This window comes from Tauraco erythrolophus, chromosome 10 (assembly GCF_009769465.1).
Source record: "Tauraco erythrolophus isolate bTauEry1 chromosome 10, bTauEry1.pri, whole genome shotgun sequence".
NCBI classification, from domain to species: Eukaryota; Metazoa; Chordata; class Aves; order Musophagiformes; family Musophagidae; genus Tauraco; species Tauraco erythrolophus.
Window position 1 is genome coordinate 19,614,589 of NC_141474.1, and position 70,929 is coordinate 19,685,517.

The following is a 70,929-nucleotide window of genomic DNA, read 5'->3' on the forward strand; positions in this document are numbered from 1 at the left end:
TGGAAGGCTGGAGTCTCTCTTCACTTGAAGGAACAATGTTTACAGGGAAGTTGCCAAATGTAACTTTTTAAAAGAATACTGATGTAAAAAGTAAAGGAAATTCGTAGTAGTTAAATGTCCATAGGCTCTAATGCTCTTGCAGGAGCTTCACTTGACCAAGGGCTGAACTTGCATGAACTAGGACCATCTATTCCATTCCTAAGAATTTTAAATATTAAATAAGGAGCTGCTAAGCTATTCTGAGTATATCATCCTGATTTTTGAAAATACTGTGAGAAATCCTGCCTAGCAAAACAGATGCACTTTAAAGACCTAAAGAAACAATGAAAGTTTTCTTAATTCCAAGTATGACATACTGTTTTGTCCCTGCGTGGCTCCAGCTCCATTTCAATTCTGTTTTGGCTTGAAAATCTTGATACTCTTGAAACTCTTGCTCACAGTACTTCAGATGTTTGACTTCTCTTTCGAAATACTCAAGTACGCTGGCATGCTATTAACACAATGACAAACAAGAGTTGTTACACACCCTAAGACATGGAATTTCTGCTGATGATCTGAACGGTATTCTTAGTTTATCTATACTGGGAATATAGATCTCTATCCCAGTAATTTGCAGCAGAACACTATAAAGATGTGGATTGAGACTAATTCATTTTTGGATACAAAAATGCATGGGGTTAAATAATTTCTATTACAGTGACTCTGAGTAGATCATCCTTCAGGAACCTGCACTGAAATAATGAAACCAGTTTTAGGTCAGTGATTTCACTAAATCAGTCCAAATTCTCACTGACCTAACCTCAGGCACAAAGAAACCATAAAATACTGTACTTCAGTATTACACTATGCATTTATCTGGGATTCTGTGGTTTAGTTTTCATTAGTCTCTTCAACAACCTAGTATTTTTCAGTAAATATTTCAGTTAGAATGAACTAAATATTAGTGACTGCTCCTGGTTAATAATTCTGTGCCCTAAATAGTGTAGTTCCAAAACACACGTAATTTGGGCAGAAGCAATGTGTTTCCTCATATTATAGCACTTAGTTAGCTCCTACCTTGCTTTGGAGAAGTTACTTTTAGTAAAAGGCGGCTGTTGACCTGGTGTTATATTGCTACATACTGTAGCTCTGCACACAGCAAACTTTTATGGGATGTTTGTGAACTATTTAAGTGCATACATAAACTTAAAACTAGGATAGAACAGGAAGATTTTGTGATGTAAAAATAACAGACTAGGTAGCAGGCAAGACTGCTAGACTGGATAAGATGAAAACACTAGCTTGATCTGGGAGATGGGGGAGAAACAAACAACTGAGAATTAAGTGGAAATAAAGAGAAATTAAAACTATTTCCATTGTTCTCATGGCCCTGTGGTACATATAGTCCTCATTTCAAAGAGAATGAATGAGTGGTGGTGTTAGTTTGAAAAATGTGCTTTAATTAAGCTAGAACCAGATACTAAGATGTGTAAATCAAAGTACCAAATTTACAGGAAAAATTGATGCAAATGCAAACAGGAAGGTGTAAAGAAGGAGAAACTCACTATATTTACTTTACTATGCACTCTATAGCATTGGTTTAATGCATGAAACTAGATGTCATTTTTATGCATATGGCAAAAAATGCTGAACCTTTTACTGTGTTTTTATGTAGCCAGGTTGGAGCAGTGGAATTCTGACAGCTGTCACCCAGGTTTCCTTTAGGTGCCTCCTATCTGAGCTCTGTGCAAAGCCAGCTTTGCTACAGGTGGTCTTTGGAGAATGTGGCCATACTGATTTCAAATTAATTGCCATCCATTTGAAGACAAGCTTTTCCAGGCAGGCCTGTTTCTGCGTTGGAGTTTTCAGGATAAAGTGTCACAGAGATTATTAAAAATTCTTACCAACCTCGTTCCTTGAAGGGTGACTTAGTGTCTGACAGATTTCCAAAACATGCAGTACTCCAAGATCATCAGAAACAGCTAAAAAATGCTGCTTTGCTGAAAGATATTTGACAAAAAACATAAACAATCTAAATTCCAACAGTAACATATACCTCCACCCAAACTCAAGCTACAGAGGGTTCATTTTTGTTGTGGTCTTTTTGATTTATTGTTCACTGCAGCAAAAAGGCAGCCTTATTGCTCTCTTATTTTCTTAACAAATTCCCTTCAAAGTTTATGCTTTTCCAAACTCTTAAAAAAAAAAAATCACGTTTTCAGTTGCTTTATGCTGTAGTAGTGCACTTAGAACTGATGTATGCATTTTTGTATATACAGTGCAGTGTTAAATTAGTAGAAACATCTATTGTAGGAGATCATCTGATGGGCCATTTTGCAAACAGGATGGCACCGTAAAGTGCAGTCACCATCAACGTACGTGAGGCAATCCAGGGGCTGATGAAAGTGATCATGGATTCGGAGATGTTCTGGAAATGAGATGGCTCATGAGTTTTCTTCAGTAAGTCCCAAATATCTAGATTTCCATCGTCTCTGCCAATGAAGAAAACTCCTGGTCTTGTTAAGGACCAGTGTCCTGCAGTGTTTCTTCCTGCAGAGCAGCTTGACTGAAGGATTGGTCCATTCTTAATTTGTTTGAAAACAAATAAAAGATAGACCCAACAATCAAACAGTGCTATCTGCTCACTGCTTCAAATCTCCTATCATTTAAGAACATTCACCATTTAAATGATCCTGTTACAAAAATGATATCAATGGCAAAATCAGTATCACCTTCTGCAGATAAAGAGGACAACTGTGGAGAAGTAAAAAACCTGGTATCTCACTTCTAGTCTATTAAGGTAATCTATCTGCTGTTAAAATCTGTGGTCTTGAGATTCTGCCAGGTGCAGCTAACCTGGATTCCTACATGAGAGGAACGGTAAAAAAAACATGTTTCTTTGTCTTCAGCGGATGAGAAGACTGCATCCTAAATATGTGTTTCTCAGACCTGTTTAACACACTTTGTCTTTATTCTTTGGTTTCCGTAGCAGCAGAAATAATTTGTTGAGATGCTACAGTTTATATAAGGTGGGAATTGAAGGTCACTTCACTTATTTTTTTTTTCTGTACAAGGCAAGTTTACAAAGCTATTTCTAAAATAGATTTCTGACATGAAGAAAAAGGAAAAGCTGTTCTTATTCCCAATTTATTTCTAAACTGTGAAGCTTTGTGACTTACAAACATTTCTGAAAATACGGATTTTGAGGCTATTATAGTCCTGTCTTGCATATCTATCAATTATGTTACAGCTGTGTTAAAGTAACTTACTGTAACCCCTTCTTTCCAAATGGCAAAATTCCGGCCTCCAACGCTTAGAATGATGTCTTTAAAAAATGGAGATCTCTGGAGAGTGTTGATAGTTTCAGTGTGCATGGTGTATTTCTGAGTGTGCTTCTGACCTAATGGAAGGAAAAAGGCAGTTTCTTGTAACTAGTGCTTTAGTGATGATCATCATCATGATGGGAGTTAAGTGAGGGGAAAAAGGAGTGCAGGATCCAGCAGAGGCTTCAAAGAGACTAGCCTCATTTTTTGCTCACAAGGTATAGGAATTGCTGCAAATTTAGTTACTGTGAAGTATGACTTCAGTGGTTTGTGCCAATAGGCACATAGCAATCAACCTGTGATACTGGAGAGGGCTTTTGCTACTCTGTCATGATAGCTAAACTGCGTACGCTTTTGAGGCTGAACTGCTGAGTCCTGGTGTCATCAGTGAGATAGACTATTACAGCAGATGAGCAAGAACCTTAAAAAGACAGTATGGGTGCAAATATTTTAGTTAGTGATATATTAAGGACTAAACAGGTATTGAGAAATTCGTACTTACTGACTGTTTTTGCTGAGTCACTATCAATTTCCATTTTCCAGTCAGAATAGACAATTTCTCCATCCTGTGATGCCAGAAAAATCAAGTAAATGCATTTAATATTAAATATGTTCTGAGTAAATTAAAATGAAAGTTTGCACCCAATGACTGAAAAAACACTAAAATTTTGGATCACCATTTTTCAGTTGTGTCACCAAACAACTTTAACTTACCATGAGGTACGTAGGCAGTCCTTCCTGCAGAATTAGGTGATCAAATTTTGCAGTTCATGTTTTGCTCCAGTATTTGGGGAAAAGGTGACTAGAAGCAAAAACTTAGCTAGAACCAAATTTTCGTTTCCACATGAACTCAAAACTGGGAAAGATTTTTGGAATGTTAGATACGTAGGGTAGGTAGAGGGCTATGAATAGCTGGGACTTCATAAAGTAGAAAGAAGTTGTGAGGCAAAATGTACTATAAACATTTTCACCTGACATATGGGGCAACACTAAAAATATATTACTAATTTTATGGGTTCTGGAATAAGGAAATACTCTTTGATTCCTGATGGCAGGTAGTTAAGTTCAACATATTTTGGGAACGTCTTCTAATTCTGCCTTTTGAGTAAGGGTTCATAGTCTACCAAATACTGGGGTTATATTATTATTTTAAGCATCTAGCTAAATGCATTAAAATTGGAATAGAATGTGGCATGTCCAGAAAGATCTTTTTAGTTAACACCTGAAGAAAACATGCAAGTCCATACCTCTGTGAAAACTCTATTACTTAATTGTTCAGTCTTTCGGATATCTTGGATTAACATTTTCAGTAGTAGTCTATTATTTTCACTTACTTCAGTTCCAACAAAAAAGTCGGTGGAGATACTCTCTAACACTTTCAGATTTTTGCTTGAAGGAGTACTCGCCTCTGTATATAGGCTCTCTTCAGCAGGTACTTCAAGTGTGTTCAGAGATTGCACCTTTTCTGGGAAACAGTACCGATAACATCTATTTGTTACACACTGGAATTTACCAGACCAAGCAAACCCTTTGTCTTATAAAGGTAGTTCATGGATAAAGGGAATTTCAAGAGGAGGGATGAAGAAAGACTGCCAAGTAAAGCAGCGGGTTTGCAGGTTAACTGTTTCCTGGTGGAATCTCCCCGTTGTTGCAGCTGCTCTGAAGTCAGTGCTTCCCACACCCAGACAACCACTTAGGGTAGCCCATTCTGTTCGTCCATTTTTCACAGCATCAGTGTCTCTGTGAGAACTGCCCTTACACATCCCCTGTAGCTGCTGCAACCAGGAACTAACATTTCTTCTCCAGGGAATGGCACAACCGGCCTCCTGCAGCAGCCTGTGGTGTGGCAGTGTGTGCTGGAGCAGCTTCGCCGCTGTTTTTGTATGCAATACATGTACATATGTTTGTAGTGAATACGTGTGTCGCACTTTGAACACCAGTATGTTTAAGAAACCTTTTTCCCCAGATGTGTTTAGCTATACAACGTTTTGTTGCTCAGTTTTCATTATGGATATACTGAAATATAAGCTTATTAGAAACATTTTCCCCAATAAGGTGTAATAAAAATATTACCTGAGGTTTTGTAATGAGAATGCAGTTCCCTTAAACTAATTCTGACAGGACCATACTCTGTGTTGGTATCGCTTTCACATAGGTTTATCTGTTCAGAAAAAATGCATTTACTAACTCATTTTGTCAGATCTTTGAGGTACAAGACTAAATTACTTTCTGCTGTAATGGAACAGGTCTTTTCGGTTTGTGATGTGTTTGTAACACTCCACAAAGAATATTTGCTGCCTCGTTCAAGCACAGAGAAAATGCAAACCTGTGGTTTCTCTTGTGTTATCCTTTTCCTGTAAGGATTTTGCCATGTTTCTAGAAATGGACCAGCTCCAGTGGTCATGCTTGTTCAACAACTGCACCAGCCGCAGCTATTCTGAGAAGAATAGATCAGCAGGTCCAAAATGATTTTTTTTTTTAACTTAACGGATTATTTTCAGCCTCACTTTTTTCACAAACTGCTATGACTATTTCCATCAGACTGACTGTTTGCTTGCCAATAATTATGGTTCTGTTGACCATGACCATACTTTTGCAGCTACTGCAGTTTTAAAGAGGCAGTCATGCTGTTTCTTGGGAATTATCTTTTCAGAAGGAAATTCACAAGGAAGTCAGAATTTGCTGGAAAAATTTAAAAGTTGGGAAGCAAAAGAATGCATTCCTATGGAGTTCTGGCCATATCTACTTGATCCTTCTGTTCTATATTTGTGTACAGTACCTTTACGAGAGGTTTCCAGCAGAGGTCTAGATGCTTAGAAGTATCTGGAACATCAGGGGCCATAGCAAAAATTTCCTCCTCTTTTACTTTCTCAGATGAAGGCTGTTCAGGAAGCTTGGTGACTGGAATACCCCAAAATAATATTGAGCTGTAAAGTGATTGTATAATATTATTCTCTGTTTTTGTTTCAAAGTCAGATGCAGTTTCCCACGCATTTTAAAGTTGTGGGTTTTTTTTTTAACCTTTCATTTTCAAACTTTGCATAGCAATAGAGACTCTGAAAAGCAAATGCTAGATGCTTAATTGCTTCTTTTATAAATGATGGCATATATTCCTTTATTCACCATTTCATCTGTTATTAACTATACCAAAGCAGCCAGATAACATTGATACACTTTGTTTATGGAAAGTTACTGGGTGAAGGTACTGGCATTACCTGGGTAAAATTCCTGGAGACTCAGAGAACTGGACAGAACTCTGTAGCAGGTAATCTAGTAATCCAGATCGAACCTCATTCCCAACTCTTGTGGGTACCAATTTTTTATGTGTATCAATTTAATTTTACCAATTATTATTCAAGGCAAGTGGTCCCACTCAATTGAGTCTGTCATCTCATTGGAGTTTTCAGCCCTCTGATTATTCCATTGCTCTACTCTGGACATACATTCACAGATTTGATAGAGACAAGGATAATTTTCCTCACTGCTGACATCTCTTTCCCTTTTCTAACAGGAGTTACTCAGGGCTCATGCTCTTCATGAATGACATTACAGAGATCCCCCTGCTCTCATTTTAGGTGAATACTTTTAATTTGGAGCCCTGGTGTGTGAGTACTTTAAATTATTTCTCCCATGTGGGTTACTTACATTACACTGCAAATATATTGGTAATTGTATTTGCAATCATTCTTCTAACTTAATTCTTTGAAGTCTTCTCTGATTTTGATGAGGAAAACTAACTTTGTATCATTACCGAATTTTGCTGCCTCTGACACTCCTTTTGATGTAACTAGCAAATATATGATTGAGCCCAGGCATGCAGCCTTGAAGTCTTAAGCCTTTTGCCATCATGAAAGCTAAACATTTATTTCCACTTTTTTCATTCTACCCCCTTGCCAGTCTCTCACACAGGATAGTATTTACTCATAACCATCATGGCTATTTAGTCCACCAAAGAGAAGATTCACACAGAATAATTTTGCCAGCTGAGTCTCTAAGTTTAAATATAGTTTACAGTATTTCTTTGGCCTCAAAATCATTAATAGCTTTCTGTGCAAGAGTCACATAATCAATGTAAGTATGGTGGTATGGCTCTTCAGGCCAATGCGTGTGTGACCGACACGCTTCTTAAGGTATATACTGCATATAAAAGTATACATGAACTCTTAATGCCATTACTGTTAAAGGGCTTAACTGGCCAAGAACTTGATGTGTTTGTCTTCTGCATACAGAATTTCAGTTATTCCAGATAGGCTGATAGGAATCCAGAAGTATGTTAGTTAAATCATGGGATACGCTCCCTAAAGCTTTCCAAAGGAAACTGGAAGACGTCTTGTAGAGTATGTATTGTATATACCAATCAGGGGAGCAGGTTACAAGCTGCACGCAAATTTCAGCTCTGTTTTCAAAAGTAGCAGCCGTTCGGTTGTCCTAAAAATAACAGTAATAATAATTACAGGGGGAGAAGATGAAGAGAGACAACAATTACACTTTTCTAACTAAGTACTTCTACACATAAAATGGGCCTCTAGAAATTAAGTAACTGGTTTTGCTTGCATAAGGTTTGAGAATCGGGACTTACTAACCTGTAGTTACAGTACTTCAAGTGAACTGATACCAGCTTTGCCTGCTAGACACCTAAAATTCTAAATTAAGTCAGCAGGATAAATACTTGCTGGTACCACTGCAAGTCAGGCCCTCCTTAGGCTACCATGTTTGAAACTTTTTTTTTTATCCAGCATAATCAAAGAGCAAATCATTGAGAAATTTATCTCAAACAGTTAAGTGTAGTGAGAGTGATATATCTTTGCAAAGTTTACACCATGTGTCATCTCTCTTAAATTATCACTCAGACCACACTGCAGGATGATAGTTGTACCTTCAAATGTTAATTATTAATAGATTAGTTTGGGTATGTGGGTTTCCACAGGTTTTATAGTACTTATAATTTACCAGGTAGGTATTGTTTTATACCAAATTTATTTTAACTTATTCAGAAAAATACAAGAAAGGAGTTAGGGGGGAGGGGAAGTGATTATAGGCTATGCCCTGATCAAATATAATTTTCGGCTAAAACTGTACTTGCCAACCATACGGCAAAGTTTCAGCTACACTTTTTTTGTTTTGTTTTTAAAGGCCAAATCTTACTCTTATTTTCATCCACGAGTTGCTTACCTGGAGTCAAAATGCTAGTCTCACAACTGTGTAAAACTGGATTAAGGTTCTGGATATAACTTTGAATACTTTTTCATTGATATGTAATAATAAACTGCCGACTTTGGGAGCCAAAAACCATAAAAACTGCAATGCTGTGCAAATGCTGACACACATTCCGTGTTTATATAACAAAAAGTATGTCTCAGCGCATGTTGCTAAATATTGACGCTTGGTCAGTGTCATTTATCAAGCCCAGGTTTCCTGTATCTGTTATCCCAGATGAATATGAAAACATCTTTCTGAGTTTAAATCTTGGCAAAAAAAAAAACTACTCCACCTCAACAACAAAAACTACAACAGCGTTCTGCTGTCCAATCCCTTTCCTCATGTTTTACATCTGGTACCAATTAGTATCCATGGATACTACTGTAGCATAATTTAATAATGAACAATTAATCAGCTTTCTTTTTATGGTATATGTGCACCCTTTTCTTCACTTTTCTGGTAGTGTTGCAAAGGACTGCAGTATCTGTGAAGTCTTATTTTTTTTTCCCCAGAAATTATTAATATATTAATTTGCATAAACTTTTTAAAGATCTCAATTTTTTTCCTGTTGACCTGCTTTTCCTTTGTCTTTATTTTGCATTTGACTACATTTGCTTTTCAAATTAATTTGGGCGACAATTTTCAGTACTTCGATAGTAAATGAACATCCAATACTCCTGTAATAGCGTTGGACCCTTTAACTAGGTAGACCTTACGTACTATGGAGCTTTAAAACCATCACAGAAAATACAAGTTTTGAGTACACAGGCAGCACTTGGAAGAATTAAGGTAACTACAGTGACACCGTTCTTGGGTGCCTAGATATTTAGGTAATTGAGATTATTTCTCTGAATTCTCGGTGGCAAGCTGGATAGCTCATAGCAGAAATTCAACATATTATAGATATGGAAGGCTTATTATAATTTTGAATTATAATTTTCAGTAAAGCTACAGAATTTTTTTCCAGAGTAAGCAGACTCAGAACACAGCACAGTTTTAAAGCACAACAAACAGGACAAGTGGCACCAGATTATTTAACATTTAGACAAAACAGTGAGAAATAATGAAGGCTATTACAAATAATTGGATCTTTATTGTTTTACCTTGAATTTACACTGATTTCTGAGGTAGTAGATTAGGAAAACAACAAAAAGAAGAAAAATGAATTTTTAAACTCACCTCAAAATAATCTGGCAGCCAATGCATATCTGTTACTGGTTTTTATGACTATACTGTATGGAAGAGACTGTGTGGTAATTCACTAGAGGTGGTTCTGTGCTATCCTGCTGGACTTGCATAAGTAGGGGCTAGAAATGTTTTAAAAAGAGATATCTTAGTGTATTTCCAAAATATGATAGTAGACCTGTCAAAGAAAAAAGGTTACTTTACATACTGTTAATGCTTCTTCACATATTTCAGATCAATTTATAGAACTTTCTACGGGTATAATACCTTCCCTTTGGAAAAAAAATTGAAAGCATCAAAACAGGCTTTTGGATATGAAGCTCTAAAAAGAATTCCAATGTGCCTCCATAGGCAAACACACATCCACTTACATTATTAGTTCTTTCTCTGCTTTTAGGTCTCTCTTCTGCTTATGTCCTTTATAGTCTCCTTCCACTGAAATCTGCTTCTCATTTTCCAAGCTACCTTTTTTCTGTCCGTAAACTTCCAGAATAATTTTCAGTATTATATTCAGCAACAAATGCTATATATATTTGATAGGCTTCATGAGGCAAGAGTTGAGTATACATTGGTGCCCATTAAAGAATAGTCTTATTGGAGCCCAAGTCTGCACAAAATGCAGCAAAGCTATTAAGCTGGACTAGTCAGCTAAACATTATATTGTGATAATGGGTTTGTTTCATGAACTAATTAGGTTTCTTATTTTTTCTAGTCATTGTAAAGATTATCTACTCCTCTGTTTTAAGTCAGGATGCCTTTACCTGTTTTTGCCCACTAACTTGTATTCTAACTTTGCCTCTCTTCACCCTAGACATATAGTTGTACTGTAGTATATTTAGAATGGAAACATTCACCATATTAACAGCTGTCATCTTGATTCCATCAGCAACGGTTTTTGCATTTTTCAGCTTTTCTTCATGTTGAGAAATATCCCAAATTACAACCTACAATAAAAAACAAGTATATTACAAATTATTTCATGCTTTATATTAATATGCATTTTTTCAAATACAGTTCATGGGGGTTTGGAGAAAAAGAAGAAATTCCCTCTCTGCACTAGAATTTATGAAGTCTTTAGAGTACGTCCCCTTTAGTCTGATGCAATCAACTGAAAGACTGCACTTATCTAAAAAAAAAAAAAAAAAAGAGAGTGAGTCTTTACAGCTTGACCTATTTGACCTATTTATCAGAACTGCAAAGCAGCATCATACAGTACTGGCTCAACTGTGAAATAACCAGGCATAACTTCAGTATCAGATCAGAGAATTTCGGAGACTGTGATATTTAGTGTCTTATAACACCATGTGTTACTATGGATGTTGAGTACATCTCTTCACCCTTATTTTTATACTGTAAGAAAATACAGAAATATCCGATTTTATTCTTAAACAGAGAATTCAAACCTGTCCATTGATGCAGCCACCAGCAATGATATTTGGATCACTTGGACTGAACTGAAAGCAGTAAATGTCTTCAGGACACTCCAACATTAACTAGAAAGAAGAAAAACCAAATAGTTGAGAAATACAGTCACACTGATTGTTTGTTCTCTTGTTATTTAAACACTTGGCACATTTAAAAGTCCAGATTAAATACCTGAGGGTGAATAGGGTCAAAAAAAACTCCAAAAAGTATCCCTGATTGCTGCAGCAATGATTTATCAGAAAGGTTAATCTTCTTGTCATAAGAAAGCTGCTTTCTTGCTGACACTGCTATAATCCCTGATTGAGAGAAAACAAATTTTCTCAGAAGAGACGATTCAAATTTCAACATGCTGTTAATTATTCTAAGCACCTTATATTTACAGTGAAAAAAACAAACAAACAAAACCAACAAACCATGTATTTATATTTTTCTTTTTACAGATCAACTTTGAGGAAATTATTTTTGTTACTTAATCTTAAATTATTTAATAATGAGTGTAGAACCTAAGGATCAGGATAAAATTCAATTTTTTTTTGCTACTACTCCTTAATGGTGCACCTGAAGTGATGTGACAGGCATATAGTCCTGGCCATCCATCATGAAATCAAATCTTTTGTAGCTGAATTAACTTCCTACACAGGCTGCAGTGTTGGCTATTAGTATACTGTGCAGCTAGGACATTTATATAGAATTTAATTGTGCCTTTAAGCCTGGCTATGTAGAGCAATAATCCATAGCAGGGAGCAGGAGGAGACATTTAGCATGCCTCGTGATGCTCCCTGGCAGAGCCATGTCCCATTGTGGCTGTAACATTCCTCACAAGCATTAGGCATGCTACAAGAACCAGCCATGGGGAGAACAACAATGGCACGTAGAGCCACCAGAAGGACCTGGCGCAGTTGCAGTCTCACTTAAATGAGCCTCATCTGGGACAAATCTCCCTTTCCTATGATCTCTGCTTGTACATTAGTGTGAGGGACTTTGCATGGCCTGTCTGAACTCTAAATATAATTCTAAACTCTAAATCTAAATTCTAAATCAGTCGTTTGTTCGTTTGTGTTTTAAATTTAAAGGCTGATAATTTTATGGAAGTTGTGTATTTTATAGCTGTCATGTAATGCATGTCATTCAAGTCTCAAATCAGAATTTCAGCTGCATTACCGTAAATGGTTGGGTGCCAGCAAACGCAGCTAATGCTTCTGCCCTTGAGATAACGCAGATCGGTAAATGATTGGTATGCTTTAAGATAAACATCTGGTTTTCCACCAGGGCTGCTTTCATCTTCTGCTAGGGCTTTCCAGTCATCAAAAAAGGCATTCATAATTTCATTTTGCTGCAATGCAATTTCCATTCTGTTTTGTGAAAAGAACAGTTAACACTTTCAAGAATCCAGATGTGACTACTCAGTAGTAGAATCACAAATATTTCTGTAAGGAGACAACTTTTGTTTTAAACAAAATTATGACCACAGTAGTAAAAAAAAAAAGTATTAATTCCTCAGTGATGCATCACTGTAAGGAAACCCTCTTCTATTTAAATATAAATAACTAATTGTACCAAGAATTTAACTCTAGTTCTGTGTGGATCAAGTACAGTATAATTGTCCAATTATTGTGCAAAAAGTCTCAGTGGGACTTGTCCTATGACTAAGGGCTGCAGAACAGCATCTTTGTTCTTCTGCATAAGCCTCTGCATGAGTGAGCAGAGTGAGTGTTTGAAAGATCAACAATGCTGCTTGTTTGGAAAGATGTATCACTATCAACTTTAACCATTCTAATATCTATTTAAGCCAATAGTCATATTTACATGGTGCATATTTCACGTTAATTTTCAGAAACAAATATTAAATTAATATTTGTTAAGTATTAGAATAATAAGAGAAGAAAACAAAACAAAAAAGTATGTAGAAACAAAACAGAAAAAATCAGTATTTGATCAGACCCATGATCCACTCAGAATACAAGCAAGAACTCTTGTCTATATTATTTCAGGTAGCCTTTAATGTGTATTGCTGCAGTAATTTTACCTTAAACATGCTGATGTAAGAAAGTTTTTCAGCTTCTCAGGTGACAGACTTTCTTCTTTCTCTTTATTTGACAACTGTCTAGGAAAATACTGCGTGGCTGTATTTTTTGGATAAGTCCTAACCAATTGGAATAAATTTGAACATGAGTAAGTACAGAAACAATTTCAAAGACAGAAACTCATGCAGTGTGTAAAATTAAAAGCTAAGTATATTCTGTTTTCCTAGAAACTCTTTGGAAAAGAGTGAAAGAAGAAAGATGCAAACAGAGCACCCAATTCTGTTCTCTTAACCAGTTTGTAACTGAGTAACTTCGGAAGAGTTCAGTTAATTTACATCACTTCAGTTGAGATCCAAAACAGTGCGTAACCTAATAAATAAGGTGATAAATATTTTCTTACCATTTTGTCTGAGTACTAGCTTCTCTCACTTTTGGGACCATTTGTACACCCACATCTTTTTCAAGCCTTTTAATACTGAAAGTTTTGTCTTGATAAGGTGTGCATTCAATGTAACTGTCTTTTACATGCGAAGCATTCTTATCAGTAAATGTAATTGGTGCACCGAACTTTCTGCGTACTCGAGAAATCATATACTTAATCTGGAAAAGAGATATTTCTGTAGTTAGCAGAGGAGAAAATTTTTTGAAAGTTCATTCTGTAAAATGGCAGTGTTCATATAATTGCAGAACTAGTTCTATTGATTATTTCTGTGCTGACTTTACTTATATTTCTGCATTTTGAAATTCTGAAGTGCTCATATAAATAACCTACGTAAGTAATAGAAGACAGGTTTGTATTTCCAAAACAAGAAGTTGCCTTTAGGTCATGTTTTGGATTACTGCTAGTAGGATAAAGGAATTACATTTTCTAATTCATGCAATATCAAAACTGCACCTTTAATTAAAGGCTTCATTTGCAGGAGGTTTTATGTAATACTAAATCAGACTTCCAAGACCTAACTTTTAATCCCTTCCTTCTTAGTGCAGTTCTCAACTTTGGGTGAGGTATTTCAGTTTCCCTTGCAGTGCCTAGGGAGAGAAAAGTATGCTGAAAAGGATCTACAAAAATTTGAGCAAGGAGTTTCCTTATAGTGAGAACTAGGAAGCAGGAAGCGATCTGGCTTGGCTTCTACCCATAAAGAGAGGTAGGCACTTGATTTTAGGCAGTAGAGAGGTATTGCTTTGTCTTGTATTCTTAGCCAGGTACTTTTTCCCAGCACCTCCTACAGAACTGGAAAGGAATGTAGGCTGAGAATATTTACGAGTGGACCTCGCCAGCAAGGTAGAATACAGAATACTTAAACTGTGAATGTGCTTTTAAATTTAGTGACTGTGAATTAGCTATAGAACAATCAGCCATCTTTTTAAGTATAAGCAAGGTGTCCAGTTGCTAAAAACTATCAAAACTTAGCCAGTCTTCCCTGAACAGGGATTTAGGTATTGACTAAAAATGACAGATAGACCGTTAACTGCTTGGAGACGCCCCACATGTCACAAGTTAGGTGCTAGCTGTGAGGGGATTGACTTTTTGGATATGGGATTTTCTCAGTATAATCTATAGGTGTAGTTAATCAAATGGGTCCCTCTGTAAAGTCAGTTTGTAATAACCTGTAATTGGTAACATTTATTCTGAGGTAGAGAGCCTTTACCAGTCTTGCATGCTACTTAAATGCCATCGATATAATGAAACGGAGTTCACTGGGCTCCATGGAAACAGATCTAGGTCCTTAGAATATAATTACAACGACTCCATTTGTAATCTGGCCAGATAGTAAATCAAGCAAGAAGTAGCAGAGATGATAATGACCAGATGATCAGAACTTTTGAACTTAGAGCTTAAGAAGTAGATATGCCCAATACAATCTCATATGCCTTATTTGCAGGATTTAAAGAGAACATTGTTAAAAAAAAAAAAGTTTCTGCAGTTTCAGTTTTTGTTAAAAGTTGAGCTAGTGCTTACTCTTTTTTTTTGTTTTCTTGAAAGCCCTCAAGAAAAACTGGAATTGCAACTTTCAATTTTCTGAGCGTTTTTTTTAAGGAACTTAAAATAAATTTGGGTTTGTACTAGTTACTTGATTGAGTAACATCTGTTGATTCTGACCTTTGTAACAGTTTCTTTAACAGATTCTTCTTCAACTTCCTTTTCACTGCCAAGAGAAACCCAAGGTTTGGGGACAGGAGGCTTATAAGGATGGACTTCCAGAGTTTCCTCTCTATTTTCTTCTTCTTTTTCTTCTTCTTTTTCTTTTGCAGTTTCTGGAGGCTGTGACATCAAACAGTGCAAAATAGTGTTTTTTCAAAAATTTCTTACTGAAATGTAAGTATGAACCCGAAATCCAGTTTTCTTTCCTTTTGTCTCAAATGCAGTAGGTCTGGCTATACAATGCCCCTGGGTATGATTTGGTTAGGTTCCATTAATTCATTTGTGCATTAGAGTTTTCCAATAAACATTACGTATTTAATATTTACTTGCTAAAGAGAGACTGCTGTCTTGTATGTAAATCACTATTATATAAAAAGAATTTATAATGATTTTCTATATTAGGCCCTCCTGCCTGGAGTTGCAATTTGCTTTCCTATTAATTGTTACTTCTCTTGATGCTGGGTAACAAACTCATGTTGAAAAATTATATAATCTGCCCATAAACCTTCTCCTATGATGCAATGCACAAGGGGAAATCTTCTATTTATTTAGTTTTACTTAGAACTCAGACCATTTTAAAGCATGATTTGAAGTACATATACACACATATTATGAAAAATAAGTGTAATATTTCTTTGAAGATGCCCAGTAAATTATAATCTTTTATTTTTATGTCTGTCTTAGAAACTCGGGTCTTAGCAGAGGAAATTAACCATAATAAAAATGCAGCAATGGGGGTTATACTGGCCCTCTGAAATAAAATACAAAAGTTTACTTCAGTCTTTCTCAGTATAAAAGATATTTTTAAAGTGATACACGTATTTTTCCATTATCAGGTTAACCTTTAAAGAAACATTCTTGCACACCAAGAACATCAGATGCTTGTGAATACACCACCATTCCTGAAGTATATGTTTGAGACAAGATTCTGAAATATTCATAGACAGAAGAATGCTGTGCTCTGCTTGGATTTTCTTACCTTCAAAAGGTTTTCCTTGGCTTCCTCAGAAGCAACAAGGTAGAAGTTCTGTCCGTATTGGAACTTTGCATCAAAAACTACCAAAAGTTCTTCCCCTGGATACTCCTATTTTAATTAAAACAATTAATGGAAAACTGAGAGCAAATAAAATCCAAAACAGTCATAAGCCTGTGACTGGCAAAGCTACCACTAGTGTAAATTCAGTCTCTTTGGTTAATCTTGTGATCTTAACAGAGAATTTCAGGTGCTAATATAAAAGAACGGATGGATTTTATTTTGTAATAAAAATAAGTCTGGGATAAAACTAATCTTTTCATACAGAGAATTAAACAGAAAAAAACCCTGTTTTAATGATTCTCAATAAGTAGGCCGTGAATTAGGGAAAGCCAAAATATGTGAAGCTCTGCCAGTTCACAGAATGAAAGCTAGTAATATTTATATTACTTTTAGCATATTTTCAATCTGAAGTTAGTAAAACAAAAAAAAAGTGCAAAAAAAAAAGTGCATGGTGAGCCATGAGAAACTTTGAGTTGACAATGGTCCATGACCTATAGTCTTTGGATATTACAGCATTGGTGTATTTACACAGTCAAACAAGGATAGACATTATCATTAAAAGCATATATACTCTGAGAGCATGAAATCTTGAAGTGAGAATGAAATAAGCTACGTACTGAAACAACTTTTTTGAGAGGGTGGAAATCAGAAATTGCAGCTCTTGTTTTCAGGTCCTGAATGATGTCCTCTTTTTTAATAAGTTTGAAACAATTTTCTTCTGTGACATCTTCATCAACTCGGCAATTAAAAATTTCTTGGGTCTTTGTAGTGAAAACTAAAGGAAAGATTTCTGGGTGGCCTGTGAAAAAAAGCAAAATTGCACGATAAACAATTTCAGTGTGTTGTTTAAACATAAACATATACCTTAATAACTTGGGGTTTTACTGTTTCCTAATAGAATGCCCTTGAATCTCTCAGCCTAGTTTTTGGTATTTTGGAAGGCATGGAATACAATTTTTACTACATTTTGTTAATCTTGGAGAAGACTGTACCTAACGTTTTCTATTTAATGAATATGTTATTCCTAGTATGAGAATTTTTTTTCCCCTCTTGATCAACAGGTGATTAAGAGATTTAGTGAAGAGTCATTAATAGACTGGTTTTAATACTTTAAGGACACAACTGCATGGCTCTGATTTACGTTGAATAAATATACGCTAGTCCTTCCTGGAGAGTAATGCCATGTTAAAGCCAATGTTTAATCTAAACAAGGCTTCAGCACCATCGCAAATAAGGATGCCTTTCTGTATTTGGACTTTCATCTTCCTCTCATCCAGTTCAGAGTGCAGCTGAGTCTATTTCTCAACTAATAGGTGAGACTAAAGCAAGGTCACTAAGATTCGAGCCAGATACAAGACTATCTTCAGCTTCACTGGAGAATATATAGCTGTTGTTTTCTACGCCCGTGACCTTGGTTAGGTTCGTTTATATTAATTCAGAACAAGACAGCTATTTCTTATCCTAGCTCTAGCACTGTTACCTTCATTGTTTTTAGCGAGGCGGGGTGTAGTTGGGTGACCCGGCGACTGTGCTTTGCAAACACTCAGTCTGAAGATAATACACGGTACTCCTTGTTAAGTGTATGTCAGCTGTATGTACGTAACACTGGTCCTTCCCAAATGACATGTTCTGCCTTCTGGCTTACATAACAGACAGAAGTGATTAAGATCACGGTAGGCCCAGCTAGTTGAATCTTGCTGCCTAACAGACACTTATTTTCCTTTGTAACACTGCCATGCTAGCAAACTCATGCTGTATGTCTCAGCTGCCATAGCAAGAGAATTCTTCATGAAGGCCGGTATACTTTTGTCCAAGAAGGCTAGTATACGCTCACTTTGAATGTTCATCTTTTTGATAAACTGGAAAGTGGAAAATACTTAGACATATATATGTATGGGATTTTTATGTACTGAAATGGGCTACTTTTGTGATGGTAGCTGATACTTTCTATCGTCTTTGTTTCATTCTGTTTTCTTGGTTTGAGTTATTTAATATTTTATCTTAATTCCTAGAACCTGTAGTATTTTTTCCTATGTGTGCCTTAAATTGAAGTCAATATATCTAAAATTATTATATTGACCAACTGGCTCAGCATGTTTTGAGAAGCCATCTCTAACCTAAGCCAGCAACGACTGACAAAACAATAAATCCTTCTTAATCTCTATCATCCGGGAAGCTAAATCACTGCATAAGCCTATCACATAATAATACATAATGTTCGATGAATCTGACATTTATCCTTTAAAATCTTTCAGTGCTGCTCCTCCACTGCACCTGCTGTGCTAGTCATCACTAAAATTAATGACATGTATGATGCTCCTGGCATACCCTACACTTAACTGAGTATGATTTACTTGGTGTTCATTAGTTCTTTTGTAGCGTACACAATCCATTTGTAGCATGCACAGTCCTTTAGTTCACTTTCTTCATAAGTTATAGTCAATATTGCATGACTTTCCTTTTTGATATCTCAGAGATTTCCAGGATTTCTGTGTATATGCTTCAAAGAAGTACAAAATCATAGGGATGTTGATTGGGAAACACCTCTGAAACTCATCTGGTCCAAACTCACTGTTAGTAACACCAGACCAAGCCAGGTCTCGTTTATCTTCCAGAGTCCCTGTGCTTGCCTTTTTGACATTTACTCTCTATAGCTACTGAGGCCAACGCTTAGATTCTTCTTTTGCTTCTCTATTTTGGCTATGAGCCCAGGCTCAGAAAAAGTGTTTATTCCAGGGTAATTTGAAACATTTAATCCTTTTAAGTAACCGCAAAAGTTGATCTGCAGGACTCTCAGGTCACCCTAGCCAATGGCATGAGGCCTTATTAGGATGCAGACTCAACTCCTAGTATAAACTGCAACACTACAGATAAACTTTACATTTTGATATATTGGAGCAAAAAAATTAAACCTCCTATTGCAAATTAAATTTCGTGGGATAGAAGGAGGATGGAAATCTAGAGCTGCACCTCAAACCAGTGCAATTTCCATCCTCTGCCCTACACAGCTGGCTCAAAGAACAGAATGGAGAAGAGAGCAAAGGAACAAGAAATGTGTACATATCACAGTCCTCAGAGTTGGTTATGTGGCTAGTGCACTTAAGAGGGCTAGAACCTACAGAAAATTTATAAACATAATTTGATTATGTGAGTTTTTTCAGAAGAGTATTCCCATGGCTCAAATAAACTTGAACAATTAGGGTTTTCTTTGCATACATCAAAAATCCTAACGAGGGGTAACATGTTTATTCAAGAAGCTTGTATGATGTTATTTTTTAATACGCTGAATCATGCATACAGCCTTTTCCACAAATTCTAATGCTAAAAAAATTCTTTCAAAGAGATGTAGGTTTCAATGTCAAATGAAACAATGCATGCGTTAAAGTTAAGCAAAAATACAGTAAGACAGCACTATGAGAAGGAGCAGAGTAGGACAGATCGTCTAAGTGTATTTTCTTCAATACTCTATTGCTGTAAGTCCAAGTTAAAAACAAAGTAATGATCAGAATTAAAATATGTACATCTTTTAATCTAAAGGACTAAAATTCTGTGTTGTAGAATGCTGTATTATAAGAGAGTCTATATATAGAATAGTATAACATAAGGAGCTGATACTGGAATTCTTACTATTATGAACATTTTTATTGAATGCTCTTTTCTGCTAAAAAGTATGTTGTAGCATCTAATCAGATGCTTCACATTGTTTTTCTAATAGTAAATTGTACTCATAATTTGTAACAGTCAACAGCTCTTAGTGTTATGAGAACTTCACAAAGGACCAAGAGGCTCTAAGAGAAGTAAAGAACACTTGCAGGTCTTATGCTAAGGAGATACCATGCATACAGTTTCAATCCTGCACAGATAGTGTCTGCATATAGCAGCGTTATTTTCCTGCTTTTAGCAACAGGTTTCTAGCAACGGTTTAGATATTATGGCTCTAACCTTATTTGCCACTAGGTGGAGGTAAAATTCTCTCTTACTGACAAAACTAGGCATCTCCTGGAACACCGAAAATACATGTTTTAAGTAACACTTTAATCATCTGAGACATTGCTTATTGTCCATTTCATTAATTGCAGCTCAGCCATTTCAGTGATGCTAATCAGAGTGCAATTTTCACTTCCACCCGTGTGCTAGTGGGATTATGTAGGAAGACAAGTGATTTATGATTTCTTTAAAAATTACCTAGTTTGTATATTCCTAGTTTCCCACATTGTTGTAGCTTTTAGCAATAAAAGCTGTACTGTTAAAAGCTAATTAAGAAGATATCCCGTTGGGCAGTTGCTGTAAATCGTAGATAAATTTTACATTGATATCAATTTAAGTTATATCTGAGGAAGAATTGCACAAATCAGGTCAGAAGAAAAATCCAACTAGAAATATGAAAAAAAATTGTTTTTTAAGAAAAAAATATATTTCAATTCAAATAATTCCATGTTTTAGCTGTTAACTATAGCCACACTTTTAAAACTGCACTTTTCTTGCACATAAGCCGAAAGAAATGCTTGATAACTTTTAAATGGCAGATTTTTTCTCCCTACAAAGCAAAAGATGTTAATCAACATCTATTGATATCTGTGATTAAAAAACACAAATGATATGCTAAAATAATCTTCTCACCAGATTTAATAATGATTTCACAAAGATCAAATATTTAAAAATGATAAAAATATTTCGAGTTTTTCTTTCAACTGCTTAACTATTACAAAATGCAATCATTTTGCACCCTATAATTCTGTTGTGATGCTTTTTATTTCCCCTGATCCCAGCTCCTCTCAATCCAAGATGAAAACATCGTTTGTGAACCCAAAACTGTCTCAGCATTCCTTGCCGCACTGCCTGCTACTCAGAGTGGTACTCTAATCACTACTGTAATAGCTGCATTTCTTCATTGTTTCTAATTTTTCCTTTTCGTTCTCTGGCATTAGTAACATTGAAGCTTCAAAATGTTTACAGTATTCCAAAACTATTACTTTAAAGCCCAGTCATCATAGCACTTACCTATACCAGCCATAGAAAGATCAACTTCATCTTTTTTACCTGAAATATTACAACATGATGTTATCAGTAATTTTTCTTCCTAACAAAGTAACTATAAATATACAGTCCTTTCCTTGTTAGGGTAATATTTAAAATCTCTCTATATATTTAAAACTAAACTATGAAGAGGAAACAAAAAATAATTTCTATTCAGTTCAAGTTTAACTCAGGAAATGAGTGAAAACCTTCTAAAATAGGTCTGTGTCTTTAGGAGATGTTAGCATATTTTGAAACTACAGAGATTTAAATCTCATTTTTATTTTGAGCAGGTGGTCTGCATAAGAGAGAAGCCATAAGAAATCTGTCATCTTGTGGTGCACACTGCAGTTTCCATGGTTGAAAACTGCACTGACTGCTACCCGATAGCACCTGCTTGGGGCAGTTCCCGTGCCACTCGTGAAGAGGAGATAAATGGGCAAGGCTCACTAGGATCAGACAGTAGCAGAACTGGCGGCTGTGCCGGTAGGAGCGGAGGTTAGTCCCCTCTGATAGCAGCGAGGTGGGCAGGCTTGCCCTGGGTGGCAAGGTGCTGCAGGAGCTGGGCTTGCTTCAGCTCCTGAGAGAGGGTCTGCAAACCTCACAGCGAGGTAGAACAGGGTGAGATTAGCATTAATGTGCAGAATATTCTCTGCAGCACAACAGCTATTAATCAGCTGGGAGGGAAAAGGTGATTGAAAGGTAAAAGCAACATTAGGAAGGTGGCTGTCATGGCAGAAAAAAATCCATGAAACAAATAAAAACCAAGCAAGAGTACATTCCCACCTTTTCTGAGAATGTGCATGAATCACTGGAAAAAAATATTTGTGTATAGCAAAGGCTCATTAGCCTTACACTTCATTAACTATACGCTTTATAAATGACACAAGTGAGATAGTATCTCAGCACATCTCAGAAAAAATGCAATAAAATGCACTGCAAAATTAAATTGTGAGACTTTGGTACATTTTCAAGCTCTATTGCTGTACCTTTACAGTGTGATCCTGAGCACCTAAACTCCTGCTTCTAGGGGCAGCTCTCTGCCTGACGCTCTCTCCCTGGGCTGCTAGCTGTTGTGAATCTCCCCACTTAATATATACTAAGCCTCCTAATTTCCCATTCAATACTGTTATTATGAGACCACAAACTATTAAATCTAAACTGCCAAGACAAAGCATGAATATTGCCATGTAGCTTTGTTATGTTCCATATATTGGTTACAAAACCGTAATCAGTAATTTAGATCTCTTAGATATTTATATAAAATAGCACATTCTAATTTATCTCATGTTTACTTAAATGCCTGGGCCCAAAATAATTAAGGTAGCTGTCATGTGAGACCAGATTACTGCTTGTTTCATTGCTGCTGTACCTTACATACCAAGCTGTGTTCGTTTTCCTTTTGAGGATTTCTTAGCTTTGTTTTCACCTTTCTGTTTCTTTGCTGAGGTTTTTGGACCTTTCAAGGAGGTCTTGCCAGATATGAGATTTTCTGACATTTTTCCAGATTTCTCTAGAGAAAGATAGATGTAATCAATAAACTTAGACAACAGAATGCACCATGTATGAGTGAAAATTTCTTCCATGACTTCGTGTAGTTTATCATTACAGTAATATTTTTCATATGCAGCTAACGGTATGTTCCGTAATTTTAAATCATAAACTGTATTTTGCTATGATATATAATAGATGGAAATACTTCTTCTGTCCAAGGTGATTAAGTATGGAAACTGATTATCCAAAAAAGTGAAAGGTTAAATTAGGATAGGTCCTTGCAGAAAGTTAAGGACCTGAGCTACAGTGGGAAGAGTGCGGGTGGAAATTCTCCAGTTATAAATATTTGTCCCAGTATCCTTAAGTGTAAATCATTGCTCTGCTGCACAAAGCGTCTCTGTGCTTTTCTATTTCCATTTCATCTTTCGGTGTAGCTCTGTGGAGGACAAACTTGGAAAGGAGTTGTATGCATAATTACATGTAGCAGCCACACAGCTGGAGATGATAGTGTACAGAAGGCTATTCTTGACATTTACTCTCCTTCTTCGCAATATCCAGAAGAAGGGTAAGAACAGAAGCACAGAAAAGGCTCAGCTCCATTGCAAAGAAGGAAATGCTACACAGCCTGCTGGACAGACCGGACAGCACCATCATGTGGCGCAGTGGCATGGTCCGAACTCTGCTAGAAGTATTGAAAATTGTTTAATGTTACTATTGAACACCTAGAGGCATTCGGCTGGGATAAGGACAATGGGACTCTCAGTTTCTTTGTGTCCCTTCTCTTCCATGTTCCCCCCCTTTTTTTTTTTTATTATTTTAACCCTGTAAACTGACTGGGAGAGAAACCATTTTTTAAATGCCTACAAAGCATCTGCAACATTAGGATGCTATTAAAATTTTAACACTAATAGGAGGAAAGCAGATGTCCTTATAGGACAGAAAGAGTCGGCATCTTCAAGAACTGTGTCTTGACATAAGTATTTCTGATGAACTCTTACAGGAGCTGTAGCTTGTCTGCCTGCACATGTGAACAGCCCATTTACTGTCAAGATGCTTAAGGTGAAAAGGTGAGTTTGCAAAACAGATGTTCTATCTTGAGACTTCCCCAATGAAAGGCCTGAAATAGCGTAAGCATTAAAACAAACACACCGTGGCCTGTGCATTTGCAATTTCAGTGGTCATCCTGGCTTTGGGTTGGTCTCTCATTCCCAGACTGGGAAACAGTGTTTTTCTGTTTTGTAACACAGTTCTCAAATACTCTAGAAGCAAGCAATATAATTTTAGCTTCCAGTCTTGAGTTTAGTTTGGAGATGGCCACTGATGGCAAGATATAGGTCATAGATTATAGCCTCGTGGTATAGCTTGGCTTTGGAATTTATGTTAAAACTGTTTCTTATCCATCTCCTTGTATATTTTACTTAAAAAAAAAAAAAAAAAAAAGAGACCCATTTATAAACGGATTCTGTGGCTACTCTAATTTGAAACCAACCTTGATGTCTCTGGATGAAAGACACAGCCCTCCAGGATAGGAGGAGAGGCCAGCTGTTGTAGAAATTAGTTGAAGGGCAACATGAACCATCTCATATATATTACAGTCACATTGTCTTACTTCACTATTTCCTGATTATACACTGAAACAAAGCCAATTTGGAAATGTTGAGTTCTGAGTAACCTTAAACTCTAAGTCACATGAATAGAGGAAACACTGAGAGGGCTGAGATAAGTCACATGCCTATGTTTAGTACAGTAACTTGCAAGTAAAAACATCCCTTTTCCTTCAACTGACTTGAAGTATATTATGCCTATCAAAAAAGTTAAAACTTTTGGAAATTGCCTCCCAGTAATGCAGTTGCTCCTCCTTTACTGAAAGAATCAGGTGTAGGGGTACACACAGCACTTCACAGGTGAAGGCAGTGTTGGTGACTGAATGTATCTATACGCATATGTTAATACAAAAAGTATCCCTGTTTAAGGGTTGCAAATGAATGCAGCGATCAATAGGACTGTCGTGTTTCCATCTGTAAGGCACAGGACTTCAACAACTGGAAAGCAGATAGAAAAGTACAAAGAAATTATGTCCTTTTACAATACCTCTAATACCGTATCGCCTCTGCCCTTTTGTCATCCTGTGGGCATATGATCCTCAGTGGTTAGGAAGCATGTAAGGCCTCCAAAGAAAGCAAAGGCAGACCTTCTAAGAACTTCTGTGGAAGCACGATCAAGCCCATAGCCATTTACAAAGTATGTATGCAAAGCTGTGTTTTTACACAGGATTATGCTTCTAACCTCCCCAGATGCTCCGTGCAGGAAACCAACACGCACCGAGAACTTCAGAATAGGTACTGAAGAGCGATCTTTTGCACCTCTCCTCTTCCAAAAAGGAAATAAAGGAACAAAAATCCTAATGGTTCTTAATGTGTAAGATAAAAGCTAGTATTTTCAGAAGTTACCTCATACTTCAGGAGTTTAGTTTTTTTCACTCCCTAATTTTTTACACAAAGTATCAAATTCTTTCAGAAAACCATGAAAAAATTGGTGTCTATATTAGAAGACTGTCTGAAAATATGACGAAAAAGATAATTTCTTTAATCTGTGGTTAGTTCCTATCCTCTTAGGGATATTTCTATGTTGCTTATTTAGAAAGGACTCTCAGATGCATATTTGTCCAGAAATATTTGTCCAGTATTATGCCTTTCCATTAATGCTTATATAAATTCATGATTCTATGATTAGAAGAGAGGTTAGAAACAAAATATAAATTAACAAATTAAAAAATCTAAGTATGCAAAATTTACACAAAATAATAGCTCTTGAAAATAAATTGTCATAAACAATGCCATATGCTTTATTTTTTAAAAATAGGTAATGTATTATATTAAAACTTCATTAAATATGCTCACTCTAATTTTTCAGCAATTTTTCAGTGGAACACAATTTTACATTATTTAATTGGTAAAGGCCAAGTAAATATTTGACAACTTTGTTTGACGTTTTGTAGCCTAGTTTATGTATAGATGGCTGTAATATTTTCAATGTTAGGGTCAAGAGAAAAAATAAGATCAGAATGTTCTCCTAATCATTTAATGTACTGAAATATTTACAGTTATAAAACAAATCCGTGAAGTTGCTAGGTACTGCAAGAGGGAAAAGTTAATTACCTATTGGTACTAGAAAAAGTGCTGTCTGAATTGAGGACACGGAATGATTCATTAGTTGCCTAATTGAATGATTTAAGGTCAAGCCTATGCGCATTACTAATTTAGCACTGTAATTTACTACAATTTGGAATGACAGAAAAATTGAGTACACTTCCATTTTACAAAAGCACTACAAGGAAATTATAAAACACGTGTACTACTTGCTTTTTTGTTGTTGTGTTACTATCAAACTAAAAATCACTTTGCTGTCTGTAAATATTTAGGAACTTGTTAAAGATACCATCTTGAGAATGACCTAATCTCTCCAGAAATTCATATATAATGTTCCCTTTAATTATTCTACTTTGCTCTACACAAACAACAAATAATATAAACACCTAAACTTTGTATTATTGATAACATTTGTGCATACTTGGGAACAAGTTCATTGTATAAGCTGTTGGGAGTAAAGCTGAAGTTTTGGCAACTGCCAAATCATTTCAGCATATGAATGGTTCTATTTGAATGTACCTGATTTCACACATACAACTTTTCATTAAATTAGGTCCACTTGAACCGGATGTAGATTTTGTTATTTGATAGAAACCAGTAGAGGTAGTTACAGGCTCGGGGATGATAAGTACAATACATGTAAAATTAGGTTAAGAATTAATAAGAAAGGCATACAGAACAAAATGGAAAACTTCATTAAAACATTGGATAATACTGTGTTCTGTTTCTCTCCTTTTTCCATTCAGAGAGAAATAGAATAGAATTGGAAAAGGTTTAACATGGAGGACTGAAGACATGGAACATGTTTTGTACTAGATAATAACTATTTATCTAATAACTAGATAAATAACTAGGATTCTTTTTAGCCTGGACTGAAGAGGATATGTTGGAAGTCAATAAAATCATGAGAGGCATGGAGAAAGTGACCAGGGAATGATTATTCACAGTCTTTCATAATAGAAGATCTAGCTGGAATCACATGATCTTACCAAAGGAGGGACTGAAAACAAACATCAGGAGTACAGAAGTATCTCATTGCACAATAGGTAGTTGAATTATGGAACATACTGCCTGTGGACAGGATAGCTGCCAGAAGTGCACCATTCCAAAAAGTAACACGGCGAATTGACAGATTTAAATTTGAAGGCTACTAAAAATAATGATAATACCTCTGGCTATAAAAATGAAACCATAAATTCAAGAAAAAAGGGTGCAAAGAGTGGAAGTATGGCTTTATCATCTTGCCTTGGCCCTTACTGGCCCAGACAGAACTTTCTAGTGTGAGCCAGAACAGCTGGTCTACATTATTAAAATTTATTAACAACTCTGTCAGTACTTCAACAGTTAATAGGTATGGTATTTAAGTTGTCATAACATGCTCCTGTCAGGAAGCAAACAGTAGCATATCTTGCCTTGTTATGAGTTTTGAACCAAAAATGTTATATTGTAACGATTTCATAGAATGGAATCATAGAATGGTTAGGGCTGGAAGGGACCTTCAAAGGTCATCTAGTCCAACCCCCCTGCAAGGAACAGGGATATCTCCAACTAGATCAGGTTGCTCAGGGCCTTGTCCAACCTGGCCTTGAACGTCTCCAGGGATGGAGCATCCACCACCTCTCTGGGCAACCTGTTCCAGTGTTCTACCACTCTCATAGTAAAAAATTTTTTCCTAATATCCAACCTGAACCTACCTCCCTCTATTTTAAAACCATTACCCCTTGTCCTATCATAACTGGCCCTCCTGAACAGCCTCTCCCCATCTTTCCTGTAGGCCCCCTTGAGGTACTGGAAGACCGCTATAAGGTCACCCCGGAGCCTCCTCTTCTCCAGGCTGAACAGCCCCAACTCTTTCAGCCTGTCCTCATAGGAAAGGTGCTCCAGCCCTCTTATCATCTTCGTGGCCCTCCTCTGGACCCTCTCCAACTGGTCCATGTCCTTTTTATGTTGGGGACTCCAGAACTGGACGCAGTACTCCAAGTGAGGTCTCACGAGGGCAGAGTAGAGGGGGAGAATCACCTCCCTCGACCTGCTGGCCACGCTCCTCTTGATGCAGCCCAGGACGCGGTTGGCCTTCTGGGCCGCAAGAACACATTGCCGGCTCATATTGAGCTTCTCGTCCACCAGTACTCCCAAGTCCTTCTCCTCAGGGCTGCTCTCGATCCAATTTTTACTAGGTAATTTACACTAGGTAAGCCTTTTTTTTTTTTTTTTTTTTTTTTTTTTAAGCAAAGGTAAGAGAAATAATCATCTCACTTGGAAGATCACTCTCTCAAAGGGGAGAGCTAGGTTGCTGGAACCAAGTCGTGTGCTGAGACGGGGGCGGCGGGAGGACTTCGCCGGCTCTTTGCAGAAGCACAGGGGTCCTGCCCAGGCGGAGGGGAGGTTTGCAGCCGCCCGGGTCTCCTCACTGTCACCCCTCCAGCCTTTGGTGCTGCCTCCCTCGGGGGCCGGCCGGGCCCTTCCCCTCCCCAGGCTGGGGCAGAGGAGGGCGGTGAGCCCGCGGGCTGGCGAGGCGGTGAAAGAGGCGGCGGAGGCGTTTTCGGTCGCACGGAGCAGGCCGCGGGCGCCGCAGCTCGGCCGGCCCGAGGGGTGTTCCTTGCCGGCTGCTGCCCGCGCTCTCAAGCCTGTCGGTTTTCACCCGTTTCCTCTTGCGCAGCGCGGCCGCTTTTCCGCGTTGCCGGGTCCCCTTCGCCCCCGGCCGCGCCCCGCCGCTTCCCGCCCGGCCGCCCCTACCTGAGCGGCACCCCGGCCCCGCCGCGTCCCTGGCGCCCGCGCGGTTGTCAGGGCAACGGGGCGGGCCAGGATTGACGCTTCCGATAGGCAATCAGCGCTCCGCTTTTCAAACCCGCCCCCGCGAGGGGAAGCCGCTATTGGGGGTTCCTGGCAGGAGGGCTGCTGTTCAGATAAAAACTACACGTCCCAGCATGCTGTGCGCGGGCGGGTTGCCGCCGGCTGGGGTACGTGGGAGCAGAGCATGATGGGGTCTGTAGGCAACCACCGTGCGTCTCCTCGCCTTTCGCTGCCAGGCAGTGCCGGGGGCGTCTCCAGCTGGGAAAGGGATTTAGGTGATTCGATGCGATTTGGTAATACGAATATCTGTATTCCACCTATTTCGTATTTTTGATGCTTAAAAATAATTTCGTTTTGTTTGCTACAATGTAAAACACAGGAGCACCCCAGAGCATCTTTCCCTCTCTGTTTGCAGAGCACCTAATGCTGGTCTTTGGTGGCACCCCAAGGACTATCCACCCTCCTCATGGCAGGCAGGAGGGATCCCTACTGTCTTCCGTTTCCCTCTCCACCGCCAGGAAGTTCTTTCATTTCTCTCTTAAAATGCCTGCTGCTCTCCCTGGGTTTGCCTTGTCCTTATTTTCCCTTCTCTTTGGGTACCAGTACTCACATGGGTACTTGCAGCACGAATTAGGCAGCTGGTACCTGGAGGCAGTTATCATATCCCGGGCTTATCCCGGACACTACCTCCTGTCAGGCAGGGAATGTAACCAATGTTCTGCCTATGATCTTCACTGGGGGTTGGATCAACATGACATTTTCAGGATTTGTCGTAACAAAGGTCCCGTTTCCTCTGACACTGCTGAAAGGAGGAACTGACTCTGTCCCCGCTGAAATCAGGACAGGCAGCAACACCAAAGTGATCATTTCCACAGTGCAGTCAAACTGGCCAAGACCCAGGACAGGAGACCGGTTGTTTGCAGTCCAGTTAATAACTTTGATAGCTTAATTACATGTAAGTGGGATGACCTAAGCATGTCAGTCCTTCCATTTAGTTCTCTGTACCGCTGGCTGCCCTTCATAACTACAGTTTTGTGGCTAGAAAGAGGTTTTTGTTTTGGGTTTTTTTATTATTATTATTACAGACAGGACACAGCTAATTATAACGCAAGCGGTACCTTTTTTCTCCTGATGAAGAAGCCCAAGTTAATAAACCTGGGGACGGCGGTACCATCCTGTAGAAAGTAGATAGAGCGTACAGAGCCGTCAGTCACGTGCGGCAGGAAGGAGATGGGAAGCAGAAGGTGACAGACGCCGCGTGTGCCTGTGTGCACAGCCCAGCGCAGCCCAGCGCAGCGCAGCACCCCAGGCTGGGGCGGGCTGGCGGAGGCCGGTGGACGCTCCCCGCCGCCAGCCCTGCGCGCTGCGGAGCCGCGCCGGCCGGGAGGCCGCGGGAGCGGCGGGGTGGCCGCCAGCAGCGGGGTCCGGGTGCCGCGCTCCCCCGGCCGCCCCCGCGGCGGCAGCAGCCCCCGGCCCCGCTGCCTGCCCGGGCGGGAGGCCAGGGAGCGGCGGGACTGTGGCGGCGGTAAGGCGGCGCGGCTGGCAGGTACGCTGATGCCTTTCCTTTAAAAGCGCGAAGCGGGGGCGGGGGGTCCGTCTCCAGCCTCCAGCTTTTGGCTTTGGGATGCCACGGTAAATCAGCGCCCGGCCGGGCCACGCCGAGCTCCGGAGGGGCAGGGGGCTGTCCCGCTCCGCCGGGGCCGGGGATGCGGGCGAGCCCGGCGGCGGCGCCCGGGGAATCGCCGGTGCCCTGCGGAGAGCAGGGGAGGAGAGGCCCGCGTTGGTCCCCTGTAGGACCCGAGAGGCTGCGCAGGTCCTGCCTGGCCGTAAGTGTGATTGTTGGCCGTTCGCAACGGCTCGGAAGGGAGGCCGAAACCGGCGGCGGCCGTGCCGGGGGTTGGGGGGAGCCGCTGGCTCAGGCGCTCTGACACCCTCAGCTGTGGAGCCCACGCTGCCTCTGCGCAGGTTAATGAATAAAAATTAAAAAAAAATAATTAAAATACTTCCTGTGCGTTATATTTGTCTGGAACATCTTCTCAAGCTGATGCTGTGAGATTAAGAAGTATTTTTTTTTTAATCAAGCACATACATTGACGGGAATATTGCAGTATCAGAGCAGGGCTTAACTTAGAAATGCCTCATCAGCTGTAAGAAAGATGAGTGGAAACTGTGTCATACTGTATCCTGCAGGACAATGGAGACCTGATAAAACAGGAGCTGAATTTTTTTCAAGCCTATTTATGGGCCTATTCTTAGTGTTAAACTGCTGATGCAAAACTTTTCTTGCCCTTTCTGACAGCTGGGGAAATTGAAGGTCTTGTAGAACAGACGTGTTCTGGTGCATGCAATGGCTGCTTGAGGGGAGTGAATGTGATCTCTGCGTTTTTAAAAATTAGTCTTGGTGATGATTTTTTGTCTGAGTTATAGAAGAGACTTCTTACACAGATTAAGAATAATTTGTCTAATATGGCACATCTTTAAATTTATTCACAACCTAAGCTGTCTCCTCTGTTCTTAATGTCAACAATCTTTTATCTGAAGTAAATATTCCTGGCTATCTCTTAAGTACTTTATAAAACATTTATAAAATGTTTGGGAGTCAGTGAGGTTAGTAACAGATTAACATCTAAACGTGTTGAATATTAGAATAACATCTCAAACTGTGTTCATAAGGTTCTCTTCTAATCTTTCCCCTCACGCTCATCTAAAATGTGAGCCTCTTTGCCCAATCACGATGCTGAATGCAATTAGCTTTTGGTCTTTTTCTCTGGTTCATGATCACCATTGGTTTGTATCCAGTCTTTTATGGCTGAAGAAATATATATAATCTTGCTAAATGACAAGTTAATGTGCTCAGGTAATTTATCGGAATTGCCATTTGGTGTGCTGGGTCTCTGTTTCCAAGAGCGAATGATGCTAATACTAATGTCTAAGAAAAATGCTATCTGTCTTGAAAATTCCCTTTCTTTCAAGGACTGAACAGCAGGCTGACAGCAGGGGAAAATACTAGCTACAGAAGTAGATAGGGTTTTCCCGAAGAGTGAAGGCTTTTGGAACTCTTCTGGACACCGAAGGAAATGAGTCAGGATGTCTTGCATATGTGATGTTGTCAGCAAGTGAGAGGGCAAGAAGTTTTCAGCAAGTGACTCCATAACTCCAAAGGAACAGAAATTCCACTATTAAATAAATGTCCTGACAGCCTGTCTGCAAATTTAAGAGCTTGCCCAAACTTTTATTTGGGTTCTGCAGAACATGTGCACTATTTTGAGGAAGGTCTTAAATTCAGTGTAACGTGCAATTGCCTTTAATGAAAGATAAACGTATTTGGAGTCCAGGTTGTCAGTGCAGACTGATCTGATGCTGCTGTATTCATGCTTGCATGATTTCTGGCTGACATGGACTTTTCATTTCAGAAATGGAAAATCCCGAAGTGGCTGTGAGCAGCTGCAGTGCTCACGATGATGAAAATCTTTGCAGCTACAAACGACACCTGTCAGTATCACAGGAGGGGCTTTTGGAAGACCAGCTTAGAAGGAAGCTAAAATTCTTCTTCATGAACCCATGTGAGAAGTTCTGGGCCCGGGGCAGGAAACCTTGGAAACTTGGGATTCAGCTACTCAAAATAGCAATGGTTACTATTCAGGTGAGTAACTAGGGGAGCAGGGACTCTGCTTAGCCCATGGGAATTCAAATGAGGAGCGCAGGTGACAAATGCTATTCTTGGTGTGGTGCAGAGACAGGGAAAGGATAGACTGGAAAACTATCTTAGTTGCATATTATGTAGCTTGGATCTCAATTTTCTCCTAAAACTATAGACTGAAAGATAGCTTTCCGAAGAGTGGAGACGAAAGGAACTAGGTTTAAGGGCTCTGCTTTACTTTTAACTTTGCTCTTTTTTGTCCTTTACCTCCCCCCCTCAAAGGATGGCATCCTTACACATCTGTTCCCCCCAAAACCTTCTTCACTCTGAGTGTGTTTGTGTTCAAGGGATGGAACAGTTGTTTGTGTTTCAATATCGCAGTGAAAAGAACTGAAATTGGTAGCTTTTTGGCGATGTTTGTTTATGCCTTGCATATGATATGCAAACTCTTGTATTGAAAAAACCCAGAAATTTTGCCCCACTCTTGCTCTCCCCCAGCCTTGCACCATAGATTTCGTATAACACATTTATCTGTTGCCTAAAAAGCAACTGTTTGTCTCAAAGTTTGGTGGTTAAGCAGGAAGAAAATCTTTAAATCTAACACCTCAGATGATGGTCCTTAAGAGTTGCTCGCGTGTGATTTACATCAATGGTGGTGTCAGTGCTATGACAATACAAGTACGGAGAAGAATGTTTTCCACAGTTGCATGAACAATGGGACAAACTAAAGGAATAATAATTCTTTTGCTCTACATCTGGCAGTATGTTTGTATCCCTTACTTAGCATTTTAGTTTGAAATGTATCATCCTCCTCTGATTGTCATCTGTCCCATTTTGCAATTAAAAATAAAATTCGATGGTGGAAGAACCTAAATAAGAAAGAAGAAACTAATGCTGATTTGGCCTTTTCAGATCTGCCCGTAGGTAATTCAATCTTAGTGCTGTTGATTTGCTGGTGCACTCCTGTGTGCCTAGCATGCTCAGCTTGTCCACAGAGCATTTTAGTATCTCTGTAATTGAGTTATCCTTATCAAAACTTACATATCCAGTTCGCATCATGGCCATAAAACTAATCTGTAGACTGCTCATTCAGACTTATCTCCGATGAGTTTCTTCACAATACTCCTGACACTAGATTTGAAACAATAGCCGCTAAAGAGAATTGCCAGCTCCCACAAACAATGCATCACATTCTTCTAGAAACCTTTTCCAGCCTGGCTAGTAGCTAGCAGGCTTTTATGCTAACTTTGCATGAACAATTGCAATATATTTTTTAACGGCTTCAGAGGTTATCCTGTTACAAGCACAGTTTTGAGAGTTATTCTCAAAGCACCTCTCACCCAAACCTGAAGGAGGGATGTTTGTTTTTCTGAGTTGTCCTCAATTTGCCTTTTCTGCGCTGGACTAAGTACTGCAAAGTGAGATCTGGTTAAGTTCTGTCCTGCCCTTTTGGCTAAGGTACACTGATATTCCCCAAGGCAAGTCGTATTAATGTCAGGCTGAACTAACAAAGTACATGTAACAGTATATGAGTAGCTTGAATTTGAGATGGTAGTCTTTTCTTTGTAAAAATGCCAGTCCTTGGCCCAGGTGCTGGTAAACATGTTAAAGGAACATTCTTGAAACCCATTGTTTTCCAAAGTCAGACTTTCTTCTGACCAGCTGTGAAATGGATTAGCCTGCACGTATGTGCCATGTCTACCAGCGTGATGAAAGAGTGGCTGTTTGCAGGACAGGATTCACACGTTAATCCAGAAGCCAACTTTGCCTTTGAACAGAAAATATAAATGTCTTTTTCAGCTGGTGGTTTTTGGATTGAGCAATCAAATGGTGGTTGCCTTCAAAGAAGAGAACACTGTTGCATTCAAACATCTCTTCTTAAAAGGATACATGGACAGGATGGATGATACCTATGCTGTATACACACAAACAGATGTCTATGACCAGATATTCTTTGCAATAAATCAGGTAAGGATTGTCGCTGCAACGTATACAACAAATATACTCTTCACCTGGGTACCTTTTCTTCTTCCTCCTTCCCTGATGGTGTCTGAAATTGAACTTCTGTGCCAGCTGCTTAAGACTAGAAGGTTGACTCGTTCAGGTTTTCCGTCACTGCCAGAGCATTGTACTTCTGGTGACATCCTTAAAGCTAATCAGTATACTAATTCTGCATTAAATGCAGCCCTTGGATTTGAGCCAGTGCTTTGCAAATAACAAATTAGGCTTTCTAGTAAGGATTGTAAAGAGAAAAAATAATAAGCAAAAAGATATTTAGATCCAAATCCTGCACTTACTGTTTTTGTCAAGTACCTTAAGGTATTTGAGGACTCAGCTGTAGCATGGTGTAGCTTTCCGAGTTATTTAGATGACCTTTTAAATAAAAAAGATGGGTTATGGCACAGATCCAAACACTCCTGAGTTGTGTCTTTTTTCAGAGACTAACAGTTTTGGTGCCAACTAAGTTGATTTGTCTATTTCTTCTGAACTTTAGTACTTACAGCTGCCCAATATTTCTGTTGGTAACCACGCTTATGAGAAAAGGGGAGCAGAAGAGACGGCTCTGGCCGTGTGTCAACAGTTCTACAAGCGAGGAATCATCTGTCCCGGAAATGACACCTTTGATATAGACCCAGAGATTGTGACTGGTAATGAACCTAATCTATCGTATCAGTTCTTTGGAGGGAGGGACCCTACATTTATGATGAATTCTTATGAACATGCAGTATTGTATAGTCCTATCAAATTATCTATATTGAACTTACTACCCACCGAAACTGGCAAGAAAACTACTGTGTAACTAACCTCTACCCCTCACCTCCAAGGTAACTGTCCTTTATGTCTACTGCCACAAAAGGAGTGATGAGCCGTTAGCACTGATGACCATCTAATACAAGTATTTCAGAGAGCCTTTCCTCTGAGTTCACGACAAATAACTTGGCTGGTTCCAGGAAGCCAATATATTTGTCAGCTAAGTTCCCAAATGACTCCTCACTTAAGTTTGCTATCTTGTCTGGTGTAGTCAACAGCTCTTTCCAGCCTCAGGAGTGGGAAAGGCAGATTACAGTTAAGGAGCATAATAACCCGTGAGATATTTTTGTACTTATCTATTGCAGACTGCTTGTACATTGAGCCAATGACACCATTAGACAACACAACAGTGGGAAAGCACAATTTGAATTTCACTCTGGATTTCCACAGGTGAGGAGGAATTGGCACCTCCTGCATTGGGGTATTGGTGCATTTTCCCTGTGCAAAGCTAATACAAAGCTCTGTTGCAGACTGGTGACAGTGCAGCTCATGTTCAATCTGAAGGCAATCAACCTCCAGACTGTTCGCCACCACGAGCTCCCCGACTGTTATGATTTCACCCTGACGGTGCGTGGAAGCCTGCCATGTGTCTTTCCAACCAAAACGAGAAATCGTTCTTGCTGGTTTGCCATGCACAGTTGGGGCAGATGTGAGTGCTGGGCACCAGTGACTGTTCCCCAGTGGTGCCTGGATTACTCTGTCATGGCTTCATGTACTCTGTAGATAACCGCCAGTTATGACTGTGGGAGGTGAAGCTTTGAGTACTTCTGACGTGGTCCTGAAGCACATGCTTGGCTTACAGCCTTTTGTGCTCCAATCTGTCTGAAGTATAATGAAAGCATAAACAACTTCTCTTTAGAGACATGCTTCTAGGAAAGGTTGTTTTCAGATCATAGAGGAATGAGGCTGTAGTTTAAAAGAATTTCACCTAGTATCTAGCTGATCAAGCAATTTGTGGCAAATACATGGTTCACTGGATTTGTCTTTCACTTTGACAGCTTTTATTTGAATAAACTGGAATTACCTTAAGCTTAAACAAGTTTCGTAACTTCTCCCCAGGAGAATTATACTGAATCATTATGCAAGCTTAGCAATACAGTGTGCTACATATGTAATGGTTTAACTTTAAAAAGACAAGCACTTTTTTTTTTTTTTTGTTAACACAGATAGTGTTTGATAATAAAGCACATAGCGGAAGAATTAAAATAAGTCTAGACAACGACATAGCAATCAGGGAATGCAAAGACTGGCATGTTTCCGGATCAAGTAAGTGACAAAAATGTGTTCAAACTTTCATGCTAAACTTTTGTCACACTAGCACAATGTTTGTTAACCTTTCTCTTTATTAAACGATGCGGCACTATTGACATACATTCTCTAGTGGGTGCACTCTAAATCCTGATTTTCTGAGGAATTGTTCTTCAACATCTGAACTGAAATGCTGGGAACCCAGCCACACCATTACTCTCCTTAGCAGTTCTCAAACCTTGCACCATTGATAACTGTCAAACAAAAATTTTTCCACACCTCACATCCTTCTGCTACTGAACTTAGGCTGCACATTGCTTAAGGTAGGGCTTCTTCTAGCACCAGGCAGCAGAAGGACACATGATATTGGTGGAAAGTTGAAACTGTTTGGCTCTTGTTTCAGGACTCAGCACCAGGAAAGATAAGGAAGCACTGTTGCTAAGGCTTGCCGGAGTGGAATGGCTAGAAATACTTCTTACTGCTGCTTAAATTTTATTTTGCTTGTATTTGGGTGTAACTGAGATATACCTTATGGTTAAATAATCTGTTTTAAATAGCTACTTACAAGAGCACCCTTTGCTGGCAGCTATTAGGTCTGGTCAAAACATTGTCTGAGATATTTTCTGCTTAGAAAAAATAATCTCTTTGAAAGTCAGAAGCTTTCCAGGACTCAAAATTTCACTTATTTTTATTTTTTTTTCTGAAATAAGCAATAGGAAGCATTAGATCCATTTTTCCACTTTGCCTCTTTCCCCTTTGCTATGCCTACGTTAGGAAATGGAGATCTGGCAGTGAAAAGAGAGAAGTGTTTTGGTTTGTTTTTTTTAAAGATCCAGATTGAGATTAATTTTGGGGAATTTAATGAAATGCATCACAGAGTACAAAACAAACCACTTATGCAAACGCATATTCCACTAAACACTCTTATCAACTAGCTTTGCTAGCTGTCATGTCATAAATGCACACCAGATGGCACGCTGCCTCTAACAGGTTGCTAGTGCAGCCCTACAAGAAGGTTTTCATACCAGGCTTCTGTAATAATCCACACTTGGTATCTATGGAGATTGCCTCCATAACAGTTTTCAAAAATCATCTCCTGGAGTACTCTGTATTACTTTCTGAAAGCCAAGGGAAAATACAAAGGTAATGATTGCAATTGGACAATAACAAGTTGTTGCCATTCTGAACTACACTGCAAAACCAACTTAAATGGCAACAGTACATGTGTTAGTGACTTTGGTATAAGCAAGAAGTAGGTGGGCTTTTTCTGAATAGTGCAGTTTGTGAAGTCAACTAGAACTTCAGTATTCCATTTTGGAGAATCGCTGCATCTTCTTGCAAATTTAGCATTTTGTTTCAATTTTCAATTGTGTTTCAATTTTTTTTCTTAATCACTCTTTTAGCATTAAAAGTCTAATCCTTACACTGTCTCATCTAGTTTCAGCTGCATGATAGGAATAAAAGCCAAAAAGAGGTCTAATGGTGCAAAATTTGACCTTAGTTGATCAAGAATGTGAATTTTAGTAACATAAGAGATGCAGAACTCATACCTGGCTCATCGTTGGTCTTTGCTAGCTGAGCAGCAGTGTAAATTATCTGCACTGCTTTAGAACAGAAAACTTATCTGATAGTCAAATGCTGGTCTGGAAGAGAAGATACATACTGTAAGGTTCCTGGGATTTCTTTTTTTCATTAATTCTTTCGCTCCAAAGGCCATTCCAGTGCTTGTAAAACGGACAGCTCCCACCTCTAATTCTGCAGGGCTGTAAGAAGCACTGCTCTGGTATATTTTTGATGTGGTCTCAACCTTCCCAAATCAACTGAAGTGGTATCTGTAGTGCAGATGCACTTGTGTGTCTCATGAAAATATGCTAGATGAACTTCTGTGAGAAAAATACTAAGATTTTTTTGAATTCAGTTGTATAAACATAATAACATCAAAACTTGATTTTTACTTCAATACTCAAGATGGTCAACAAGATTAAACACATTTGATTATAAACATGTATGTTTTTGTTCTTGCAGTACAGAAGAACACTCATTACATGATGATCTTCGATGCTTTTGTTATATTGACTTGTCTGGCCTCATTGATCCTTTGCACACGATCAGTGGTTAAAGGAATTCGGCTCCAAAGGGTCGGTATAACTGTTTCCTTGGAAAGTCTTCATGTCTTGTGTTAAGTCTGATTAAATTTTTTCTTTTCTCCTTTCCCCTAGGAATTTGTAAGCTTTTTCCTGTATTATTATAAGAAAGAAGTATCTTTCAGTGATCAAATGGAATTTGTCAACGGATGGTACATCCTGATTATGGTTAGCGATGTCTTAAGTATTGTTGGATCAACTCTAAAGATGGAGATACAAGCCAAGGTAAGCTTTTTTCTCTGTCAGGTGGAAGCAAAACTGATTGTTTCTGTCTCAGCTGGGTTTAAACCTCTCAGAGGACTTTAGGTTGGCTTTACTTGATTCTGAGTGCCATGAGATTTTAAAACTCTATCTTCTCCTCTGGAATTATATCTGAGATGTGTTGTTTCCACTTGTGAGACTTAAAACCTCCAAATATCACTAGATATTACAGTTCTAATTATCTTTGCTCCTTTGTGACTCCAAGGAATAAAATGAACTTCATCTCTGAAAGTTTAAGACTGTTGACTTCCTCTCTTCCCCATTTAGGACTTCTTATATTTGCTTATTTGATTTTTTTTTTTTTTAAATTTAGCATTTAATTTTCTGTTCCCTATTTAACGAGTGTTTAACTAGCACAGATACTCTCTCCTTGCTGCTTTCCCAGCTTCTGGTTTCCAGCATGTATGTAACAGTCAACCACAGCCAGGTTCTAGGCCTTCAATTTCTAAAATAAAGTGGATATAGAAAAAAAAATTTAAAACGTATTATGTTCAGCCAGAATTAGGGAAGAAAAATTATTACAATATGCTATCCTGAAGCACTCTAATATTCAGATAATGTTATTCTTCACCAAATCTGTAGCAAACTTTGAAGTGTGACATTGCAACACAGCAGACTTTGGACAGTAGTGATGAAAGGATGGGTCTGAAATCCATCTGGTGACAGCTTAGCTATCATAAATGCCCTGCACAAATGGCCCTATCTTACTTTAGGAACTATAAACTCAGTTTTGGGGAGTAGAAAGAAGCTCTGAGGATGTTGGCTAAGATAAGAGATAACTCCATCCTGCTTTGGGAGAAGTGCCTGCATTTGGGATTCCAGTATCTTATATATATAAATACATCTATTTATATATTTTTCTTTTCTAAGAGAGTATTTTACTAAAATTCTTCTCTACAGGTACATTTCACTTCATTTTGCAACCCTTGTGGACCATAATAACAAGATCTTGTTCCATGTTACTGTGTGAAAGTTAACGGCTGAATAACAAGTTCACATTAAAGTAGCCTGAATTCGGTTTTTGTCAAGCTGTAAATGAATTATGCTAAAACAAAATATCAGCCAACTCTTAGAGGACTAAAATCAGAAAATACTGAAGACTTCTTATTCAACTAAGCTGTCATGATCCATTTCAGAGTAGAGCTGCAGTTCAAGGAACAAAGTACATGCTAACTTGGATGAAAACAGGCCAGTGTGTTTAGATGGAAAAAAAACAGTGAAGTGCCAATAAAATATAAATGAAGTTCCAGTTAGAATTAATTGGAAGCTAATTAGTCTTCTCCTTGATAACTGTCTACACCTCACAGTTAGGCTTACCTACCCGGCTACCTAACAAGATCCTCCTTAGTATTTATGTGAGCTCTGCTGATAAGTCATGCTATTTTTTAAAAACTGCTTTGCCTATGTACTGGAAGAGCCTCCTTTGCACTGTGGTTCTAAAGTCCGGTCTGCGCTGCCCTTTGGGATGCAGTGCAGAGATTCCCAGGCTGCTCTGGGGAATCTGTCAATATAGATGCCAGAAGCATTCGCCACAGGTCTGGAAGCAGTGTAAAGGCATTTGCAGTGCCATTCAGCAGGTCTCAGCGAGCCAGGTACAGTAGGGGTGTCCCCGCACCTCTTGGCCTTGCAAATGAAGCTCGTCTTACCAGAATCTAGTTTGCAACCAGCCGTATGTAAAGGCATGTGAAATGAGTTACGCTCAACAGTGTCCTTGCACTGTGGTGGAACTTCTGCTTTCTAATGCATATTGCCCCAAACTAATTTTTAATGGGAGAGGTTGCCAAGGAAAACAATGTTTCTTGACAGATCTTTGTGGTAATTTAGAACCTGTCAATTGTTATAATACTTGATTTTCTTTCTTTTTCTTCTTTTTTTTTTAGAGTCTGACGAGTTACGATGTCTGTAGCATACTCCTAGGAACATCCACTATGCTTGTGTGGCTTGGAGTCATTCGCTACCTAGGTTTCTTTCAGAAGTATAATGTAAGGATCTCCTGGGATCTTCGTGCTGTTGGTATTTATTCTGTTTGTTGCTATAGGAGGACTGGAAGAAATGCCTGGTTGAATCCTAACTGTTTGCATTGCTTTGTGCAGCTTCTCATCCTAACACTGCGAGCAGCATTACCCAACGTAATTAGGTTCTGCTGTTGTGCTGCTATGATCTACCTGGGCTATTGTTTCTGTGGATGGATTGTACTGGGACCATACCATGTGAAGGTAATATACTTAACATTGAAAAGAGACAATGTGAATAACAGAATGGATTCCAAACAAATTAGAGATTACTACTGTTGTCTTCTAAGTTTCCATGCCAACGCTTCCCTTAACATAAAAATAGTGCATCTTCAACATGATGCTGCTCTGTTTGAGGAGTCTAGCTTCCGTAACTCAATCAGACTTTCCTCGAGTTATGAAAGCTCTGAGTCAGAAGTGGAAGCTGCCGTGACTCCCAGTCACATGCTGGTATTTTGAGAAGCAATTTTTGTCTTGCAGAACACCGGTGTCAGACTAAAGCTTTGGAGATTTTATCCTTATTCCTTTTAAAAATGAAATTGACTTACCTGAATGGAACGTGTACATGTACAGGAGGTGACAAACTTTGCTCTTTCCTCAAATGTTTTACTGTTTGCACCTTGTCATACCCTGGACATACAAAGAGATCCGAGGCAGCCAGTCATCAGCTGGGTATCTTCTTCATGTTATGTGCAGTCTTTGAACCCAAATAAAGCAGCAACGGATGCCCTTGTCTTCTTCCCTCCTCTCTAGTTTCGCTCTCTGAACATGGTTTCCGAATGCCTTTTTTCATTGATCAATGGAGATGACATGTTTGCCACGTTTGCAAAAATGCAGCAGAAAAGTTACTTGGTTTGGTTATTCAGTAGGATCTACCTGTACTCCTTCATCAGCCTGTTCATCTATATGGTGCTGAGTCTCTTCATTGCACTCATTACAGATACGTATGAAACTGTCAAGGTAAGCATGGACTCTTACTCTTTGTTTGGAATAAAAATGCAAGACTGGTGCTATCAAGACTCATCTCCCTCAATATTTTGACTTGCAGTACATGCCAATTTAAAGAATAAATAGAATGGCTAGTTTTGAGGTTGCAGAGTGATGATGAGAGGTTTTTAATCTCTCCCTACTTCAATTTTCTTACAAGCCTATCTGATTTCCTGCTCCAATGGAACCCAAGTATCTACTAAAAAGCAGTAATTTCATATTCGGTTCTGTGAATCTTCAAATTTCAGACTTGAGCAATGTCTGAAAAGTGGTCTGGGGAGGATTTGGATTATTGTATGTTTTAGCCTTATTAAAGGTTTAACCAAATATCAATTTTTAGCACTACCAGCAAGATGGCTTTCCAGAGACAGAACTTCAGAGATTTATATCAGAGTGCAAAGACTTGCCAAACTCTGGCAGGTACAGGTTAGAGGAAGACAGTTCTGCATCTCTCTTCTGTTGTTGTAACGGTATGTACCTATATTAAAATTATACATTAAGGTTTATGCAAAAGCAACACACCGCAAAATGTCGCTGGTATAATGTTTAGGAAGAATATTTAATTTTTTGGGGGTGGAAGGGGAAAAGAAAACCCACAAAAGTCTCCAACTATTTCTAATGCTCTAGAATGGAGCACTCTAGCAAAATGTCTGCAGCCAACAAACTCCTTAGGAGAGGTGCGGGAACTTTTAAATTAAGAATCACTCAACATACGAAAAATAGTACAGAAAGTACTATATATACAGTAACTTGGGAATCCTGTATGTATAATATGCAAGCATTAACATTTCCAGTACTCGCTGCAATAGGCAGGATTTACAGAACTCATTCAGTGTCTTCCTATCCACTTTTTAATGATACCTTGTGCAGTAAAGTGTCCTAACTTAAATGGTAGCAGGCCTGAAACTTACAGAGAAAATCAGCACGAGGTTTTAAGACAACATGCAGTTTAAGATACTGTCACAGCACTTGGAAAAGCATTGCCTAACTTCTACTATGGAGAGCTTAATGCTTCAGTTATTTGAAGTTTTGTTTCTTCAGGAATCCTGATTGCAGGATACGTGGTTTATCTTTAACCCGGCTGGCAGCAACTGTGAGTCTTGCTTGCTGAAGGGTCTCGTGGTGGGGGAGCCTTAAAATATTTGCAGCTTGATTAAAAAGATCGAAGGCATTTGCAGCTTCTTGGTATTGGGCTTTTCTGGTGTGCTATATTGTTATACGCCAGATCGAATATATTTATGGGGCGGGGAGATGGGGACATATTTCGGAGCAGAGAGGCAACAGAGCCTGCAGTGACCCAGTCCAGAGCGGAGAGCCGCTGTCCTGACCAAGTGCCTTACTGGAGATGAAAGTGTGGGATGAAGCAGAGCAGGACATCTTGCTCCTGGGTAAAGAGCACAGACATGTTAATATTTCCTTTTCTGCACACATCTCTCAGTTTTACCAGGCAAGAAACCCAATGCGAGGCAGGACAGGGCGGGGATGTAATACTTCTCCCAGTGACTTGGAGGTGAGGATCAGGACTCTAGAAGAGCATTTGAAAAGGAAAACTTGGTTACTCTCAAGCAACTTGCTCTCCAGGAGCATTGGACAGCCAGCAGCGCCCTGGACTTGTATGGAGCTGTAGGCATTTTAGTGCCTGGTTTTGGAGCCTCGTTTCTTAAACTGGTTACTTGTTCTTTAATGGTTTTATCCTGGTGCTAAATGTCTTGATCCACATGCATGCTTCACCATGCATGTTAGTGTTACAAACTGTTTTTTACCTGAAAATGGTGTGTTTCTTTCTCTAGAAAGCTAGACCAGGAGCTGACTTTGCAGTTGTCTGTAAATACTGGACATCGCTCCTTTAGCTCAGTACTGTGGCGTTCTGGTTTTACTTTGAAATAAATCATCTATAGGAACAAATAAGTATCTCGAGCGGGATGTTGTGTTATCAGTTCTATGGTTTCCGTTCCTTAAATAGTCACATGGTCCTACAGGAGACACAAGGCTTCTCTTAATTCTTTCACATGTTCAAAATGTTTTATGGCGGTTCATAGCAGTTTCTTATCAGTGTATGTTGAATTAGTAATTAAATAGTTCTGATCCATTTTTAAGGCTCCTTGTACAATGAAACTATTATTTTGATGCATGCACCTGACAACTTTTCCCCTCTCTCTTCTACAGGCCCTAGTGAACATGTTTAATGGATTGTGGGGGTGTATCTTGGAGGCTTTAAAGCAGCATGCATTGCAAGAGCTGGACAGTGGAGCCGGTGGAAAATCTTATACCTAAAGCCTGAATTTGCTTTTCTGAAAAAACAGTGCAAGCGTGTGGCAGAAGCTTGTGATAAACTTACAATCTTTCTGATTAGGCACTCTCACTGCTAGTTTGGGGTTTTGGGGGTTTGCTTTTTTATTAGCTTCATTCTATTGTTTCCTAAGTTAAATTGCACTAGAATGCAAAGGGCATTAAAAAGCTGTCTGTGTTCAGAGACTTGGCTAGATTGTGTGAGTAGACTAGGAATGCAGTAACTTTCGACAATAAGTAGAAATAGTGTACAACTGCAACTTTGAACACCAGTATAGCCCTCAGTATTGCAGGCATTATCTAGCTATGGCTGACCAGTCACTGAATGCATGAAAGCTCCACTCTAGAGCCCTCAGCATTTCTTGTTTATCTACATTCATAGTAAAAATAAATAAAACCTATGAAATTGGGTGTAACTTGTTTCGGGAGACATTATAGTGAATTGATGCACAAGTCATTAAAATATGGCTCAGAGCGTAAACTAAATATTTCTATAAACGTAAGTACCACTTAATGTAAGTGGCAGGCTCTTCTCAGAGAAGGCAGGGATATGTCAGGCCAGAACTGAAGTTTGAGGGGTGAGTTCAGTGGAGAAATGTAGATGTTCTCCTATATCCAGCGCTGGGTAGGATCAGTTACCGTCTTCAGCTTCGCAGTGTGCTGACCTTATGTTTTTAAAGGAAAAGTCAGACAAAAGCATGTTCAAAATATTTATTTTTCTATTGGAAAACTTCCTCTAGTACACAAGTCTGCAAACCTGAAGTCTAAACTAAGTTAAATACATAGAAGATATGTGTCTGAGAGTCATAATCTCTCCACGCTTTAGAAACTGGATGCTTCCTACCAACCTAATAACCTGGTACTGTCAGTGGCTGGCTGAAACATTAGATCCTATAACAGTTCCGTTTTTGACAACTTAGTTTATATACTTTGTTGATTGTGATACCATTTAATGGATGCCTTATGTTCTATAGTCTATTCACTCTGGGAGCAGAATAGAAAACCAAAGGGAAGCATATTTTAGATAGCTTGCATTTGTGAGCAATGTTCCTGTAGGTATGTGTGACAACGTATAACGCTGTGCACAAAGGTGGAGGACACTGACCGTGTTCTGTCTGAATGTTTACACACTGTAAATGCGCTACAATAAACACTTCCAGCTGCAGTAAGAATTGAGTGTGTCAGTATTCATTTTAAGAGTAAATATTTTGCCAGGTTAACACAGGAGCTTTTTTCTTTTATAGCAATATGCAGTTCTGGCATGAAGCAGTGTGTGGAGTGTATGAACTTGCACTTCCTATGGTCAGGATAGTTCCTATGGGCCCTGATGAGGACCTGTTCCCAGTTTGATCCTGTTTAAAAGCTTTTCAGAGTTTATAATAGAAACAAATAAGCCACTGTTAAACTTCACATTAAAAATGCTCTTGTACATTACATGAAGTTCAAATCCAGCAAAAGCAAACCAGATGCAAGCTGTAGGCAGAACAGATGAGTTGTAGTATCTGAAAGTTTCCTGTATTGAGGTCCTTTTCTTCCAACATTAACCTAAGATTGAAGAATTTTGAAGGCTTTCAAGGAGATTCAAGCAATCTTGCCTCCAAAAGCAAACATGAAGTAGTCATGTTTTCTGTTGACACATTAAACTCCTTATGGATCTTCGACAACACATGATATATAATGTGAACTTCACTATTGTATAACATCGTTTGTGCAAGGAATTCTGACAAGGATGGCAAGCACTTGAAGATCACTGAAATGCAGAAGGCTGACTTCTTAGTAAGGTTTTTCATGCAGCGTTAAGAGAAAGCTAAGATTAATAAATTGCTTAAAATGCAGGTACATTTTGTGAACAGCTACGGAATGCTTTGCCAACACAGTTATAAGGTAAGTAGTAGCCTGATTTCATTTAGAAACGTGGCAGAGCATATGCTTCATCACTGTTAACTTAGGAAATTGGCGACAAATTTCAACAAAATTTGACGGAGCTCTAAAATATCAAATTCTTACAAAGTTTTAATGAAGCAGGGAGACACCATGTTAATAGAAGCCTGCAGTATGAGCATAAGGCATGGAAAGCTGCAATGGGTGACCCCAAACCAGGAAAAGGTATCATATATCGATTCTTCCAATTCCTAATAGGACAAATCTTCCACTAAAGACTGACTTCTGTTGCCTGAAGAGCAAACGTCACTGTGAAGCTTGTTTTGCAGTGAAATCCCAGTTAGAGCCTTTAAGTAATGACCTGTGCTTGTGCTACAGCTAAGTAGTCAATCAACTGAGACACAGAAATTCATTGGAAAACCACACTCTGTTACTTCTGCTGGACTCCACAGCTCTTAATTTAACATTGCTGGCAGTTATGGGGGTTTGGGGAGGAGAGAGTTGATTAAAGGCAACTTGCCTTCAGATAGTAATGGGCAGGGTCACATTGAGAAGCTGGGGGGAGGGCTATCTTAAGTTAGGAGATGCATGTATAAAGCAAAGGATAGGACGAGGTGGGAGGAAAAGAAGAGACAACTGCTCATAAAGTTAGCAGAGCAGCAATTGCATATTTCTGGCCATTGGTGCAGGCAGTTACACAGGGGAAAAAAGAACAGTACCCTGAAAGGCTACTGGCTTACACCTGCTCCCAATGTTCAGTTCTCACTGAAAAAATAAATGCTGCTTGTGTCACATATCTGATATCTAGCTGTATTTTTATTTTTTTTTTAAGAAAACCAGACACTCAAACATGTACTGTTCGCCTTGGTAGTGCTGCTGGCAATCTAAGTGCTTGCTATCAAGATTTCTGATCTGCTTGATCCTTGGTATTCAGGATCTTCATCTGCCTGAGTACTTCACTCACCTGAGAAGCAGCCAGTTGATGCTGTGTTTTCTAGCCTACTGGCTGCATTTGAGATGAAGCACAGCTCTGCCAGGACATCTGTGGCTGCTGCTGTCGCATGTGTAGTGGAGCTTTTTAATCTTATTTCCTGTCAATATATGACATGCTAGTTATGGCCTTGCAGAGCCAAGAAGTGTGACAATGATCTTATTCTAAAAAAACCCTTTGTGACTTCAACAGTATCAGTGATCTCAACATTAGCAATGCTAGTAACGCATGTAAAGCTGCATCCTGGAGACATCAATATCTTTATGCTGATACAATCAAGCAGGCGCAGGTAGAACTGTAGAATGTAGGTGGGGAGAACAAAGAAGTAGATAAACTCAGATTTATCAGATAAATTTTATGGTTAAAAATGCCATCCTAAGGAAAACAGGGGTTTCAGTGCTATCCAAGGTGTGGAGGTGTAAGAGTATTCCTTTGTTCTAATTCTCACTGGGCTCTTGAAAGAGTTGTCTGAAAAATACTGATCGTATTTCCTATTGAAAATAAGTTGCAAGGTGAAAAACTTGGGTAAGAGCTGCTTTGAAACCAAGACTTATTTCGATGCAATGTTTTGCATATGCCCAGGTAGTTAGAACTTGTTTTCAGCAGAGCTCAGATCTCTTAACAGAATCAAGTAACCATGAGGGGAAGAGAGAGGTGGGGGCTGTACTTGTTTCTAAGTACCAGTTTCCATGTTGGACAGAAGCATAATCTCAAGTAAACCATGTGCATGCAAAAGAGGAAGATATCAAATCCAATAATGCTCATACATTTCCACTAAAAAACCGTGTAAAGGCATAATTTATCTCTGGCAGATGGGAGTGGGGTAGGGGGAACAGGTGCTGCTGTAAAAGACCAAGCCTGTGATTGCATCTGTTGGGGGCATCTTCCCGCCTGAGGCCGTAGCTAATACAAAATGCTTCGGAGGAAGCCTTTCATGCATAAGCTGACATAATGCTCGTGCAGCTAGCTTTGAGTAACTCCACATAGATGTTTGTCCGGGCTTTTGTTCCTTCTTCTCCCATAAACAGCGTGACTGACTGTAACCAAACACAGCATCATCTGAGGGCATCATGTGAGTCCTACACTGCCCAGCCCCACCGTGTGGGCAGGTAGAGCACTCACAGCTCCTGCAGTGAAGCCTCTTACCAGTCTGCGTTCTGTTCTGAACACCCGACTTCGGAGTAACCACATTAAACCACATCCTCTGAGGAACCGACTACTTTTTCAGCTGCAAACCGGCCAGCTCCGCAATCCAACCTCTGACCTGTCAGTCTTCCCTGCACTACGTCTCCGTGCCTACAACAGCAACCACCGACCCTCACCTCACTTCGCAAGAGCCCGAGCACCGGTGCCGTGCTGCGAAGGGCGGAGGCGGGGGAGCAGAGCGGGCCCCATCCGCCGCCGGCCCGGCCGGGCGTCCGCCGGGCACGTGGGCGGCGGGGCGCCCTCCTCCGCGCGGGCGCCCATAAAGGCGGCGCGGCCGGGAGGGCGCGGGGCTCGCTGGCGGGACGGGGCTGCGCGGCCCGGCGCAGGCTGCTCGGGTCGCGGCGCCGGCTGCCCCCGTCCGCCGCCGCCGAGGGCTGCCGGAGGCCCGCGCCGCCCTGCTCTGCCCGGACAGCGGCCGAGCCCCGCGGCCCCATGGAAATCTCCCTCAAGTACCTGCCCGGCGGGCGGGCCGCCGCCAGCGGGTGAGTGGCCGGGGCTGTGCGCGGCGGTGCCCGCTCGGGTCACCCCGCCCGGCGCTGCGGGGAGGGGGTCGGGGCGCTGCATCGCCAACGGCTGCGGGAGGCAGCGAAGCGCCCCGGGGCACGGCGGCCGTGCGGGCCCGCGATAACGGGCGTGCCCCGCTGCAGCCGCAACGGGGGAGGGTGGGGCAGGGGGGCTCCCGCGGGGGTCTGCGGAGGGACGCGCTCCTGCTATCGGCCGCTGCAGCGTGCGGGCACCAGATTAGCCAACAGACGCGGGGGTTACCCCCAACTCGAGTGTTACGTTTGGCGCACAAGGTACGTGCTGCCCGCCCGGCCTCTCGGGGTTTGTCGCGTCCCGCTCTTCAGCCGCGGGGAAACCGCCGCGCCTGCCGTGCTGTGCTGCGCGCACGGAGAGCAGCTGCGGGGCGTCTTGTGCGCGCCCCTCGCTGCCGGTGCGGTGTTGCTCCTCCCGCAGCGGCTCAGCCATCGGTAAGTTGGCAGCTCTGTCAAAGGAGGGGTTTTGTGGCTTTTTTTTTTTTTTTCCTCAGTTCCTTAGAGCTCGCTTTCCTGAGAAGTGCTGGGCGATGCCCGCCTCCGGGCGAGTTGTGAGCTTAGTAAAAGATCGTGAAGGCGCAGCTGGGGTTGCCCAGTCTGATACGTAGAACCCAACTCAGTGTTTTTTTTTTTTTTCCTTCTTTTTTTTTTCTCCGTGCACCCCCCCCCCAAAAAAATCTCGTTATTAGCTCTTCAAGATGTAGAGCTCAAGTGGCTAAACGCTCCTGATACGGACCTGTGATGGGCAGTGTTAGTGTTGCTCCTGTAGCCAATTACTATTTAAAAAAAAACTCAACAAAACTCAACCACCTGAATCTGTGCTCTGTAGCTTTTTAGCTACTTGATTCAATGGTGCTTTTTCTGCTGCGTGAAGAGCTACATATTAACTGCTTATTTCATCAGTTGGTAGCTGTAAATGGTAGTCATTACTGTGGAAACCTCTTTATTGAATAGAACGCAGAGCTTTAAAGTGCCTCACTACGAAACTTTATCCAAACAACAGATTGTCCTGCTAGATACAGCATTGCAACGGTGGCTGTCCTAATGCAGCTTTTAGAATTGAATTAGTAACAATTATTATCTGTGACGCACAATGTTTAATGACAGGTATGCATTTAAACATGCATAGAGAGAAGAACAGTCTTCACAAAACTTGCTTGTATCAGTGCTTTACGCATGCTGTGGAAACCTGTTGAGCGGTGTTAATTACACTACTGTATTGGAATTGAGTTGTTTTGTTACTCTGTGTTGAGCTAGGTGCTTTGCATTATTTTTAGATTATTAGGCTAACGAACACTTGGTAGAAATAGATGGTTTGTTTTAAATGTCAGAAGTCACTCTTAATCACTTGGAGCTTTGCCACTTTTTTACTGCTTAGATTGAAGCTTCTAGTGTGCAGATTTAATGCAGATTATTTGGATGTTATTTTGAATCTATTCTAGAAACAAATGAATTAGAAAGCAATTGCTGTATTTCATCTATTGCCAAATTACTTATTTCTTGAATATTGCACCAGAGAACACTTACTCTTTGTTAGAAGACAAAGCCCAACAGTGATATAGGCTTGAATCTGATCTCTTCCTCTTAGGCTGAAAAAGTATGCTGCTTTCCTTGGCTGAATTTCCTGCTCACAATTTCTACAGATAATTAATAAAGGAAGCTAAAGGCATCAGTGAAAATAATCCCTAGCCAATGGAGTTAAGTGAGGGTTCATAGAATCATAGGGTTGTGTAAAAGTGAAACTATTGTTATTATTCAAGTTTTTAGAATAGCTGTAGGGGTTTGAAAGACAACTTTGGAAAAAACCACCATGTCTACCATGGTATTTATTTGAATATCAAAGGAAATAGTGCCTCTTACAAGGTTCGCTGTTTGATTTTTAAGCTCTGTCACTTCAGATATACTTTTACTGGAAGTTTAGGGGAGTATTTTGCTGAAGTCTTGAGGCGGTTCTTATGTCATACCTTCATGCTTTAAGTCTTGACCAAATCCAGCTGAAACCTGCTCTGTTTCCTCTTTCTTTCCTACCTACTCCTGGGACTTTTACTCTGGGTTTGGTCTTGTCTGTTGTGTGCCCACACAAATGCTGCTGCTCATTCAAGAGGAGCTGCTACAGGAGTAGCGATGTCTTTGGTGTCAGTGCAGGACTGAAGTACGTATGTATCTGTTTCTTTAGACAATACTAGCAGCTGTAATTATCATATGCTTTTCTGTCAGATCATAGATGTATTTAAATTTTTCAAAGCTTGTGTATCTTAAACATTGTTAAAATTAGCCCAGTATGTTTTTATTATAAATTTAAAGAGATGTACTCCACAGTTGTTTCAGTTGTTTTATTTCTTAAAAATTTTCCTATGTTTTTCCTGTTTCAAACCCCTATCTCCCATCATCTTCATGAGTGATTGATTTAAGGCTGTGTAATAAAGATAACCTTTGAGCTTCTAATGTCAAAAAAGATGGATTTTTTTTCACTTCCTCTTATGAGGAAACACCACAGTGTCAGCTTTACTGTGTTTTTTAGCTCACATTTCTAATATAACAAGATACCTGATTTACTAGAACCAGCTGTGCATTGTGGTCTACAGTTTTGGCTTAAATACTTATGCGCTTCAGGCAGGTGAGTACAAAAGAAGTAAGAATGCATCTGAAAACTTGGAAATGATGCTTTCAGTTTTGACCATGAGAGAAAAATGTTATCCTTTATAAAATTCAGAGTATGGGGAGTAATTTTCTGCATGGTAAATGAGACTGGTAATTGGCTTGTGTAGCTAGTTTCAGATATGATTGCTCTGCCTTAACGTGTAGAGGGAGGAAAAAAAAAATTGTAACTTTCGTTCTGATCTTTGTGTGAAGTAGGAAAGTTTTGACCATTACAGTACTGGAAAACAGGGTTAGAAAGATTAGGAGAAGGGGAAAGTTTTCAGTATCCTGTTCAGTTGAGAGGGAGAAAGAGAGTGATTTAAGACACCTACAACAACAGTCCTCTGTGCTTGTTCCTCTGACTTTTACATGCCCAGATATTTAAATAAATAAATGCCTATGACTTTAGCCCTTAAAGCTGCATATTCATAACAGAAGCATGCTGTGAAGCCTGCTCTGGTTGTTCAGTCTTCTAAGACACCTTTTTCTGGTGGTAGAATGTGGGTTATTCAGAGAAATGTGTTAACAGTGGCCTCTATTTCAAATATTTAGATTTAACAAAGAGGTAAATGTAGACTTGCTGTTATTATTACAGATCCTCTTATTTAATGTCTATTTCCTGAGAAATAGTTGTGTAAATGTTGTGTTTTGATGATCTAATGTGATTGAATAATTTTTAATGATGTGATCATCGGGAAATATTTCTTGCATTTTGCTGTAAAACAAACAAACAGAAAACTGTTGCGGAACTTTTATGTCATGTGGTGCTCTGAGGTGAAACTGCAATATGAGGAAGTTGTCTGCCGAAGCGTTCTATTGGTTTCTAATTAATGTGTTATTTACGACAGAAACATGATGGCTCAGTCAGATTTAGATCTAAAAGAGACGGCTCTGAAAGAGGATTTGAAGTTTTATTTCATGAACCCCTGTGAAAAATACAGAGCAAGACGTCAAATACCATGGAAACTGGCTTTGCAGATTTTGAAGATACTTATGGTTACTACACAGGTAATCCTTCCTTTGTTTTTACTCTTGGAAAGTGTAGCGGTGATGGACAGGAGAGGTGGGACTGTGGTTCTGGGCCACCCCTCAGTATTTGTTATGGACTTGAACTTCCTGCTTCAGTCAAGAGAGAAAAAAATACTATGAAAGGTGTGTCGAGGGGGAAGAATAACATTAACTAAATTACAAAAGCCTCCTGGAGATTTTGAGGACCAGATATTTTGCTGTTTTTAAGATAGCACGTGAAAGCAAATCATTCTTCCCACTGAAGGTGAGGTCAAGGGAAGCAAAACGAGACACGTGTGTAGGTAGAAATTATTTTTCTGGACCTTTGAAATGCAGGACTCTGACATCCGACACTTTGCAAATACAACTAAATATACAACTCCTAAAAACATGTTGCAGCATTCCAGGTTTGTGTTTGACTTGCCTGCCAGAGTGAAGCGTAACCCTGGCTTACGTGTCCCTGTGTTTTATTGACTGCTCTTGGTCTTCGTCTCCCCGCTGGAAAGACGCGGCAGGCTCCCTGACCCCGCAGGCACAGGATCCGACCTCTGCTGTGCCGGAGCAGGAGCGGGATGCAGTGGTCGATGTGTCCAGGCTAGCCCAGCTGAAATAAGCAATTTATGCTGGTGCTGGCATAATTGCTACCCGTAGCACTGGAGGTGCTGAGAACAGGGAGTGTGTTAAGGTGTGTGCAGGGGAGGAGGGGGTGGGCAGCACCAGCACAGTGTGAGCTAAGAGGACTGGTTGCCCCATCTTTACTGGCAGCGGCACCTCCGATGTGGGTTATTGCATGCTCTTCGCCGACAGGGCAGTAGCCTTTGTGCGTGGGCAGTGAGGCAAAAAGTAACTTCATGTGACTCTGAAAAGGTTCAGTACTTTCAATCTATCCTAGCCTCCTGACTTAAATTCTTGGGGGGATCACTGAACGTGTGATTTTTTCTGTCTGCTGTCCTAGCCTCCCGCTGTCCTTTGTGAGCAGAAGGGGTGCTCTGCTGCTTGGCTTTCGAAGGCCACAAGATTTTCTGGATTGCCACTTCATATTCTTTCTTGTCAGCCCTGGGTCTTGCTCAGATGCCAGACAGGTCACTGGCAAGAAAAGGAAAATAGAGTTTCTGAAGGAAAACGTGTTGCTGTTCTGTAGGGAGGTCTCAAACGTGAGCTAATAGTAAATGGAAAGGTTCGACAAGCATGTCTCTGTTTCAGAGTAAGGGCAAGACCCTTGAAGGACAATGTAGGAATAAGTTAAGCCTCTTTCTAGCTGCTTCTGCCTGATGTCAGCCGGTGAGTCAGTGACACTTGTGGCTTCTTTGGTGTGATGCAGCAGCTGTGGTATCTGTGTCTGACTGAAAAGCAGAAGAGGCTTCTGTTCCAATGTGGGGAGTAAGTTTTACTCCAACACTTTGCTGAAATCCCCTAGAGAGTCCCCTGAGGAAACCCTGCTGAGTATATTTTATTCCTCTGTATTGCAGCTGGAAGATCCCTGATTTTTTTTAGAGATGCTAACTAGGGTGCTGCAGATTTATTTGTAGCACTCAGTGATATTTTTTTTTTTGGCAGTCAATCAAAGATTTAAATAATTGATTTAAAGCTTGGCTGAAAGTATGAAGATTCAGTTCTTAATCTGAAGACTGTGTATACCTGACAGAGCTGACATCCCCATTTCTCTCTCCTGGCTGTGACTTTGCTATAACCAAACAGCCTTGCACTAAATACTCCTGTTGCATGTATTCTTTTAGCCTGGCCCAGATCTAAGCAATTGCTCTCTAGGACAAAAGATGATGTATTCCAGTGAAAGGGGAAAAACAGGTGTACTTTCCAGTTTCCACTGTTTTGAATGAAGGAATTTGAATGTTAGTGGAGCCTGCCTGTTTGCTTTGGAAGGTTTCTAAGTTCATAGTACTTTGCTTGCCATTTCTCACTTTTACTTCTTCCCTGCTTCTGCCAGCTTCTTGTGGGGCTTGGAAACTCCATGCAGTAATGAGACAGTTTCATATTTGCTATTAGTAAGCGGTTTAAACATAGGATGAATAGTTAGCTATTTGGAGCTTGGGATATCTCCCTGCTACCGTGCCTATGAAGAAACTCTTGTTGCTTGATTTTTCTGCTTCTAGGCTCCATTTGTATGTCTTCCTTGGTGGAGAGAATGGGAGCATCCATATGGTAGGGCAACACAAATCCTGAGAAGTAACTTTACTGCTGATGATTCTTGTTACAGCCTCCTTAACCAGCACCTGGGTCAGGGAGGTGATGCTTTTTGTTGCTATGGAGTCCCACAGAGGTTTGCTCTAATCCTGTGCCGTGCCAGAGGTAGGGAGAAGGTGCAGGAATTTGTCCCATAGCAAAGCAAGGCGTTTCAGGCTGTGCTTCTAGGTTAGCTCTTCTACCATTTGCATCCTCAACAAAAGTTCTGGCAAATGCCACTGAGGTTTGTTGTCCAGGATTTGTGAAAGGTGGCGGTGATCTAGCTGTCTGTTTTTAGTTGCTGCACTGTAAGTTTTAGAACCAGTGGGAGACTGATTTCTGTTTCTCTTGCCCTGCATGTGGTAACCTTGACTTTAGCAGTCTCATGGCATTAGTTAACAGATTCTTTGCTCCTGTTGTAGCGGGGTTACAGCAACAGGCACCCTTCTGGTTTGTATTTATTATAATTCAAAGCTGTTTCCAAAATCTTGCTACTTGACCAGTGTTCAAAATCTGTTTTGTTTTTTTCTTTTTTTTTTCTTGTCAGCTGATTTTTTTTGGTTTGAGTAACCAGTTGGTGGTATCGTTCAAAGAGGAAAACACCGTTGCTTTTAAACACCTATTTCTGAAAGGCTATTCTGGAGTCGATGAAGATGACTACAGCTGTAGTATATATACACAACAGGATGCTTATGATAGCATTTTTTATGTTATTAATCAGGTAAGTGTGTGTGTTTTATAGTGAGCAGTGTTAAAGCCGAAGCCCTAGCTACGAACTTCTGCTAAGGTTCTGGTTTACTGTCACCATTCTTGGATTTCAGTTTTGATATTTCAGCGAATCATCGGAGGTGTGGTGTCCTGAATTTTGTGTGTAGATGTCTGCATTTGTCTCCCAAAATTTTGCTCAGTTAGTGTGTAGTACTGAAGTCCAGAAAGCTTGAAAATCAGTCGCCTTGCATGAACTGGAACCTTTGTTTAGGTCTTACTTTGAAGAACTGTAGGCCTGAATATACCTGTGCATGGTATTAAAAAAATTTGTGCTTACAGCTATGCTGAATTGCAGCTTTGTTGTGAGTGCCAGAGGCCTCAAAATGGGGAATACGGTACTTCCAGGAACGTAGGGGCACTCGCCCTGGTTAGGGATGGTGTTTTAAAGAACAGTCCCTTTACAATCATGGGAGGAGAGTGAATAAATCTAGGATGAAAATTCAGTAAATGCTTTTGTGTGTAATATCAATGCATTCAGAAGTCATGAGGTGAAAGAGTGTGCATGTGGAAAATGGAATGTCTGTTGTGTTTGGGGATGACGATAAGCCCAGAGACACTTCAGATGGGATGAACAGAAAGTGGCTTTAAACCACCTCTCGCTTTCCCTGACCTTGGACATCAGCTCTGACACTTGGTTTAAAGCAGTTTTGCCACTGTCCATTATGCCCGGCCGTCGCAGGGCTGCGGAGGCTGTACCTCCTTACACGTGCCCTGCACGGAGGCTGCTGCTCCTCGGCCACCTCTGCTAAGCCGCAGCAGCTGATGGCTCTGCTGTGCTGGACGAGGCCAAGGTGCTCACTCTTGGTGTGTTAAACGAGTGTTGAAACAGTTTCCTTAGTCTTCCTTTGAACTCTCAACATTGCTGCTATCTCTACTATAATCTGTACTTTTTTTTTCTTCCTTGCTTGCTTTATCTCGCTTTCCTTCTTTTGTAGGCACTAAGGCTGAGGTGAAGGCCAGATAGAAGACAGTAGAGAAATAATAGCTTTATTACATGTTGGCTCATTCTTGAGGATACACAGGCATCAGAAAAAGGTCACTTCGTAAAATGTCTATGTTGTATAAATGTAGACATATCCTTTAAGGAGAATTAAACTTGAGTAATCTGGCTTCTTTAGTGTTCTGTGGTGTTCCTGACACTTTTTTAATCACATGTAATACTCGAAAAAAAACCCAAAACGTGCCTCCAGGTGAACATTATGACTGGTGGTGCTTTTTTCATTGTTTTGCTTTGCTTTTTAAAAAATGCCCTCTAGGAAGAGTCAAGCCAGCTGGCTCCTAAGCTAAAAGCAACACTTGTTTGTTTTAAGATGGGCAGCTAGAAGCCATAGGTTTTGGTGTGTTTTGTTTTGAGTTTTAATTTGTAATGCCTGGTTTGTGGGGGGTTACAGGGTTGGGGCAAGCAGAAGGAGATGATGTTACAGAAGATGGTAATAGTGCATAGCAAAACTGGAATTGTAAAAAATGGAATTTTAGTCTTTGTACAATGTGCCACTGTGATATTTTCACACTCCAGAGGAAAAAAAAAAAATAAAGAAAATACTTTCTATGTGAAAGAGTGCACAGCTTTTCCTTATTCCTCTCCTGGGTCCAATTTGAAATCTGCTGCTACAAAGAAGCTGTGCAGAGTTGTTCTGCTTGTATCCTGCCTGTGACAGAATCTGGAGGACCAGGATGTTCTGCTGGCTGCTCTCTGTGAGGCTGCTTAGAAATGTGTAAATGAGAATTTTGCTTTTACTGTTTTGTAGTGTTGTTTGAAAATGGCCTGTGAGTAACCCAAAGCCACGTGTTACACTGTGAGGAGGGCAGAGCAACAGCTGTTAGATGCAGTGATCTGGAGATGTCCCCAGAGGGATGTGCAGTTGTGACTAACTACTGTTTCCACTCACTTGACCTGCCTTAGTCAGCCTTGGCTTCCTTAGCTTACTCTAAGATAACGTTCTGGCAGGGTTCGGAGGCCGTGCTCTTCTCCCAGGATGTCTAAACCTGTCGCAAGCTCAGCAGTGAGGAGTTGAAGCAGCACTGCACAGCAGAGCTTTGGACGGAAGTGTGGTGGTTCTTGTTACAGTTCTTTTGGACATGGAGCATGTGGTTGGTAATGACCGCTGGGACTTTGTAGCCCACATGATGGGCTAGTGGCCATAATGCCCATAGGAAGGAGGAAATAGGATGGTACTGATGCATAATTACAAAATACGTGTTTAAGGGGAAAAGAGTCTAATCTGTATCAAAGCCAGCTGAACAGTTTTTTTAAGGAATGGGAAACCTTGCCTGACTTCCCACATTTATTTACTTCAGGCCTCTTGGTAGATAGACGCTTCCTTCAGAGCGGACCAGCACTGTACGCTGCCTGAGCTCTTTACTAGGTGAGGTGATGATAAAACTAATGAATTACTAGTGGTTTATGACTTCTTCCTCAAAGGGCCGGGGGCTTGTTTCACTTCTCTTGGATGACATTAGCTGGTGTAAAGCTGAGCTGACAGGCAGCTGTGTCCATGGTTGGTCATTGATCTCCTCAGCTGCCAAGGAGTCAAGCACCACAGGGAGAGCTGTGCCCCAGGGGTTTGCCGTGCCTATGCAGGGCTGGAAGGTGTGACTCCAAGGGTCAGAGGCTCTATCTTGCTTCCAGTGGACACCAAGAACATGTGGAAGGCAAGTCGGGAGAGGACTGGCCTTGAATGAAGTTCTTCAGTGGTGCTCAGGGCTGATCTGTGCGTGGACAATGCTTGGCTTGGCATGGCTTTACTCGCTCCCACTTCTAGTCCTTGTTTTGAAGCGTATCTTAACATATGAAGAAGGTGTCTTGTGCTCTGTTTAGAGTAAATGAAAAAGAAAGTGCCTTCCTTGCAGGTGTGTTTTCAATGGCTTCTGTGCTTGTGTAAAGCAGGCAGGTTAAATTACTTTTGGAGGCTGCCCAAGCTCTATGTATGTTCCTTGGTCACTGGTTACATAGCGAACGCATGGCTTTCCTCTTCTACAGTCACACAGGGAACAGCGTTGGTTTTGCTCTTGAGGTGGATTTGATAAGAACTGTGACTTGGATTGTACGTAAAGCAGTCAAGTTTCAAGTGGCGTGAAAACTAACACCTTTGTGAGAGAAATACATAAGATATCCCTGGAGTGTGGTTAGTAGCAATACACTGCATTGAAGTTGCTGCCAGGCATCTAATTAAAACTGCTGGCTTGCTGTCTGGCACAGGGTTTGCAGGCAGCCCAGTATGTATGGGGCTCCCAGTCACCATGTCACCAGGATGCCAGTCACTGTTAATTAGTGACCAGCAGCCTTCTTAGCTTCCCATGAGAGATTCATTCTCAATTTACAGGCTTTATGTGAAAGTAAAGATTTTTTGGTTGGTTGGTTTGTTTTTTTTAATATAAGAAGTTATGTTGATAACACAACTTTTTGAGATTGTGAGTGACTATATAATGCAAAAAAGATGACTGTCTGTAACTTCTGCTTCTGTTTTGTTTTTAAACTAGTACAGACATTTAAAGAACATAGCCCTGGGGACCCTTGGTTATGAACATGAAGGATCAGATTTAAAAATCTGTAAACAACAGTACAAGAAGAGCACGATGCTTCCTTCCAATGACACGCTGAACATAGATGTCTCTACTGAAACAGGTATAGTATTGCTGTGGAGTACTTACATTCTAATGCTAAATCAGTAAAGTTTAAAACCAATAGCTTTTTGCATGGCACTCATAGGCACATTTTGCCTATTTCCCTCATGGCTTTTAGTATCTGCCTAGACATGGCAACTGTGCAGACTGTAGGAGGCTCTTTTCAACTGCTGTCATTATTGGGTTGTGAGTGAGTTTGTGTTCTTTTGGTTGTTGTTTGTTGTTTTTTTTTTTTTGTTCCCTCCCCTCCATGCAGAAGGCTCATATCAGAATTCTGGATGCTGGTCAGTCTTTACCTTCAGTGGGTGGGTGTCTTTACCACCTCGCAGAGCTGACTCCTTGCTGCTAGCCTTTCAAGATTTACTACGTGAACTTGCTTCTGATCCCAACAGCTGGGTCTCTCTGTGAATAAGTTTGCTCAAAATTAACATTTTGCCTCATTAGGACTTGCCATTCAATCTGATTATTTCAGTTTTATTCTGCTTTCTATGTGAAGTTTTTAAGATTACAGCTTTTCCTCTTCTCCTCCCAGAATGTATCTTTTTTAAGCCACAGGAGCTAGCTGATAAGAAGGCTGAACTGAAGCTGAACTCTTCTTTTTTCCATCTTGAATTTTACAGGTAAAGCATTGGTGGGGATTTTTTTATTTTTAATTTTGTCCTTTCATATGAGTATAGTGGATTCTGAATTGTGCAGTTTTCTTGCTTTGTGTGTAATTTTTTTTTTTTATATATATGTATATAATTTATACACTTTTTTGAATCATTCAGGCTTATACAGGTTGAAATCTCCTTCAAGCTGAAAGGCATTGCTCTACAGACAATCCATGCCCGTGAATTGCCTGACTGCTATGCATTTCAAAATACTGTAAGTTAATATAGGGTATGACACTTCCAATACTGTATATATAACAAGAGCTTAAGCTAAGGGGTAGTCGTCATCCTCATATTTAGATTGCAAGGGAAAAAGTGGTTGAGCATGTTCTGGCCCTTACCTCTCCTTCCCAAAGGTTGCTGAAATGGTGTTGCCATGGGACAATATTATTTTCTATCATATTTCAGCTGGTAACCTCATAACCTGAGAAGGAGGTTAGTAATTGTTATTCTTCTAAAGGTTAAACTTAAAGTTTGGCTTCTTGGAATACTGCTTTTTATGCTATACATGACATGTTCTCAAACTATGTTTACACCAACCCTTATGGTGACAGCTTTCTTAAAGTTTACCTGACCAACAAGTATGAGTGCATATTACGTCAAAGCGCTTATCAAGCTTTTTTTATGGAATGAAATTTTTATAGTCTAATTTCTGGTATACTCTTGTGTTTCCAGATAACATTCAATAATAGAGCCCACAGTGGAAAAATCAAAATCTATTTTGATAGTGACACTGATATTCAAGAATGTAAAGACTGGCACATTTTTGGCTCTGGTAAGTACGGTGCATGTGTGTTTGCATGATAGACGTGTTACACATAGAATCAAAGAATGGTTTGGACTGGAAAGGACCTTAAAGATTATCTACTTCCATCTCCCTTGCCATGGGCAGGGACACCTTCCCCTAGATCAGGTTGCTCAAAGCTCCATCCAACCTGTCCTTGAACACTTCCAGGGATGGGGCATCCACAACTTCTCTGGGCAGCCTGTTCTAGTGCCTTACTACCCTCAGAGTGAAGAATTTCTTCTTTAGATCTAATCTAAGTCTACCCTCTTTCAGTTTAAAGCCATTGCCCCTTGTTGTATCACTACATGGTCTTGTAAAAAGGTCCTCTCCAGCTTTCTTGTAGGCCCTCGTTAGGTACTGGAAGGCTGCAATAAGATCATGATAAGATAAGAGAAGAGAAGAAGCCTTCTCTTCTCCTGGCTGAACAACCCCAACTCTCTCAGCCTGTCTTCATAGGAGAGGTGCTTCAGCCCTCTCTTTGTCTTTGTGGCTCTCCTCTGGACCTACTCCAACAGGTCCATGTCCTTCTTGTGTTGGAGACTACAGAGCTGAACGCAGTATTCCAGGTGGGGTCTTGCAAGAGCAGAGTAGAGGAGCAGAATCACCTCCCTCGACCTGCTGGCCACAATTCTTTTGATGCAGCCCAGGATACAGTTGGCTTTCTGGGCTGCAAGCACACATTGCCGGGTCACGTTGAGCTTCTCATCAACCAGGACCCCCAAGTCCCTCTCCTCAGGGCTACTCTCAGTCTATTCTCTGCTCAGCCTGTATGTGTGAGCGTTTAAATGCAAAATACCTGATATTTTGCAACAATTTGTGCTTAGAGCTATGTGAAAAGGCTAACTCTACTTCCTTTCTTTGACTCTTTACAGTTCTCCAGAAAAACACTCAGTATATTCTAGTCTTTGATGGATTTGTCATTTTAAGTTGCTTTGCTTCTCTCATCCTCTGCACACGATCCATTGTTCTTGCCCTGAGACTACAGAAAGTAAGTACAGTGCTCATAATCTCAATGCTTATTTTGTCTTTGTCTTGTTTGCTGCTAGTTTTGTCAAGTAATATGTTTTGAAATATTGTGTAGTGTATCGTGCTGCTAACAGCCAACACATCCCACACCTTCAAAACGTGAATTCTTCCTTCCCTGGCTTCAGAGTAGGATGCCAATAGAGGTCATGTCATAAATTAATGCTTTAATGAACATCCCTCAAAGCCAGCTCTAACTGAAGAAAATGTAAAGCATAGTCGAACTCTGGCTAAGTTTTCTGGTCTTTCTGAGACTGGAACCACCCTTTTTTGGTTCCTTTCCTTCCACAATCCCTGATCACCATCTGCTGTCACCTTCTTCCCAGTGCACCCTCCTTTGCAGACTAAGACTATACCTGTCCAACTTCATCTCAAGCTACTTGCAGAGCTTCATGTAAGCAGATTCAGCTCTTCTGGTCCAAATACTTACGCAGAAACACAAGCTGGGCCCTGAGATGTGCCAGCTTATAACCATGAGTTGATAGACACTGTGCAAGCATGTGGCTTATGGGAGTTGGCAAAAGAGTTCAGGATAGGTAGGATATGAAAGCACAGATACTTGTTTGTCTTGTTCAATATATCCTTTTTGTAGCTTGTAAACAAGACAAAGTTGAAGAGGACACAGTTCAGAACAGGCATTGTCAAACTGCTGTCAGAAATAGGGATATCAGCGTTTATTCATGAGCAAAAAGAGCAAGTGAAAGCAGATAGGCAGTGCTGAGAGTGGGAAGTGATATTGTTGGCTCTATCAGAAATGAGAGCTTTTGCCTTATAGTTGAATTTGAGTTATTAATTCTCTTTTTCACTCCTTTAGTTGGGTGGCCTTGTTCTGTTGGAGGTGGATAGAAACTTTCATGAAGGGGGCTAAAAAGGGGATAACAAGCCATGGTTATGCTAGTAGGGATTGGTTATGAATACAACTGTTGTGGAAAGTTGATTTTCACTGGCCTAAATGAATCTTTTTTTTTTTTCCTATTTATTTCTGTTGCTTTTGAGTTTTAAGCTGTTATTCCAGCAAATACTGTAGGAAAAGAGGGTATGTGAAACAAACAAGCATTGCTATACTACTGGGGCATCTGTACATGTTTTTCATCTAAGGTGACCTGTAACTAAACATCTACATGCTTGTCGATAGAGATTTGTGAACTACTTCTTGGAGAAATATAATCGTCATGTCTGTCATGCTGATCGCCTGGAATTCATAAATGGATGGTATGTCCTGGTAATTATCAGTGATGTGATGACCATCATTGGATCAATTCTAAAAATGGAAATAAAAGCAAAGGTGAGTGTTTAATACTTCAGATAAAATATTAATCTTGTTACAACCATGTATAATGTGTTTTCACTTGGGGACAAATGGAAGTGAGCTATCACTAGTCATGTTTACTTTTGCTAGTTCTTATTTCTTCACTTCCTAGTGCTAGTTTGACTGTTAACTGGTTTCAGTCTCTTTTCCCTGAAGTCTTTCAGTAAGACCATGTAAGCTATTTAAACATCTTATTTCCATAGTGCTAAGTCCCCTAATCCCTGATATAAGATCTGTGGGTACACAGTTCCTAATAAAAAACCAAAACCAAAAAACAACAACTTGGATTGTGTTATTTCTGTAAGAAGTAGTAGTACATATTGTACAGGGAAACCAAGAGTCATCCCCTTGGATAAAACAGGGATCTCGATGGCTCGTGGGACTGGAAACATGGCTGTTATAGCTTGCTCTCCTGGCCTGTCCAAACTATACAGGTACAGACATTGTCATCTGCTAGTCCTTGACATCCCAGCCTGGGCTTGCTGAAATCAATGTGTTTAGTCCAGCTGGCAGTTCTTCAGGGTTTTGTTTGGTTGGTTGGTTTGTTTGTTTGTTTTCTTCAATAGAGCTGTAGGTCAACAATTCATGTGTTCACAAAACTTTGTGTTCTGGGAAAAACAGATTGGGTAGTGTGCTGCTCCTGCTTTATGTGTACTAAGGCTTGAAGGGCAGATGCCCAGAGTGGCCTTCAGAGGAAGCACTTGAGAACCTCCAGCTGTATGGTGAGGTGGGGGGGATGAGGGTAGGAAATGTATCTGTTGCTTCTTGCAACCAGTTCCAGCCTTCCAAAGTAAAATGCAAGTAGAATTGGTTATAAACTTCACCAGTAGTAAAAATGATGTTCCAGGTTCAAACATCTGGCAAGCTGTTCAGAGATGTATATGCATGTAGCATGGAAAGGGCTGTAGTCCTGAGGCTCACTTCTCATTTAAATGATGGCTCATGTTTTACTAAACAGCGAATGAGAACTTGTTTGCCTAACAAGAGCATATATTCACCTTTTTTGAATAAAAATTTAGAGATATTTAATTGACTATTAAAACTGTGTCATAACCAAGGTAAAGGCTGTAGTTCTTCATGTAAAACTACTAGAATGTCAAGGTAGATGTGCTATCGTTTGTGGTGCTATTGCATTTGGGTGATCTCACTAAATAATTGCAGTTCACTTTGGTCTGTTTTTGTTTTTTGTGATGTAGCAACATCCTTTCAGTATTGGACTGCCCTGCTTTGTTTGCTTGAACTTGAATAGCAGTCAAGCTGACATACCTACTGCTTTGTAACTTGACCACCTGCTCTGTTTGGATCCCTCAGAACCTTGCAAGTTACGACGTCTGCAGCATTTTACTTGGAACATCAACTTTGTTTGTCTGGGTTGGAGTCATCAGATACCTGGGATATTTTCAAACCTACAATGTAAGCAGGAATCAAATATTCAACGATTAAAGCATATATTTGTCACTCTTACTTGGATCTCTCTAACTTGTGGCTTCTTCCCCTTCTTTCTTCCATTCTGACATATAGGTACTCATTTTAACTATGCAGGCATCATTGCCCAAAGTGCTAAGATTTTGTTGTTGTGCTGGGATGATTTATCTTGGCTATACTTTCTGTGGTTGGATTGTCCTGGGACCTTATCATGAAAAGGTATGTACTCCTTTTCTGGTCTGATAATGTGTGTGTGTATAGTTATAGTTCCTGGTTATAACAACAGAAATGAGTCTTAAATTGATGTCTTTGTTTGAAAGCTGTGACATGAAGAACACGAAAGTGTTGTGTTTCTCCTCTGTACGTACCTCCTGCTGCCTGCTCTATTTAACAAGATAACCATGTGCTTGCTTTCACTATGTGCTTGAACTCAGTGCAATCTCAAATACAAGGCTGTGTTTGTGATGAGTGGGTGGTTTGTCCAGGCAATGTCTGTCTGGGGACTAGAGGTAAATTGGTCCATTATCTCTTTCGCCCTCTTCTGGCAATTCCAGTTCAGTTGGGTTAAAGAGACACTAGTTCACCGGTACCGCTTCTGGAATCTCCTTGACTCTGTTTTTCCAAATCTTTCCTGTGCCATGTAGCTTCAGCTCCTAAATCTTGACTCAGAAAGGGGTGAATGAATGCTTGTCTTTTTTGCTTTGCTTCCTGTGTGTGGGGGTGTTGGGTGTGCGTGTGTGTGTTATTTCATTTGTTTGTTAGGGTTTTGGGTTTGTTGTGGTGATTTTTTTAATTTTTTTTTTAAGGTTGATATGAAAGTGTGTGCCTGGCATGTGGTCTATTCTGAAACCTGGGTACAGCAGTAAGGCTTTGTATATTCCAAAACACGAGCAAAAAAACCTGCAAAGTTTTTTGTTTTTTTCCTTTCTGCATCTACCAAGAAAAAAAAGGCAGATTCTTGTTGTGATGAGTTCTATGTGTCCATTAATTAGTAACAAATGCATGACTTCTCATTCTTGATTTCTGGTTACTTGCAGTATATATTGTAACAGAGATACATGCTGCAGCATTTGCTTCAGCTTCTTGCACCCCCAGAGCTCGGATTCCTCTAAAGTAATGTAATTCTCTCCTTTGAGAAGTGTAGGTATTCAGTCTGCTCATGTTTTAAGTTGATGATAGTACATTTCTCGAGGGGATGCTGGATGCTGTGGGATCCTCAGTCATACTAGAGGCTCCATTTGTTTCTGACAGGCGCAGCATTAATACTGTTGTAGCTTCCCTGCAGCAAGTACCTTAATTACCTGAGCAAAACAAAGTGTAGTCAATAATACACTTATCTATGAAAACGTTACCTCTTGCTAAATATCGGAGACCAGTGTCTGGGAAAGCACCTGCAGCCGTGTGGGGTTCCCGTCTCTGGCAGTTCCCAGCCACCCATGGGAATTGGGGCAGTTCCCCTCAGCCTGAGGCTGCCTTGGCGGGGCACCCTGGCTGCCTCAGCTGTCCCTGGTGAGGAATGGGAAGAGCCTTCCCTGCTCTGCAGGTACACAGGAGAGAGGTCCTTGTGCTCAAAAATTCCGAAGGCCTTAGCTCAAAACCAGAGAAATACGTATGGCTTTTTCTTTTTTTCCCTTCTGCTACTGCAGCCGGAGAGAGGGAGTTGGGATCCTGTGTTTTGTGTTATGTCAGTCCAGGGGCTTTATAGGTGGGCAATCCTTAGCAGGTTTCTCTCTGTACTCATGCATGGAAACGTGTGGGTTACTCAATCACCCATAGTGTGCGCCCCTTCTCAGAAAATGTGCTGCTGAGTCTAATAATGACTTTAAAAATAAATAAAAATAATAATAATAATGAAAAATAAGCACAGACCTGCTGTTTCTGTGCAACACACTGTTCTTACATTGGCCTCTTGACGTCTTTGTTTTCAATGTAGGACCACAGCTCAAGTGAATGAAGTCATGTTACTTTATTGATAATAGCTACATTAAAACATTGTGCATCAATTCATACTGTCCAATAAAGTATAGTTAACAAATCCAGTTACTTGGAGGGACATAGTGATAGTGCGAACCCTGGCTGCTGAATGGAGTTTAGCATCAGGGCATATTCCAGCTTGGGGAAATGGAGTTAAGAATTTAAGAGGATACCCTTGCAATGAAACTATCGTTTTATCCAGGGTGTGCTTATTAGCTTTACAGCACAGCTATAGCTTTTACATGCAGCTCAGGGTTTTCTAAATGACAGATAGATGATGTTATTGCAAGACAAATCTAGCTTAGACCATTTGAGCTCTGAAGGCTACATGCCATCTCTAACTTCTTAGTACAATATTGATTCATTACGTCTACTCCCGTAATGCTGCAGAGCTGGGTGACCAGAGGATGTGGATTCTGTTCCCAGCATACCACCACTGATTTACTGTATAGATTCTGTGAAATTACTTCATCTACGTGCTTTGGCAAACAATAATATTTTCCTGCAGGTCTAAAATAGATTAAAATTCAGTAACTTAAACTTTCTGTGGTCATCAATTACTGGCTGTTTTATCTGTTGAGCATCACAAGTTTGTTTCTTGATAATAAATCATCTTATTTCTGATGTCAATGTCTAATGCTTAGCCGAGATTATATTTCTATATGGTTCTATTACTGACATGTATGTTTTGGTCTGAATATACAGGAAAGAAAGTGTGGTAGCATTTGAATGACTGGGTTGGCTTTTTTCTTCTGGTATGAGTAAAACTCTAAAAAAACTCCACTTCTGTTTTATAACACTTCTAACTTTAATCTGGATGATTGGTCTTCACATTCTGTTAATAATTTGTACTCATTCCTTTCTAGTTCGAAGATCTGAACACGGTGGCTGAGTGTCTGTTTTCTTTGGTCAATGGTGATGACATGTTTGCAACATTTGCTCAAATCCAGCAGAAGAGCACGCTGGTGTGGATGTTCAGTCGGTTGTATCTGTACTCCTTCATTAGTCTGTTTATATACATGATTCTCAGCCTTTTTATTGCACTCATTACCGACTCTTATGACACCATAAAGGTAGAACATTTTTGTTTCTATTACACTTCTAATCAGTTTTGTATTCATTCTTGTTAATCACTCAGCACCATACTCTCTAGCATTAGTTGTAATGACTGGTGAAACTATTAAAATCTTTTAGCTTAGTCTGCGATGAAACTGGGAGGATGACTGAGTAGTCATCCAAATGACTAAGCAATAATTGGTTTGGAGAATCATCCTTTGTGTGTGTCCCTGTTTTTTGTATATTCTGCTGCTTCACCTGGCTTCAAAAAGGTAATAGATAATAGAAATGTAAATGGAAGCATGAGTGGAAAGAGTAAATTCTCAAGTATAGTTACACAGAGTCAGAAGAGTTTGGAGTGAATGTTTCTTCTCGTGGAACCAGAAGCTGAGGTCAGGAAGGGTTTGCTGGTATCTCAGAATATTCCCTTGGCAGGAGTGTGGCAAGGGCCAAGCAGATAACTCTCAACTCATTTAGGTGTCCAGGCATGCTTAATGTGCTGCTTGGAAATGCGTGGTTAGAAGAAAATACCTTCCAAAAGACCTACTGCTTCTCGTTCCAGTTAAAATTGCACCATCCATTTCCAGTATGAACTGGCTGAAAATGAAACAAAGTTTTTGGTAATTACTCTTTGTTCTTGCCCTCTGGTGCTGTCTCTCCTTTGTGCTTCTGGTAGCTGCAGTAACCAGTGGGAAGGCAACGTGGATCATGCTCTTCAGCTCTCATCCCTTTCTTATCTTAGTGTCAGATAAACAGGCCAGCAAAGTAAGGCTGGTCTGACATGAACCACAACTTACAGACCAAACAAGAGCTCTGCTTTCTAAACATCTTGAAATACAACTTAACTGTCTGTGCTTCTGAGTTGATTGGGTGGGCTGACCACTGAAACAGTGTTTTACTGTTACTCTTCCCTCTGAGCACTTCATGTGGATCAATGGGGAGCCACTTCAGCACGTCAAACTAGTGTTTTGCAGAGCATTTCTTTAGCATGGCAATGCTGAAGGGGTTCCTAGAGAGAATGTGCCCAGAGCAGTCAGTGAGCACAGCAGCTGATGCGAACAAGGGAGAATCAATACCAGTGTGACTTGAGATCACTTGCTTGGTCTTATGGACAGCAAATAAATCTGTCACAGATTTCTCTTCACAGTAAGAGAATCTGTGAACAGCATGAATTGTCACTTAGATTGCTTTGTTCCACCAACCATGTGTGGTGTTCCTAGGATGGGATTGGTATTTTTTTTTTTTCGTTCCTACAGCAACACTGAACAAATGAACCAAATAGTCTGGTTTTGGCTATCACACTCTAGAGAAAATTTAGAACACTTCATGCCCAGTAACTTCTCATGTGTTGTAAATAAAATGCTTTCTCTTTCAGAAATATCAACAAAGTGGGTTTCCAGTAACAGATCTACATGAATTTCTAAAAGACCATGGCAGTGTTGGTTGCAGAAAAGAAAATACTTCTATGCCATTCATCTGCTGCTGTAGGAGGTCAGTAGAGTGTTTTTCATGAGTGTTTTTCTCAGAAGTACACCAGTTAGCTTCTCACTGCAAAGTGCTGTTTTGCAAATGCTGGAGAATTTAACCTGTGGAATATCTGACCTCTGTTGTGTGTCTTGTGCTTTACTTGGTGTTAGATCTTTAGTCTGCTGAGGGTGCAGGGGTGACAATTCTGAGCTTAAATGCATGTTTTGCTGGCAAACTGATTCAATACTGTCTGTCAGAATATTGGAAACATGCTTGTAAATGTCTGGTTGCCACCAAACTCAAGCTTTTGGAGGTCTTAGCAGTGGTCCTTTTTACGCTAGTTTTGGTGAGAGACGAACATTTCATCTGGTGCTTGCTGGTCTGGAAGTCCTTGAATTCTGTTTCTGAGGAAACCCCACACACATCTGAATCCCTGATTGAGAGTGGAGGGATCTTGTCACTTGATCAGTCCCAACTGGTGTAACAAATCCTATTTTAGCAGCAGAATACTTGTCTACTTACATACTGAGGCTTTTGTGAAATGCAACTTTATACTTCTGATGTACTCTGACAGAGAGGAACCTCAGAGTCGAAAAGGAGCAAGTGAGATGATGATGGGCAGGTATCCCAGCAGTTGCTGTGGGCACTTGAAAGCCAACTAGTTAGTAGGAACTCCAGCCAGGTACAGCGTCAGGTTTCACGTACAAGTCATTGTGCAGGATAAAAGATTTTTGTCTGCTTGAGCATAATAAGTATGCTTTACTGTAATATACTGCAGAGTATTGAGACCATAAGCCTGGCAACTGGAGGGCAAATCTAGAGCTTTTGCTGCTGTAGCAGTTTCTGCTTGATTGTCCCAGTGCAGATGTTGGAGCTGTATGCTGAAATGGGAGAGCACAGAACAGAAGGATCAAAACTCAGCTTGGTTTTGTATGGGTAAATGCTTGCTCTTGCATTTTTCTTGATGAATGAAAAATTGTGAATTGTTTCTTTTGCAGACAGCAGAGTGATGACAACTTGATACTTATCAATTGATGATTACATATTGAAATTCACCGGTAATACATGCAAAGAAAGCGTCATTGTTTGGAGAAGAATAATTCTCCAAATTGCAAAGAAACCCACTATCTGGACCTGCCTCGCTGTGAACAGACTAATCTTACCTGATTAAGGTGTTGGGGGAAGAAAAGCTGCTAATGTGACATCAGCTGGCTGACCAGGAGGAGAGCTCAGAAGCTGCATCTGGAGGAGAGCTGTGAAGAAGTCTATATTCTTGCCCTAAGTTCTGTCATGTTAAAGAAGGCTGATCCTTGAGCAGTGTCCATGGGAGCTGTCTGCTAATCACCTCTAGGAGGAAGGAAAGTGGCCCTGAAGCAACTGTTCTTGTTAATAAGAAAAAGAAATATGTGAAAATAATTTTTTTAAAAATCCATGCTAAAAATATTATATAATAAGTAGTCAAGGAGAAGGGAGGATTTTTTCACTTAAAGTGGTGCATTCAGCATTGAGACTGTAATTTCTACTTGACACAATTAATTTCCTTGAAATAAATTAATGTAAAACTACAGAGCTGCACGAAAGTGCAAATTAATTACTGTTCTCCCTCTTGTGTATCACTTTAACACAAAACCTTTACAGGTCACAATCTTTTCTTTACCAGTTTTGCTGTTTGTTGTTTTTTGTGGGTGTTTTTTTTGGCTTTGAGTCTTTTCTATTATATCCACAATATTTGACGTGTACTGTGTCCAAATTAAACTTGCTACTTTAGCTGTAGGTAAATACTTCTTTTGCATGGTTGGAAACTTCTGTAACAAGCATCAAGTGAAGGATGATGAAAAGATTATTCCTTTTTTTATTACCTTTTTTTTTAGTATTGCACTGTTGTGTTGTCATAACCCAGAGGGCAAATTTGGGCAAAAGCATTGCCAGAGAGTTCACTTGTCTAATTCCTTCTGTTTCAAACACATCTTAAGTGGAAGAAAATATGTAACAACTGAGTCTGGCAGTTGGTTCGTTCAGTTGCTTGTCTAGTATTTTTACAGATGACCATCCCAAAGTACTGTTTTATTTTCCTTTGACCTTTATAATTTTTTGTTTGTTTTCAATTGTAACAGCACTTTCAGTAGCTTTAAAGTACTTCCAGTATAATACTGCATAGGTGTTACCAGGTTCTTCTGAGGACTTTCCATGCTACTAACTGCCCTGGGGGTGGGTGAACTGTTGCATTAGATGCTCCACTTTG

General features: G+C 40.1%; 3 protein-coding genes across 12 annotated transcripts in view; 2 read left to right on the forward strand and 1 right to left on the reverse strand.

The window, feature by feature from the left end:
* Positions 1–304: 304 nt before the first annotated feature.
* Positions 305–22,829, reverse strand: DNAI3 (dynein axonemal intermediate chain 3). The gene is given in 22 exon segments (XM_086617553.1): positions 305–490; positions 1,888–1,979; positions 2,359–2,563; positions 3,249–3,379; positions 3,805–3,868; positions 4,637–4,790; positions 5,399–5,463; positions 6,082–6,229; positions 7,657–7,730; positions 9,681–9,724; positions 9,727–9,808; positions 10,535–10,630; positions 11,090–11,179; positions 11,283–11,407; positions 12,273–12,463; positions 13,138–13,254; positions 13,536–13,735; positions 15,237–15,398; positions 16,258–16,362; positions 16,932–17,113; positions 21,316–21,354; positions 22,760–22,829. Coding segments are annotated over 22 exon segments (2,622 nt in total).
* Positions 22,830–30,279: 7,450 nt separating this feature from the next.
* MCOLN3 (mucolipin TRP cation channel 3) lies at positions 30,280–43,523 on the forward strand. The gene is made up of 14 exons (XM_086617167.1): positions 30,280–30,312; positions 32,180–32,409; positions 34,207–34,374; positions 34,901–35,054; positions 35,523–35,607; positions 35,688–35,784; positions 36,384–36,483; positions 38,491–38,603; positions 38,685–38,834; positions 40,751–40,852; positions 40,964–41,086; positions 41,636–41,842; positions 42,210–42,343; positions 42,765–43,523. Exons 2-14 carry the CDS (start codon positions 32,182–32,184, stop codon positions 42,820–42,822), a joined length of 1,719 nt encoding a protein of 572 aa, XP_086473293.1. The 5' UTR covers positions 30,280–30,312; positions 32,180–32,181; the 3' UTR covers positions 42,823–43,523.
* Positions 43,524–48,663: 5,140 nt separating this feature from the next.
* MCOLN2 (mucolipin TRP cation channel 2) overlaps positions 48,664–70,929 on the forward strand; it is a 22,725-nt gene continuing 459 nt past the window's right edge. The window contains exons 1-15 of one of the 10 annotated variants that reach the window (XM_086617907.1): positions 48,664–48,718; positions 50,719–50,721; positions 52,261–52,420; positions 55,149–55,322; positions 58,850–58,994; positions 59,526–59,613; positions 59,764–59,860; positions 60,322–60,421; positions 61,306–61,421; positions 62,592–62,741; positions 64,077–64,178; positions 64,287–64,409; positions 67,031–67,237; positions 68,596–68,711; positions 69,686–70,929. The exon at positions 69,686–70,929 is cut by the window's right edge and continues 459 nt beyond it. In XM_086617907.1, the coding sequence (XP_086474033.1) occupies positions 48,669–48,718; positions 50,719–50,721; positions 52,261–52,420; positions 55,149–55,322; positions 58,850–58,994; positions 59,526–59,613; positions 59,764–59,860; positions 60,322–60,421; positions 61,306–61,421; positions 62,592–62,741; positions 64,077–64,178; positions 64,287–64,409; positions 67,031–67,237; positions 68,596–68,711; positions 69,686–69,722 (1,668 nt within the window). In that variant the 5' untranslated portion in view covers positions 48,664–48,668 and the 3' untranslated portion in view covers positions 69,723–70,929. Of the gene's footprint in view, positions 48,719–48,944; positions 49,034–49,156; positions 49,208–50,500; positions 51,390–52,260; positions 52,421–55,148; positions 55,323–58,849; positions 58,995–59,525; positions 59,614–59,763; positions 59,861–60,321; positions 60,422–61,305; positions 61,422–62,591; positions 62,742–64,076; positions 64,179–64,286; positions 64,410–67,030; positions 67,238–68,595; positions 68,712–69,685 lie in introns of those variants that run through there. The other 9 variants (XM_086617906.1, XM_086617909.1, XM_086617910.1 and 6 more) reach the window with 9 other exon arrangements.

Excerpts from the sequence above, each read along its gene's own strand:
- MCOLN3 (XM_086617167.1), top strand. The coding sequence starts at position 32,182 with ATGGAAAATCCCGAAGTGGCTGTGAGCAGCTGCAGTGCTCACGATGAT. Across the intron at positions 32,410-34,206 it reads TAGCAATGGTTACTATTCAG|CTGGTGGTTTTTGGATTGAG; the intron begins GTGAGTAACTAG and ends TGTCTTTTTCAG. Across the intron at positions 35,785-36,383 it reads GTTATGATTTCACCCTGACG|ATAGTGTTTGATAATAAAGC; the intron begins GTGCGTGGAAGC and ends TTGTTAACACAG.